The sequence below is a fragment of the Aedes aegypti genome, chromosome 3 (genome assembly GCF_002204515.2).
Source record: "Aedes aegypti strain LVP_AGWG chromosome 3, AaegL5.0 Primary Assembly, whole genome shotgun sequence".
Taxonomy (NCBI): domain Eukaryota; kingdom Metazoa; phylum Arthropoda; class Insecta; order Diptera; family Culicidae; genus Aedes; species Aedes aegypti.
The window spans coordinates 121,698,406-121,760,641 of NC_035109.1; the positions used below are offsets into that span (position 1 = coordinate 121,698,406).

General features: G+C 38.9%; 2 protein-coding genes across 6 annotated transcripts; both read right to left on the bottom strand.

Annotated features, from left to right (window-relative positions):
• Positions 1–1,500: 1,500 nt before the first annotated feature.
• On the bottom strand, positions 1,501–41,968 carry LOC5575301 (methionine-R-sulfoxide reductase B1). Of its 5 annotated transcripts, XM_021853858.1 has the most exons (4): positions 41,767–41,968; positions 41,371–41,560; positions 6,132–6,431; positions 1,501–2,197 (listed from the first exon to the last, which is right to left on the bottom strand). In XM_021853858.1, the coding sequence occupies exons 2-4, from the start codon at positions 41,426–41,428 to the stop codon at positions 2,043–2,045; spliced, it is 513 nt and encodes a 170-aa protein (XP_021709550.1). In that variant the 5' UTR covers positions 41,429–41,560; positions 41,767–41,968; the 3' UTR covers positions 1,501–2,042. The 5 variants fall into 5 exon arrangements, with proteins under 5 accessions (XP_021709550.1, XP_021709552.1, XP_021709549.1 ...); XM_021853860.1 differs by lacking the exon at positions 41,371–41,560 and having other exon boundaries at positions 41,767–41,967; XM_021853857.1 differs by lacking the exon at positions 41,767–41,968 and having other exon boundaries at positions 41,371–41,696.
• Positions 41,969–52,149: 10,181 nt separating this feature from the next.
• LOC5572557 (aurora kinase C) lies at positions 52,150–60,487 on the bottom strand. Its single transcript, XM_001654016.2, has 3 exons — positions 60,109–60,487; positions 59,696–60,055; positions 52,150–52,999 (listed from the first exon to the last, which is right to left on the bottom strand). The coding sequence occupies exons 1-3, from the start codon at positions 60,316–60,318 to the stop codon at positions 52,352–52,354; spliced, it is 1,218 nt and encodes a 405-aa protein (XP_001654066.1). The 5' UTR covers positions 60,319–60,487; the 3' UTR covers positions 52,150–52,351.
• Positions 60,488–62,236: the final 1,749 nt, after the last annotated feature.

Below are 62,236 nucleotides of genomic sequence, written 5' to 3' on the forward strand. Positions count from 1 at the left end.
TGGTCTGTTGCCAAATCATTCCATTTTACTTCCGCTTATCTCTCTATAAAGGATCACTAGTTCTACCCCTACCCCATTAAACATTTGACAGTTCAACAGCCGACTAAATTGGTTGAAAAATCGGTCGATTGTTGCACCGACGCTTATGGAAGATTAACACAGGGATCAACCGAATATCACCCGATTTACTAGGGTGGGCCGACGCAATCCTACTAAATAGGTGGATAAATCGGTATTTTAAGTAAAATCCAAGCAAGTTGACCTACTAAACATCAGATTTCCTCGGTCACCCGATTTAATCTAGCGATTAGTCAGTTGATCGCTGTGTTAAACTTCCATAAGCGTCGGTGCAACAATCGACCGATTTTTCAACCAATTTAATCGGCTGTTGAACTGTCAAATGTTTAATGGGGTAGGTTCAAAAACGAATTCGACATTAGAATGTATATTCCGATTCTTATTTCTACCTTATCATATCCGCCTGGATTTGGGTTTTAGAGCTCGAGCCAGAGTTCTATCCGTCTAATGAGTCGAGGAGTTATCAGCCGACCGATACTGATTCGTTTCATTGCCAGTAAGGTGAAGTTCTAAGTTTCGAATGTCGAATTCGTTTTTGAACCTAGGTTGGAACTGGCGCAAACCGTTCTGAACACAGTTTCAAACCCAACCCGATTCAGGTTTGACCGAACTACAATTTATTTGACATTGGTTTGTTTATGTGTTGATCACCGACCCAGTTCCTAAAAACGAAAACGACATAAGTTGTTTTGCTCTTTGCTCCCTTACAACAATAGAAAGAGCAAATGAAATAGGGAGAGAAAAATAACTCAAAAGTAAGCTAAAACATACTCAAATATGGGTGTTCCTTTTTCTCCGTGTGCAGTGTTCAAACGGATAGCCTGCTTGTGTGTATTTTAGTAGATTATGGGTCCAGCTACGCCTTGATAATATGCTGAGGCCATTTCGATGAGGGACAACGAGGAAGCAGATCCTGGACGAGGAGGCAGAATCTCGACGAGGGGGTTAAACCTGGACGCAGAGGTGCAGTCTAGACGAGAAGGTAGTTTGAAGGAGTTTGGTGCCAGAAGGAGCTTAGAGGACAGAATGAGCTCGGTGCGGTTCGAAAGTATGAGGAGGAGTATTGCAATGAAGATGTCTGTGGGCAAAAACTTGTAGAGCGAATTAAATTGTAAATATGTATACTCAGACTTGAATAGAAAAGAGCAGTTGAGTTGGTAGCGATATCAGTCAATAGCCTGCGGGATGTGGGACGGATAACCTACCTGTGTTGTTGGTTCAATACAACAGCATGGCGTATACAAATTGTATGGCGAGTTACATATTTTTTTGTAACTCGCCATATGATTTGTAAACTACTGAAGATGCCCTTTACAAAGTTTTTTTTTCTAGGTATTGATGGATATAAAAGTAATGAAAATAGTGGAAGGAAATGGAGTGTTCTCAATCTTTCTATAACTAGTACAAAATATTTGTGTCAAATTAGTATTTGGCTTCATATCTTTATGTTTTCATAAAATTTGTTAGACAATCTTCCTAAGTAGCAGAATATTTAATTATTGCTTGCTGCTTTTGACGGTATGTTTTGTTTTTAGTTTATCGAGTAAATTTTTACAATGCTGCAAAAATATCTACGATTAGTCTTTAAATATCGTATAGAAAGAGTGTTTGTGTGTGTGTGGTAAAAAGTACATTGAGGAACGAGGTAAATTTACAGCACGTTAAGTTATCTGATTTGAGTCACTAAAGAATAAGTTACAGTCACTTAAGAAATCCAACAGAAACTAAAGAACAAATAACGTAAGAGTACGACAACACCAGTGTGTGTCTATCGCTTGCAATCTGTTTGCAGTGAAAAGTGGAAAGGTTGTGCTATCACTAAACCTTCCTTTTGAAACTCTGGGTGATTTTACGAGTTTTCGAACCTTATAGCTTCCATCTATCATCGAAACGCGAATACCTCCTAAATATGTCCACCGGTTCTTACCTCAGTTCTGTGCCCTACGACGCCTCGTCTAGCTAGATTATGGCTGATCTTTGCGTTCCGATCCAGCAGGCATGAACTCTATCGATGCCGAATTTATACAATACCGTTTGCGAGTCGGCGCCGGTCCATCTTCGAACACGTGGCCCATGTGGGCGCCACATTTAGAGCACCTGACCTCGGTCCGCATGCGGCCTGGTTGTGTGATTAACAATAGGAGATTGCCACCTTAGTGTGAGTGTGTTAAGCATATTATTTGGGAAATGGGGAAAGATTTCGGAGCAAAAATTTCAAAACCGAAAAGTTGTATGTGTCCACGTTTTGGGGTAGTTTCGAAATTTCGAGTATGCCAATACAATGATTGTATGGGGAACGGAACAAATGTTGAGATGATAAAAAAGCAAGATATTAAATTCCAATTAGTATGAAATGAAAAATTATAATCAAAATTCAGCCGATATTCAAAGATGCGCCCACCAAAGGGAATTGGTTCCCACGATCACGACGAGGTTCCAGTTAATAGTTACAATTCGCAACGACATTTCAATTGAGAGCAATTTATTTGATTGATATTCAATTTTGCATGTGAGGAAGAAGAGAAGAAAGAAAGAAAAAGAGAAACAACACTTTATTAGAACCAACACCGGTACTATTTTACGAGGAAACTTATGTTTCCCCAAATCAATATGCAAACAAATATCAAAACGTTGAAACTTCAAGAAAAAATAAGCTATTTAAACTCACTTAAAATGATGAACACAATTCCAAACCAATAAACATTAGCAGATGAGAAAATATGTGTCATGGAGTGCACGATGAAGTGCGTCTTGAAGAGCGGTGATAAAGCATATTGAATCGAAAGCTACCATATATTTACAATGAATGCGCGAAACTGATAAGCAAACGTCGTCCTTCTAAGCGTATGTCGTGAAACGGTGAAATAATGACTAGCTGAAATAGAAACAAGGTGAATAGCAGATAGATGTGGTCACAGATTAGTTCAGTAACAGACAGTATGATCCGTTGTGTCGCAGGCGTGATGACTTCTTTTGATGACAAGAAAATGGAACTAGGTAGTAGCGACAACTGATAAAGTACGACGGGGAAATGATACGAATACCTCGTTTGGCGCAATGGTCGTCTGGGAGGATTATTTTTAGACGTTGGAAATTCCATCTAGCGGTAAAAAGTTTAAATTATGTTGTTTGTCTAAATATTCTTCCTCACAAATTTGGAATAGTTCTAGAAATGGCAAAAACTAATTATTTCATGAGAAGTTGGATTGAATAAAGAAATGGCACAAATTCTTAGTTTCAGCCATGTACTAGATACAATGATAAATGAATTCAATCTTAATTATTAAGCTAAACAAAAAAAAATACATCATAGATGTACAGATAGCTCAACTGTGAGCTAACAGTCCGAAAATATTATTTTAAGCAAAGAAAAGTGAAGAAAATTTCAACCGCGAGTGCTTAGAGGGTGTACGGAATCAAATTGCACCACTTTGAAAAGGCTGTAATTTTTTACCCGTTCAGTATTTTCTATTGAAATTTTGTTGTAATTTGTTCAATGTGTATTTGTTTACGCTTTGTAAATTTCACTAGCAGATGTGCAATCGTTGTGAAGATGGAGTCTAAAGAACAGTAGCGGCGCAAATAAATTTTGCGCACGTACCTCGAAAATCTGGATCTACCCCATCGTGCCATCAGCAGAAAGCTGAGAATGGTAAATTCTACAGTATCTCGTGTTTTAAATCGGTACCATCTACCGGCAAGAAAAAAAGGCAAAAATGAATCTTCGTATAGTGTTAAGAATCACAAACGGGTAGTTCAAGCATTCAAGAGGAACCCCAATAGTTCAGTTCGAGATTGAAAAACTTGAAGCACTACACACGTACAAAGTCCAAAAGGGGCCTAAACGCGATGAACGGCAGAATACGGTTGGTAAAACACGTGCATGGCAGGTACACCCAGATGTTGACGAAACCACATTGCCTCGTTATGGATGATGAGACGTATGTAAAAGCAGACTTCCGACAGCCTCCACGGCTCCAGCTTTTCACTGCTCATCATAAATTCGATGTCCCTGAGCACGTTAGAGAGAAGAAGATGTCAAAGTTTGTCAAAAAAAAATGATTTGACAAGCAATTTGCGAGTGGAAAGCGGAGCATTCCATTCGTGACAACTGGAACGGTCAATGGGCAGGTGTACCTAAAGGAATGTCTCCAAAAGCGTCTACTTCCTCTTCTAAGGTCCTACGATTTTCTGGCCGGATTTGGCCTCGTGCCATTACTCGAAAGAAGTTTTGGAGTGGTACAAGGCTAAGGAGGTCAAATTAAACCCCCCGAACGCACCGGAGCTGCGACCAATAGGGTCCCAAAGCCCTGTTCCAATTTTAGTACCAAATGATTAAGGTTAGGCCAGAAACACATGTTCACTCAATCTTTAATTTTATTTTTTCGTTGGTTTAAGTATTTTTCACGTTTTTTTTTTTAGATTTGGTCACACCTCTTAGTTTAAGAGGAAAATAACCATCATCGTTTTACAAATTTTAAAACCAGTTTTTGCGCTCAAAATCGAAGCAATGTTCATGAAAATCTATCATTGCATTCCACTTGCAATCGGTAATGCAATGATAAATTTTCATGAGGATTGTTTCAAATTTGAGCGAAAAAACTGGTTTTTGAATTTCAATGATTACTGATAATTGAATGATGGGTTTGTGAGCCTTAAACTCAAATTTTGGGTGTGTTTTGTTTTCCGTGTCCTTTACGAAATGTCAGATAGGAACCCCAGTGTCAAAACTATAATCCCTGTGGCGTTTCTGTCGACTAAGTGAACGTCAAACATGATCAAAAATGTCAAGGTTCATATATGGACCCATTTTTCAAATAGGGTTCTAAAGTCCTGTCTCGGTTTTAGTGCCAAACGCTTAAGTTTAGGCCAAAAACACATGTTTTCTCAATTTTCTAATGTTTCCCGTTGGTTTAACTCAAAAAACCTTTTTTTATGTTTGTTTTAGATTTTGTCACACCCCTTGGCTCAAACTCAAATTTTAGGTGTATTTTGTTTTCCGTGTCCCTTCCAAAATGTCAGATAGGAACAACCCCAGTGTTAAAACTAAAACCCCTGTGGTGTTTTTGTCGACTAAGCAAGCGTCAAACATGATCACAAGTGTCAAGGTTCATTAATGGACCCAATTTTTAAATTGAAGTTTAAACATGATATAGCCATGATGATAATAAATCTTCGAGCTGTTTAGTAAAATACCTATAAGTAGATGAAAAAACCGAATTCAGTACTATACCATTTAATTCTACTAGAGTTTGTATCCTTTGACAGATACGCGTATTTCGACCTCAACTGTAAGGCCGTCTTCAGTGTCGTGTACTAGACTCGTATGGGCAAACTTACTTTTGCAAATAAATATTGCCAGAGGTCGCCCATTGACCTCTATAAAAATTCTGAACACAGACCTCGATAGGTATTTGTTTAAGTTTAAATCGACTAGTCGAGTCTAGTACACGACACTAAAGACGGCCTTACAGTTGAGGTCGAAATACGCGTATCTGTCAAAGGATACAAACTCTAGTAGAATTAAATGGTATAGTACTAAATTCGGTTTTTTCATCTACTTATGATATAGCCGTTATTTGAGTGGGAAAAATTACTAAAGTAGTTGAAGTAACATGCTCTACGTGTTGTTAAATAAAAACAAGATTTTATTAAAAATTTCAGGACCCAATTAAAGTTTATATGAAATTTCCATTACGAAAAGATCCTGGACCGACCGTGAATCGATCCCAGACCATAAGTCCTTCAATAACCGAATTCTTTAGAAACCTGTATATAAATTAAGATAATTATGATGTGGACGATATGATGATAGTAAATGTTATAGTCATTTCAACCAAAAGTATAACTTTGATTAGTCACAGAGTCGTGTTTTTGGATAACCTTAAAATAAGATTCATGCAAACAGCGAGCAAATCAAACGCATCCATTCATTCCCAAGCAGCAACTGAGTTGGTTTACGAAAATATTTCTTGCAATGCTAGAAACAAACCTCGACGCTATCACTCGAAACACACACCAAAATCGATTCAGACTAGAAAACCATTCCTTACCGGCTAGGCTCGCGTCGGCGTGAAGCGTCACCTTGCCCTTGTCGAGCACATCGTTGAACGCCGGCCAACCGCATCCGGAGTCGTATTTCGTGTCCGAGCTGAACAGCTCCTGGCTGCACACCACACAGATGTAAGTTCCCTTTTCGTAGAATTTGTTGTACTTGCCGGTGAAGGGGCGCTCGGTGCCGGCCTCCTGGGTCACGTGGTACTGCAGTGGAGTCAGCTTAGCCACCAGTTCGGCCTTGTTCTCCACGCTCATGGTGCCGCTGGGGGGTTCGGCACCAGAAGGCTTCTTACTATCTGCAACGGAGAAAAGAGAGAATTTTCAAGTTCTATATGATCTCTAGGGAGTTTCATACATTTTGCTTTCTTCAGTAGCGCGTGATATAAAAAAGATTATTTACAAATGAAAATATAATTTGTTATGTACAGTAATAACTTTTAAAAATATTGGCGCCCAATAACCTAGTATTTCAGATGAATATCAAAAGTCACGCAATCCTACGTACCATAAATATACAGACATTATAGAGCTAATGCAAGATCACATTTCGTATAGATTTTTATTTCTAAATTTTATCAAATCGTAATCATTAAGTTTTCCGTAACATATTTTAATAACGATTTTTCAATTTTGATTTTTTAATCGAATCATGAATCATGAGCAGTTGGCTAACTATGTATTAAATATTAGAATTGAACACTACTTCGCTATACGATGAAACTGATTCGAGTGCATCAAATGGACACTACAAGTAATATTCCATATTACGCTTGTGCTTTTTCTACAATGTGCTTTTTTAGAGAGTGTATGCCCTCTGAACACAATATCTATGCTCTTGGCATAAAAAAGATGCAAAAAAAGGTTGACCCCACCAAGAGCGACAGCTCTCAAGGGGCGCCTAAAGAGGTACGCACTAGTAGAAACTTTGGAAGAAGCAGGTTCCTTATCACAGTTTTACATTATATTCGTAGACATAACTGTATACAATTGAAATACCTCCTTAATCGCTGTTACCAATTTGTGCTATCTCAGAAGATTGCCGGGATAGTAAATTGAAGATGACTGAGAGTATATATTGAAGTTAAGGACTGTTCATTTTATAAAGTGGACACCTTGTTTATGCTATATCTTTTTTATTTATTGATGAAATCGTAAACGGTTTTCTGTGTATCGTTTAACTATTATTCTACAATGTTATGAAAATACAGAAACTTACAAAATGCTTTCGGTTGAAGAACTAAATAGTTTTTGCAAAAACTCCTAAGAAAAACTGTTCGTCAAGTTTAAGCATTATTTTTCGCATTAAAAAAATCCTAAATTTAATGAACAAATTGTATGTTGGTATCCTTTACTATTCAACTTAAGGTAGAGCTTTTAAAAACATCAATAATATTCCATCAGTTCCTGACGCTGAGTCACTTTAGTGATCTATTCCTTATGGTCAAATTTGCTGATACACCATCTTTTTACTACCAGCAAAAAAGTAAAGTAATAAGCGTGTTCAAAACTGGTTTAGATTACTAAAGAAACTATATATGTATAAAAAAAAGCAAAATCTTGAGTTTTAACCGCATTCTTGGGTACCAAATTTACTCTTTATGGTCGTTTTATTGAAAAATCCCATACTTTTAAAATTTTATACGCATGTTTATCGATCTAGAGCAAACTGTAAGCGTTTTTTTTCAAAATATTTTGATAGGTAGTCTAAGAATGACACATTCTGAAAATAATACATGCAAAATAAATTTGATTTAATTCAAGCAGTGTTCCCAATCTTGATGATTGTCATTGTGCTTTGAGTGGTCTTCTGAAAATAAATTATTTGTTTTTCTATTGTGCTTAAAATATGACGTGGGGACTAAATCAGCAACTCTATGAAGGCGTAAGTTATTTTTATTATAAATACTATATTATTACTTCCGTCTGGACGTACTTTAAACCTTAAAATTCTACTCATATCAGTTCCATTTAAATTTAAGATATTTTTCTTTAAAAAATTGATAAAAAATGATTTTATGATATCTGCAAAATTGCTTCTCCAAAAATAACTTGATATTTTTTAGCAAGCTTCTAATTGATGATGCTTTCTAAGTAGAACCATTTTTTGAAAATAAAAAATATAAATTGTCGAATTTTCCTGCCGATTTTTAATAATCCTTGATTTTGATAACCTCCAAAAATCGACCGTTCTAAACGTTGTGCCTTATTAGTGTGAAATCATATTATTTTGGTAACTATTTTATTACCACAACATTGTACAATATTAATCGAACGATGTACAGAAAACCGATTTCGATTTCATTGATAAATTAAAAAGATATTGCATGTCCAAAGTGTCCACTTTATAAAATAAACAGTCCTTAGCATTAAACAATTACTAAACATTGTTTCATGAACAGTGCTGTTCTGAATAATAGCAGCGCATGTTGATTTTCATACAAAATACCCAGCATTGGCAGGCTATAGTTGTGTTTCCTTTCGAGTAATCGAGCTGAAACTCCACAGAACTACAAATATGTTCAATTTGGTAATCACAAAATATTTTTTTTTTTCTGAACCACTGCCGAAAAGTGAGACAGTAGATGATTTTTTTTTTGGAAATAATAGCAGTTTTTCATTTTAAAATTTGTCATTTACAAATATTAAAAAAAAATGTTTGAGTGTACTTTTGATAATTAGGTGGATGTTGTTCAAATGGTATGTAGATAGAATAAAAATCAAAAACTCAATGTGAAGCAGAAGAAATTCTACTTCTTGAAACTACTATTTGTCGAACAATTTCACCTATTTTCTCACTTTCCGGCAGGGACAAAGAAAATATTGAAATTTTGTGATTTCAAAATTGAACGTATTTTTGTAGTTCTGTGGAGAAAGTGTCAGCTCGTTTGCTCGAAAAAAACATAACTTGAACATACCAAAGTCAGGCATTTTGAATGAAAATCGACATGCGCTTCTATTATTTAGAACAGCACTGTAATTATGCATAGCATTGATAAGTAAAAACAGTTCTCGGTGGCTGCGCTAGATTTTTTTCCAAACGACTGTCTAATTAACTAGAAAAGATAACAAATTATAAGTTTATTGCATTTTTAATATATTGTTCTTCGCTTTACTTTTTATTTAAAATTTGAAATTAGTGATTCTTCATATTGTTTTTAACTCTCCTAAGTTTTTTTTTATTTGATTATGACTAATTTAATACGAGTTCGTTTTCTTTAAAATTGCAATAGCCGTTATATTTAAACCTATTTAAAATTGATCGATTTGATAAGAAAAATCAACAAACATTTTTGAAATTAGTTTATTTTAAACGAGAATTACATCTCTCCAACGCTTTTTTTTAAATTAGGAAAGCTGTTTTTATCAATTACATTTGAAGAAAAGTTTCTACCTAACAATCAAATTAGTCAAACACAACTTAATCAGTTCCCGGATACATTCCACCAAAATCCCGATAAATCTTTTCATAGAACCCTGAGTAATAATTCAACAATAATTCAGAAAACGATTATAACAGAATTCTGAGCAGGAATCTAACAGTAAAATGGATATAGTTGATATAAACCCTTGAACAGTACTCTGACATATTTTCCTGACCACGAATAGGATTCTCACAAAATCTAGGGCAGGATTATTACAGGACTTTTATCAGGATTACACAGAATAACAGACAGAATTTTCTTGTAAACTGTACCCAGGACAGGATTTTCGCATGAGCCTCGGTGTAAATGTGACAGAAAACTAGAAATAATTCTGAGCAGGAACCTACTAGGCATCACTCGCGAGTGAATGGACCAATGAACCGATGCACGAGCTCACTATCTGACGTTTGAGCGGTGCCATGTTATTTACGTGACCATGGCAACAAGTGAATTCGACACCGCTCAAACGTCAAATAAGAGAACTCGTGCATTGATCCATGCACAAGTTCACTAATTTGACGTTTGAGCGGTGCCGTATTCACTCGTTGCCATGGTGACATATATAACACGGCTCCGCTCAAACTTCAAATAATGAACTCGTGCATTGGTCCATGTGTTTTTAGTGACAGCACGCTTTTTTCGCTTGCATGAGTTTACATGAAGCATTCAGCCGAAACATCATTTTTAGTGCGAATTCGGAAGATTAGTGTGATAAATAAGGGTTATAATGATCATGGTGAATCTTGGTAACTAGAGCAAGGTTTTCACCCGTATAGGCCTGAGTGAAAGAAAAATTACTAAAACTCTCACCGCTCAGCGAATACTCAACGGATTTCAATTATTTTTTTGGCAGTATACTCGTACACATATCTAGTTTCTAAAAGTGGTTAAAGAATCTCGGGAATGTTCCTGTGGCCGGACTTATTGCGGTGAATCACTGGGTCAGGTCGGGTGACAAGGGTTTTGTGCTTCTGTGCCCCTGGAGGTAGGCAAATTTCAAGTGTGGCCACTATAACAAGGAGTTTTAAAAGCATACACACTAAGATTTGTTTTCGTTGTTCGGTAAATAATATTACCGAAAACGAACTGTAAATAAATAGTTTACTGAAGTTTCGGTATTGCAAACTAAAATTACCGAAAAAACTTGAAAAAATAAGGAGATAGAAAATATATTCATCTTTTTTTACTGACATCGTCGTTTCATTTACCGAAAAACCAGTACATAGTATAGATTAACCGTAGACTGTAACATTTAACCGTACTTCGGTACATAGTGTCACAATGGTTTACTGAACAAATGGTAATTTGGAATGAATGAATGAATGAATTTTCTTTATTAGAGAGACTCTGGTAATTTGGGATTTTTGAGATCAGCAGACATGCCGCCATATTTGTTTTGAAGTGCAAATCGACGCTTTGGATCGTCTCCGATGTTTTTTTTAAATTCTGTGTTTTCGAACGTGGATACTGTTTTCGAAAAAACTGTTGCAGCAAGATGTGCGTCTGGTACTTATCCGTAAGTATGACCAGTGGATTTTTATTGAAGAGCTTATTTTCAATGCAAAATGTTTTCGTTATAGGATACAAGAGCCAAATCTCGTTCCGATTTACAACGTCACGTATAAGGATGTTCCGGAAAATTAAGTGATTCCTTGATCATTATTGTGCTTCAGAACACTGTAGCTGTGGAAATGCATTCCAAATGTCTAGACAGTTCAATATTTTTTTGTATAGAGAACAGAATCCGAAATAAATTTATCGATTATCAAAATAAATTTCATTATTTTTATGTTTTTCAATCATCCGGAATGGAATATTGGCTGTCTGCTGATAAAAACAATGCGTTCGGTAATAATCTTACGATTTGCTCGGTAACCATTAACGAACAGTTTGTAATATTTTGACAGCTGTGTTTTGGTTTGAATTACTGATTGTTCGGTGATTCTTAACTTTACCGAAAGGATTACTGAGCGCTCAGCGGTTTATATTTCGGTAAAAAAATTACCGGAGTCGGTGAAATTTTCTAAGTGTGTATCAGGCAGCATCCATTTATTACGTAACGCTAAAATAAAGTGCAGATACCCGATTTGGGGATATTCAGTATTCAGTTTGTTCCATAATATTCTCTAAATGTTGTTCCAAAGATAGTTAAATCGTAAAAACTGCTACGGTAGCGATTCGTTTGTTTTGTTTGTAAATTTAGCTATCGTCGGTTCGGGATCACGCAAAAACGAGTAGACCGCGTTTGGAAGAAAAATACGTTTCGAATTTGCTACAGTTTTTTTTCACGTGTAGGGCAAATTTGATTTTTTTTTCTTATACTTTGTTTTGGAAAAATCCGATGAGCATAAAAATCGCAGAGCAGAAATTTTTTGATTCGCGCACTTTAATGATTATTTCGTCCTTTTTTTTTTGTTTCGATAACCCTGGAGGGGTCTGATCTGCTTTTAAATTATTACTAAGTAGATTTTTAGAGTTTACTCTTCATTAACAAAACCGATTCATAGTACTATTCGAAACGAAATATTGTATACAACAAATAAAACAAATATCTTCTGTTTTGACTGTCGGCATTCAAAAGATTAAACTTAAAAAACTTAAACAACAATTGTCCTCGGTCTATTGCCAGTCCCCAACTCCGTAGCACTTATGAGGGCGTCGCTGAGTCGGTGGCCTCTCATTAAGTAAGTGCTACATCAACATTTCCTTCCCCCATCCCAAGTTACGGCAGAGATGGGCGTGGCCGGGAATGCAATATTCATGCTTTTGGTATTCCTGTTCAAGATTGGATCAAGGTTTATTCCCCGGCCTTGTTTCTGAAAGCAGTCAGAATGAGATTATCAAAGAGAAACATGAATGTTGTTAGTATCCAATCTACGAAGTATACCGTAACTACGCTAACGCTAGAAAACTAGAAATAATCCTGAGCAGGAAATTTGCAAATTATGCTTGGCATATTCATACAGTCCTACACAGAACTTTCAAATTCAATTAGCCAATGATGGAATTACAATTCTCACTTGATACAATTCTCACAGAACTCTGATCAGGATTCTCAAATAATTTTGTAAAACTTATTTTCTTAAACTATTTTGAAAAAATGTTTTTACACTGACTGACAATGTTTTGACTTAACCATAATTTTGGAATGAGACTGTGTATTAACTAATTGTGTATTAACAAATATCTCTTTCGTCCTCTCTGAAATAATTATAAACAATAAAATTAATTTTTTTTTTCTTGATTTTTTTCGAATACTGCAATGAAGTTACTTGTATTCTGATTAGATGTTTTTTTTTTGCGAAATTGTTCAACAAATTTTGATTATTGGAAAAAGGGGTATTGAAAGGATCAACTGGTAATTTATGTTAGAACATTGACCTAACGGTCCCACAAAATTCCGTAAAAGTAAATATTTGAACAATGCCTTGGAGAATTTCCTTAGGGATACATTATAATACTTGCTGATCTTCCAGAAAACGCGTTTTGTTTCATAAAAGTCTTCAAAAATAAATCTTTTTGATAATATTCAAAAATGCTCAGATCTTTTTTTCTGAACAAGACATTTTAGCCTATTACATAACCTTCACGCCGAGGACCTGGGATCGAATCCCATCCCCGACATAGTCACTTATGACGTAAAAAGTTATAGTGACGACTTCCTTCGGAAGGGAAGTAAAGCCGTTGGTCCCGAGAAGAACTAGCCCAGGGCTAAAAATCTCGTTATTAAAGTCAAATTAATCAATATTACATAACTTTCACCAACAGTTAGATGTATTATATTTTTTTAAATAAAATTCCTAAACTTTATCATGATATTTTGGAGGATTTATGTGATGAATTTTTAAAGCATTGGAATACAAAAAATCTGTTTCGATTTTTTTTTTGTTTTTACATAAATTGGTTCAGTAAAATCAAAAACGAAAATAAGTTTTGTCCAGGGGCAGCTTCAATGAAGGTTCGTCAAGGGCACCATGAGGCAATGCTGCTACGGCTCTGATTGTAATACAGTCGCCTCTCCACATCTCGATGTCGAAGGAACCATCGATATAGGGAGAGATCGAGACAAAGAACATTAATTTAATGAACACTAGATTGAAAATTACGTCGTACTAGGAAAATAATAAACACACAAACTTTCATTATGGCTTTCCAAATTGTTCTGAATAACTTAAATTTGGTCAGTAACCTTTGATAATGTTCATATCGACATATGGAGTGAAAATTGGCAACAAAAAAAAAAAAAAAAACAATAGAAAATATTGTTTGTTTTCGATCTTAACATTATATTTTACTATAATAGATCTGGGGCAGTTTGTTATTAGTGACATTGAGAATTACACCAATTGAGACTAATCCATTTGTGTGATACAAAAATATCAATATTTCCATATATTTTTAAAAGCGAAATGTTATAGGGAGGAAGTTCCAGTACCGGACAGCACCCAATACCGGACATTGTCGAAAAATGTAGAAATCATGGTCTTACCAAGATGTATAAGAAGAAAAAAAAGCTTTTATGCAGAGCAATCTTTGCGTAAAATAACACATTCTTGAAATATGCAGGCCTTTTGGAAGAAAGTGATGGTGTTTAAAAAAAATGTATGTAAAATTCGAATTCACTTAATAATCATTTTGAATGAAACAAGGATCGCGCAAGCATGAACGAATACAATGATTTGAAAGCATAAATTTAGTATGCACAAGAGTCTATGAATGGAGAGTTGCGTAACGAGCGAAACCAAATCTACCTATCGAACTGTCAAACTCGAGCAAACCAGCAAAACGAGCAAAACAGGTAGGAGCTTTTTTCGAAGACGAAGAAGAACAACCATTCTCTTCGCGCAACTCTCTGTATATAGACGGGTTTCCACCATATTCGATTTTTGGTCTTGAATCTACTGTCCCGCAGTTTCGATCAGTTTGATTGGAAGCAGTTATTTTTTTTTTAATTTTTGCGACAATATTCCAAAAACAATACATGTTTTATGGATTTGGTTGGTCATGGTATCAAATATTTATGCAATAAGAATACAAAGAATGAACATCTGGAACAATTACAACGTAAATGTTGCAAATGCTATGAATTGATAATGAAACACTATTAATGGAGTGAACATATCCAATGTTGGATAATTTACAAAATTTGAGACTTTACAGATTGTATCCGGTATTAAAGGCAATCTTTTCAGATTGATATTTTTTTAACTAACATAAATCATCGGAAAGTAATGTAAAAACATACATTTATATTTTCAACTTAATATTTCACACGCTACAAAAACGATAATATTTATTACTAGTGGTCCCGGCAAACTTCGTCTTGCCATCAAGTAGGCTGTTGAAAAACGCTATGGATCGTCCTAAACAAAATGAAAGTTCCGTTCACTCTCGTTTTTCCAACATTCCCGGTGAAAATCCTGGGATTTTTATACACAACAACACGTCAGAACCCTTGACGTACAAAACGGAGAAATAATCATTCAAATCCGTTGACCTGTTCGTAAGCCATTTCGTGACATACAAACACCATTCCATTTTTTATTAACGAGATTTTTAGCCCTGGGCTAGTTCATCTCGGGACCAACGGCTTTACTTCCCTTCCGAAGGAAGTCGTCACTGAAATTTTTAGTGACTATCTCGGGGATGAGATTCGATCCCAAGTCCTCAGCGTGAGAGGCGTGTGTTCTAACCACTACACTTGGTCCGTCCACCACCATTCCATTTTTATTTATATAGATTTCGCATGAAACTAATATTTTTTTAATTTTTAGAATTTAGTGGTTTAGGTGTCCAGTAATGGGGTATCGCCAAAGACAAATTAAAGACCTCCATGTCCCTTGCAGTTGCCCAAAATTTTATGGCTCATAAGGTAATCTAGAATGCCGTGAAAAGTGTACTGCGATCTGTCAAACTTGGGTACCATTTGTACTACCGAGGGACGAAATGCAGTACTAGAAGTGGTACCCAATCTGAGCCCGAGTGTGACGGACCTGGTATCGCCCTCTTTAACAGCTATTCAAAATTACATAGAAAGATAAATTCTGGGCAAACATTAGAAATGGGCACATCGACATTGGTTTGTAAGACGCTGTTGCAATGGCTTTGTTGAGCCCAATTCAACTCGATCACTAACAGCACTATCAGGAAGAGCTAATACTAATCTTCCCGATAGTAGTGTTAGTTTCCGTGGGCGGGCTAAAAAGGGCTCAACAGGGCTGACAAAAGGCACAAGAGGTCTTGAGGTCTTAGGCCCTTTTCAAATGTTTGTACAGAATTATGATTCTATTGCCTAAAACAGACTCAATCACAAAAATGACTCAACGTTAGTCGTCATTAGTCAACGTTATGAACTCGTTTCGTAATTTAAACATCAAAATGATTACTAATATTAATGTCACTTTTTTGTGTCCTCTACAACAAATAATAATCAGATTACTAATTTTGATGTTTGTAAGGAAAATATCATATAACCAACTAAGTTTTTGATTTGGTATAGTGCGATTAAGGATTGTTATTAATTTGTTACGTTCATACAAAAATATTTATTTTAAATTTTGTTCTGATTAAAGTTAACTCGATCAGGTATTACGTATTACCATATTTAGTGATAAACACAACATTGAAATTAATTTCCATTCATTGCTCGGAATCCGACATCAAGTCCCGCTTGAAATAATCTTCAGAGAAAACCATTAAAGATAACCAAATCAAGATAAATTATTCAAAAAACTATTAGCTATCATGAACATCTAACGAAAGAAACAATTTGCAGCACATCAAAACCGAAAGCAGTGGCACGTTTTAATGCAGCAATTATTGGACTCGAAAGGGTTAAAATGCACCTATCGTGCGCGCAAAAAGACCAGTGCAAGCTCATAAGCGATCGACCGTGCCACTTGTTGGCATGTGGCTGATGGCTATTCACTCAGAAGTTAATGTCTGAAAGATGAATTACCCGGGGTCCATCCAGCATAATTGATTGATGTTCCAATTGAGGGCCCACACACCTTGCAGTGGTGATTCACTCTTGACTGATTCTGTACAGTATCGGACAATACAATACACATCTTTTTAGATTTCTCATACTAAACGACCCACTTTAGAGGCTTCCATCGTAGTTAGTGTTAGACTACTTTCGAACTCAGGATTAGAAAAATCACTCATAAACAGGCTTCCGAATTCTCGCTCACTCTCACGGTCACGATAATGGATTTATCCCTCACAGCAATTTTCAACGATCAGCTGCCTTGCGATTTTATCCGTCCACAAAACAAAGCGAAAATAGATAATTGCACATTTCCGCAGCTGTGAGAAGTTTGTTTTCTCTTTCTCCGATCCATGGAGAATTTTTCCTGTATCCATCGCCACGAGCAGCAATTGCTTTTATGCACCAAATTAACCACTCCTTTCGTTAAGTTGGTGTGGTAGTATGGTTAGCGTGCACGCATCGCGGTTGTTTTTAGCAATGTTCTAGGTTCGAATCCCGTCGCCGGCACTAGTTTTTGTTTATCCACATAGTGATAATTCTCGGGAGCAGTTGGTGAGCGAAAATATGATGGAGTGAAAAACAAATTATTCCACAGAGTGGAGTGATTTTCGGTTATCCTCCATCGTAGCTCCAGGAAAATTAGTGTGAGCGATAAAAGATGTTCACGCGAGGAAGCGAAAAAAGCATTCTCCTTACGTGCGAAAAATCGTAGATTTCGCATCATTGATACGAAAATTCAGAACCCTGCTCATAAACATATGTTGAAATTCAAGTTATGGATGACGTGCTATGTAAATTTTATTCAAATTTATTCATAAATAACTGAAATCTAACCTAGCAAAATTGATCGTTTTGTATGGAAAATCAAACAAGTTTCAAATGTGTTGACCGATACTGTAGTAGGTATGCTGACTCGGCGTGACGGGTAATGCATAACAATTGGATCTATTTAACGGCCAGCTGCACTTTTGAAACCAATAATGGATACGTTTGTGGGTCTAGGATAGGTTTGTTTGTAGATCGCTACAATGTACATTGGACAATTGCTGGAAGAAGCTATACGGAGGTGCCTCGCCTCTATCAGGTATACGACACGTGGAGGTCATTATCAGTTCCGCGTTCCGCTGATCTTAAAGTGTACTTTCTTCTCTGATGATACAAGACTTAATACGTTCATACCGAGAAGAAAAGCGTCAGTTTGTAGTTTGTTTTATCACATATGACTGAAAACATCGTATTATATTCGTTCTGCTTCGCTGGTAATATTTGATTTACACCTCTTAAACGTTACTAGCTAATGTCTCCTAAATAGAAAATTACATTATTTATCATTGACAATAGTCAAAAATATCTTCGTAATTGTCAGTCACTAATATCCATTTTACCTCGATAAACCCTTTTTTAATTGTAAACAATCTGTAACTGGATTAAAACTTTAAAATTGCTTCATTATGATAATAAATCTTCGAGCTGTTTAGTGGAATACCTGTAAGAAGATGAAAACCCGAATTTAGTACTATACCATTTAATTCCACTAGAGTTTGTATCCTTTGACAAATACGCGTATTTCGACCTCAACTGTAAGGCCGTCTTCAGTGTCGTGTACTAGACCGACCCATTTCGCATAAAGACGTTTGGCATCATGAGTATTATAGGCCTTCTTCGGAATGCTACCTGATCTTTCATGAAACTGTTTTAAATGGAACGTCCATTATGCAAACGTCCTTATGCAAAATAGGTCACCCCCGGTTTTGGGATATTAACAATTTGGGTAGATTTGTAAAAGAGATTAAAACTTAGTCTATGGTTAATTCTTAATAATCTTCATAATGGATCTAATATTGACAAAACTACAAAAATTTCCTGAAAATATATACGCTCATCAAACCATCATCGGATATGCAATGCAGCTCCATCATTGATCTGTTTTCTTGCTGTTGACCTTTGGGATCACAATCAGCGGCGCGTGTGCAAATAGCTACCTACTTCAAACAGCCATCCCACCGGAACCATACAGACGCACGCAAAATGCAAACGAAAACGTAACGCCAAATTTTCAGATTGTTTTAAATTTAGCAACACGAATGGCCCACTTCGCTTCACATATGCAGCAGGTACACTACTATGAACGGCTCTGTAGGTTCCAGTTCCCCTACATATGTAGGTACATGTCTTCTTCAGCAACCGACCGCAACTCCAGCCAGAGTGAAGTAATATATGCGAAACACGCGACTTCTTTCACTTTCTCGACTGCAAACGGATAGATAGATTTCGACAGTTTTTCGTTATTTCAATGATTGTCTTTTTACGGGCGAACACAACACGGATCCAACATTATCCACCACAGATATAATCCAATTAACGCACTGTCGTCTACCGCAGCGCTCAGGGCAGATACCTACCTTCCAAATCCGTAAAAGGAGCTCGAATGTCGTACCGTAAAAAGAAGTACCTTTGATCTTTAATAGTGCGTGTTGCACATTTTATTAAATTATATAAAAAAAATCTGTTAGTTAAGCAAAACTAATACCAAAATAACCAGTATAGTTTTGAAGCTTCATGCAGGGCTGGTATCGACTAAGTGTCTAAAAATATAGACTTTGTAGACTTTAGAGACTAAACATGAACTAAAAATACTTATATTTTTTATAAGCATTCCTCACAGACTCCGGCCTGACATCTCCCAGAGTTTATCTCTAAGATTTTTTTTAAAGATTCCTTATATCACTTCAATTATAACTCCATGCATTTTTCATTATTCGCTTGCGTAACTTTTCAAAAAGGTCCTTTCTAACATTGAGAAGCTCTCTTTATTTACTTTCTCTTCAATCAATAACTGAGCCGCTTTAACCTCTTATGTTCTATTTTTTTGTATGAAACGCGTGCCAAGGACATTGTCTTTATATTGCACTGTTTATATCGAAAGAGAGAGAGAGAGAGAGAGAGAGAGAGAGAGAGAGAGAGAGAGAGAGAGAGAGAGAGAGAGAAGAGAGAGAGAGAGGAGAAGAGAGAGAGAGAGAGAGAGAGAGAGAGAGAGAGAGAGAGAGAGAGAGAGAGAGAGAGAGAGAGAGACGAGAGAGAGAGAGAGAGAGAGAAGAGAGAGAGAGAGAGAGAGAGAGAGAGAGAGAGAGAGAGAGAGGAGAGAGAGAGAGAGAGAGAGAGAGAGAGAGAGAGAGAGAGAGAGAGAGAGAGAGAGAGAGAGAGAGAGAGAGAGAGAGAGAGAGAGAGAGAGAGAGAGAGAAGAGAGAGAGAGAGAGAGAGAGAGAGAGAGAGAGAGAGAGAGAGAGAGAGAGAGAGAGAGAGAGAGAGAGAGAGAGAGAGAGAGAGAGAGAGAGAGAGAGAGAGAGAGAGAGAGAGAGAGAGAGAGAGAGAGAGAGAGAGAGAGAGAGAGAGAGAGAGAGAGAGAGAGAGAGAGAGAGAGAGAGAGAGAGAGAGAGAGAGAGAGAGAGAGAGAGAGAGAGAGAGAGAGAGGAGAGAGAGAGAGAGAGAGAGAGAGAGAGAGAGAGAGAGAGAGAGAGAGAGAGAGAGAGAGAGAGAGAGAGAGAGAGAGAGAGAGAGAGAGAGAGAGAGAGAGAGAGAGAGAGAGAGAGAGAGAGAAGGGAATCTCTCATTGTTACGTAGGTCTTTTTGAAAAGTTACGCGAGATTGGTCAAGTTTTCACTATGAAGGAATACCTGATTCTCTACATTTGTAATTTTGAAAATTCGAAGTGTGGCTTCGGATTATTTTCATCCTCATGTAAATATTACACTGAACATTCCTTCAGAAGATAATCCAGTGATTCTTCCACATACTCAGAAATTTATCTAAGGGTACAGTACTGGACAGAATAAAGTACGCATTGGCCGTTTTTTCCATACAAAATGATCAAGTTTGGAGTCTTATATCTCGGTTTCTAGTTGTCCGATTGACCTGAAATTTTCACCGCAGCTTGAAAGTAACCTCAAATTTGCTAGGCTAGAAATTCATAGTTTTTCATTAACGAACTTGTAAGTTATCGCAAATCTCAAATTTTGATAAAAATGACAAAATTTTAAAGTAAAAATAATTTTTAAATGAAAATATTTAGAGCAATATGCCCTTCTGCAAAAATGTACAATTTGATTTGCAGAACATCATTTTTCGGTAAAACTGATTGTTTTCAAAATATTTTCAAAATTAAATTTTTGTAATTTTTTGCCAATTGAGAGATTTTCAATAATTTAAAAGATTGTGTTTCAAATACAGTGATATTTTAATTGAGTAAAATCTATGTTATATCTAGGCTGTGGTGAAAATTTCAGATCAATCGGAACACTAAAAGCTGAGATTCAGATCTCCAAACTTGACCATTTTGTATGGGAAAACGGCCAAGGCGTACTTTATTCTGTCCAGTACTGTACCTTCTAGTGTTGCTCCAGAGATTCTCTCATCAGGAACTTCTTGACAGATTCTTCTTGAAACTCACTAAAGAGTTTACCCAGTTTTTTTTTTTAATGTTTTCCAGTGATTATCCCATGTATTGATCAGAATTTTTTAGAGATCCGGGATCCGGTTCAGAGGGTTTTCAAAGGAAACCTTAAAATAATCACTGATTAAATACTTGCTGAACAGGAGAGATCTTCTGCAAATATCGTTTTCTAGGCCATTGAGAATGTCTATGGTGATTCTCCAGTAAAAGAGTTAGAATAATTATCATAACGAAGCCATAGATAATACCCTGCAGAATTCTCTAGAAAAATTACTGAATAATCTCGGGCGGGATACTTGAAGGAATGTATGTAGAAAAATCGGAGGATTTCCAGGATCAATTTCTGTAACATTTACTAGTTTTTGTATTTATGTTTGTCTTTATTACATTGAACTGACCGACAACTGGTCTTATTGGCCTACTCATAGCTACGATACAGTTATCTCAACAGAAACTATTCGTGAAATGAATCCTGAAAGAATACATGAAGGAATTTACAAAGAAAATCCTATAAAAATGGTTGGAAGAATTACTGACACCATCGCCACAGGAACTCTGCGAAGAAATCTTACAAGATTTAACAAGTTTCATCAGCTCTATACAGAACTTTATGTATTTTCAGGAAAAAATCCTTCAATCATATTTGGAGGATATATTAAAGCAGCAAATGGAGAAATTTGTAGACAAGTCACTGGGAGAATGTCTTATGGAATTCCTGAGGAAATTATTGGAAGTATCAGCGTTGGATTGCTGGAGGATTTTCTAGCGCAAAATTTTGTAAGAATCCCTTGACGAATCACTGAAAGAATTTCAGGATAAATATCTGGAGATATTGCTGAAGAAATTTTAAGATAAATTTCTGAAGGGTTCCTTGCAGGAGTCAGTGTTTATTTGTTGTTAGACTCTATTTGGTTCTTATTCTAATTCTTGATGAAATTAATTCAATATTGGCAAACATGATTCCAATTATTATAACACTTGTCGAGAATGAGCATCACTCCTTATTTTATAGCATGGACTTTTGATGAATTTTTAAACTTTTTCGTTTTCAATCAATTTTATTTCGAAACGAAGCCAAGCGTTTTTTTTAGAAACAAAAAATCACGTAGAAAAAAAATAGTAATTTACGGGTTTACAATATAATTTACACGAAATGTGAAAAATTTCGAAAAAATGCATCGAATTTTCTGCATTTTCTCGTTTTTGAGAATTTCCCGGAAATAGCCGAGAAATAACATTTTTATTTCCCGCTACAAATCTCTGGAAAATTGGAAACCTTATTCGCTTACAAACAATTCGTTTTGCGATCACTATGCTATGAATTTATAAAATATTCTCCCCATATTCTTGATTTCTAGTCATAGTTAAACTTGAATTCCCTCTCAAATCTCTTAGCGAATAGAATTTTTACAAGGCCATTTTTGTAAACTAAGTTTTTTTTTTATATGACGTCATACACCTAAAGATATGCAACGACCTATTTACTTTACGTGACCTTTTTAATTGTATTCGAAATATATCCAGTTTAAATCCATAAACGATTATTGATATATGAATTAATCAATATCTTCCTTCTTCTTAATATACCTATAGGCTTATTATGGTTTCTGCCATGATAGTAAATCTTCGAGCTGTTTGGTATAAGGAATGTTACACAAATTATGTCACGCTATATTTCAACTTTTTCGATCCATCTAATCCATGTTTTCTATTAATGTTCTCCAATCCTGTTCCAAACTGCAATGATGTCAATCAATAGTTTGGTTGTAAGTTTTCATGTAATTACGTACTCATTATTAAAATTATTCCAAAAACTGACTTTCGTTTATATGCAAAACTATAGGTACATTCAAAATAAATTGTTATACAACTTTGCCGAAGACCACATTTTGATTGGGCGTCAGGATAAATTGTTATTCATCATAATAAAGTAGATTCGCATTTTACATGCTTCATCAACTGTTCGGCAGGCAACAGTGGTGCTCATGGCGGGAGAATAAATCAAAGTAATCCAGACTACTATGTTCTGAAGCAAAAAAAGCAGTGTTGCTCTGAAAATAATTGAATGATCATCTCAGCATGAGTTAGACTTTGTTATCAATCATAACAAATAATCCTTACGTCTCATCAAAATGTAGTCGTCGGCAAAGTTGTAGCTGGGAAAATTTGACATGAGATGAATTTGTTTACTTTTCCATAGATTTTCATGAAGAGCAGTTATAGGACTGAACACAAAAGGTTTGCCTTTTCCATAGTAATTTCTATACAATCTTAAAATGGCATGTGCACAACTAAATTTCTTCCGAATCACATCAAATTTTGAGAGAATGACATAATTGACATAATTGACACCGTTCAAGCATAGGGGAGAAGACTTCAAAATTTACATCAGTCTAATGCAGATATGGTCAGCATTTCTTTGAAAAAACTGTCAAAGTTACCCCGTTTTACCGTATTAAAAATTGACCGTGTTGTGCCACTTGCCTGTCGTAGCGGATATCCTTCGATCCAAGACGCTATACTAAATTAGGATATGTTTTCAACACCAACAACATTCAGTTGTTTATTCTCACGCTGACGATTTACGACATCCCGTTCGTCAAACTTACACTAAATCCCACGCTTCGTAATACAGCTTTTCGCTTCTGCTACTGTGATTTCCTCTGGCGAGGTATTTTTAGATTCCTTCTTAAATCTCGCGCGTCCCGTTGAAGGAAAAAAAACACACTTGATCGTGAAATTCGCGAGACGCTAAACGCAACCAATCGTATTTCTAATAGGGCACGGAACCGGCTACCTGATATATACAGCTAGTGAACCATTGCTCGCGCGTTGGGTTCCGATGAAGTACTGACCACATGAAAACTAACCAGTAGCGATGACCATACGATGAGCAGTAAGAGCGCGAGAGCCGCTCTGAAGCTGATTGGTTGGAGAGCACATGTACATACCCTATCTGGCGACGATGGTTCATTGCAAGGCCAAATATTGAGATGACCCAGAGAGGCATGCCGCTTAATGGTCAGCCTGTTGTGATGCTTTATTGTGAATTTTTTCGTGTATAAACTTACTTGCGACGAGTTCAATCACAATTCCAAATTGGTAAATGTGTTGATTATTTTGTTATAGAAAGGCACCACATTATTTTATGTCAACTTTTCGCAACGGGCCATCATGTAGTGTTCTGTTAGCTATTCCACTTCACGTTTATGTAGATACATATCTACTCAAAGTTTTATCTGCCGAAGGTTTCGATAGGGTAACCACATATGGGTAAACCAGAACAAGGTAATGAATGTATTTTGGTCCGGTTGGTTGCTATTTTGTACATTTTTTTCTCGTAAGGTATTGTTTGTTTAGTTAAGGAATAGATTCTCGTGCACATTTTCAGCGTAGAAAAATAAACACTCACACGTCAGCAATTTATATTGCACTTTCATAGAAGCACGCACCTTCCATTCAATGTACAATCCAACATAATGCGTTACATGTGCGTTACTTGTTGGTTTTGTTAGCTACGACACCATCCAATATATGGCAAACATGATGGGAGAACATTTTGGTGTGACAAAATTATTTAGGTGTGAGTCTATTAGAGGGCAAAATCCTCAAAAAATCTCAGCAATGCTAAAACACTTTGCAGTTCGCATTTAACGAGATTCAGTCCTCATGATTAACATTGATTCAAAATAATTGTAGTATGCTAATTAGGATGCCCTATAATGATAAAACTACATAGACCTTAGATTACACCCCCAAAATTTGTTCACTTGGTCCCTGAGAAGCTACAGTTAAAATTTGAGCTCAAAACTCGGCTTCTACGGTGAATTTCACCGTAATCTCAACAGCTGAACAGTACGGTGAAATAAAACACCGTAAATTTGTCGGAATTTTACGGATTCCGATGATTTTTTACCGAATACTGTGAAAATTACCGTACTCCGTTAATTTATTTTACCGAACAGTTCAGCTGTTGAGATTTCACAAAAATCCGTAAAATAATTTTAGTGTGTAGTTCTAGATTAATCTGAAATTTTCACCACAGCTTGAAAAAACTTTAAATTTACTTAACTAGTAATCCATGTTTTTCAGAAACAAACTTTTAAAATATCTCAAATTCGCAATTTTGTCAAGAAAAAATAAGATTTTGGATTTGAAATAATTTTTAAATGGAAACACTTAGAACAAAACGCCCTTCTGAAAAATTGAATTATTAGACACACAAATTTGTAGAATAACATTTTTCAAATAACTGATTGTTTTTAAACTATTTCCAACATAAATTTATGCCGATTTCGGTTTACGCCGGGGTGATACGGGTAGAATCGGAAAGACTTCCGGTTCGTTGCAATGCAGTCAAAAATCTTCTAATCACAAAAAGCAACATACTCATTGACTACAGCGCCAGTTATGGTCGAACATGTAATTAGTCGAACCGTTTTCCCATATATTTGGTCGATTACATACAGCTTTATACAAACTTCAAGCTCAACAAATGTTGGGTGTAAAACCAGATTTTTACAAGTTGATTTTTTTTTTCTATATAAACCCTAATGCTGATACTTTTCCAGCTACTTCTTGGCATTATGTCCCACTGGGACAAAGCCTGCTTGCCTGTCTCTCAGCGGTGAGCACTTCCACAGTAATTTACTGAGAGCTTACTTTGCTAAAGTTGCCATTTTCACATTCGTATATCAGGCTAGGGTGTCTACTCGTATACCGTAACGAAATTCCCTGATATTACCAGGTTTTACAAAATAATTCCAAATTCATGAAGTACTCTAATTTTGCACGGCTAAAGCAAACAAATGACAAATTTGGAAGTGTATTTGATTTGCTAACTATTTACACTTCTAATCATTTTTTTAAAGTATGGAGCTATTTCAATATCCAATATTCCAATATGAAGGTGTTAACAATACCAAAGATTAAGATTTAATCAAATGAATTGTATTTGCCAATGATACTTTTATTTCGTTTGTAAGAACACTGTTCGTGAACTGAACGGAACTTTCAAGTGCATCAATCCGGTTCGAAGGACCATATGTTTTGGGCGGACCCATCTATACAGTCCACTCCCAAGGTTCGCGCCAAAACATATGGTCCTTCGAACCGGATTCGACCGGTGGGACTTAGTATCGTAGTCAGTGCAAGTGGCGGTTAATCCGCAATAAATCTGAGCCCGCCGTGAAAGCCTTTGATTGGCAATAAAAAGTGCAACCGAAATCACGCTCCTATCGCGAAGAGAAGAACCATTCTGCTACTGTTGTTGTGTTGTGTACCAATTTCAAACTCGCGCCGTCGAAACGGCTACGCGTTCCCTGTGTTTGGATAGAAGAAAGATAGTGAATTGTGTGCAAACCTCGCCGCCTAAACGGCCAGCCTATCCAACAAAGCAGCAGAGATAGAGCAAAAGATTGCCGCGTGTGTGATATCGTCGGCATTGTATCGCCGTTGTTCGATCTCCTCGACGGTGGAGTACAGTAATCCCCCCGGTAGTGCGTTCAAGTTGGGCTGCTGTTCGGCGAATTAGTTCGCGAAATTCGGCCGACGGCGATTATTTGAAGAGGCCGTTGGTGAAGTGATTGCAAAAATCGATTGCTGCGGAGTGGCCGACGGCACACATCGACGGGGCCACCTACGGACGGGTGGAAACACACCAAGCGCGGAACGAGTTGACGGTGATCATTGGCGAGTCATCGGTGCAGGCCGGCGGCGAGGAGAAAGCTACGGAATCATCCCGATTGCCGTCAGGGAAGTACTTGCATGGTTTTTGGGGTGGTTGGGTTGCATGAGGGTTTGAGTAGATGAGTAGAAAATTCAATAAAAATTGAAATTCGCTTGAGCGTTTTAATTTCTGGGTTTGTGGCTTGGTTGGGTTGGATTGCCCTTGGAACTAGTGCTTGGCCTTTTCTCTGGTTCCGAAATTGCTGTCATTGTCATCGATTCCTTCTGTCGCTTGTCAATTCGCTGGCTTTCGGTCGGTCGCGCGCGTCCGTTGAGTGATCAATCCCAGTAGCAGTGTCTGCGGTCGTGCGGCGCATGGCGAATACAGTGAAGAATAGTGAAGTGCAGTGATCAAAAACTCTTTTCACAGTACTGCTGGCCAGTGATAAGTGACACTCTCGGTGTGCGAAATTGCACCTGGACTTGTGCTGTGAACTGTGAATTGCCAACCGGCAAAAGTGACTATTTCCCAGCAGTATTGTGAAGTTGTGGGTTACAGAAGAATTCTGTGAAGATGGTGAAGCCTGAAGAGTTCAAGGAGCTGAAGAAGCAAGAGAAGCAGCTGATGGGGATCATCGCTGGGATCGCCCGGTTCGTCGAAAAATTCCAGAAGGGAAGGCACGAACCCCAAATCGACGTTCGCTTAGAGACCCTAGAGGAGGCCATCAAGCGGTTCTACAGCGTTCGGCGGAAGATCGAGCTGGCGTACGAGGACGAGGACGGCGCTGGGGAGAAGATCGCCGAGAATACCCGGGCAGAGCGAGAGTAGCGGGAACGGCAGTTCGAGGAGACCTTCGAAGCCGTGCAGGAGCAGTATTTTGAAATGAAAACTGCCCTCATCCAGCTGCGTCCCAAGGTGGAGAACCCACGGCCAGCCGGAGGTAACAATGCGGCCGAAACGCAACCAGCGTCCCGCGTAAAGCTTCCGGAAATCAAGCTGCCGAGCTTCAGCGGAAGGATCCAGGATTGGACCAGCTTCTGAGACACATTCCGTAGTCTGATTCACAACAACCAGCAACTCGCAGATGTCGACAAGTTCACTTACCTGCGGTCCTCCACCTCGGGTGAAGCACTCCAGGAGTTGAACTCGGTGGAGTTGACCGGGGACAACTACGAGGTGGCTTGGAAGCTTCTGGAGAAGAAATACGAGAACAAGAAGCTCATCGTCAAGGCCCTCCTGGACGCACTGTTCGCCGTTGAGCCGATGCGAAAAGAAAGCTGCGAGGCGCTGAACCACGTCATTAGCGAGTTCGACAAGAACCTCCTCATGTTGAACAAGATCGGCGAGCAGACGAAGGGCTGGTCGACGATTCTCGCCTACATGGTGTGCTCTTGCCTCGACTCGACCACTCTCCGTCACTGGGAGACGCACCACAATAGCAAAGACGTCCCCAAGTTCGAAGATCTGATGAAGTTCCTGAGGGATCAGTGCGCAGTGCTGCAGTCGATCACCCCTGCGAAGGCCCCCGCTGGCGACAACAGCCGACATCGAGTGTCCACGACCCACACGTCATCCCAGTCGCAGCGGCGGTGTGAGTTCTGCGGGGATTCCTACCATATCCCGTTCAAATGCGGCAGACTGTCGAATATGACGGTGGCCCAGCGAGCGGTAGAAATCAACAAGAAGCGCCTCTGCCGGAACTGCCTGACCGCTGGTCACTTCGCTGAAGGATGCTCCAGAGGTTCGTGTACCCGCTGTGGACGAAAACACCACACCCTCCTCCATTTCGAAGGTTCTTCAAGCGGCGGTCGTCAACCGAAGCAGTCTGGTCCTGCCAATTCTCCCCCCTCCGGTACGCAAGCGCCGAACCGATCGAACCCAGCTCCAGCGGCAAGCCAGCAACAGTCACAACAGCAAAACCGTTCGAAACCTCAGGGTCAGACACAGACATCCACTCAACCAGCCACACAAACACAACCCACACAAGCATACCCCGTGATTCGCTCACAAGACACTCACCCACCGCCCACCACCAACTCCCAACCTGCAATTTCCCTTAAATCCACCGGATCGTCCCACAGCGGAGGCACAACGCGACAAGTGTTGATGTCAACCGCGATCGTGAAGGTGGTGGACCGTTTTGGCAACACTGCGTTGGCCAGAACCCTCCTCGACTCGTGCTCGGAGTTTTGCTACATGACCTGTAGCTTCTCCAGAAAGTTGAAGTTCCACGAACAGCGGAATTTCCTGCAAGTGCAGGGCATCGGTAACAGCAGCGTGACGTCGACGAAAGCGGTCGAAGCCATCATCGAAGCCCGAAGCCCATCGATTTCCTCGTTCGGGGAGCGCATGCAGTTCCACGTGTTGCCAAAAATTACTCAAACTCTTCCTCTCAAACCGGTACGCGTGGAGCTGTGCGAGATTCCCACCGAAGTGCTGCTAGCTGATCCCACCTTTGGCGAGCCCGGTCCCGTAGATATGATCATCGGTGCGGAGTTCTACTTCGACGTGCTGCGGGCCGGAAGAAGAAAGTTGTCGGAGAGCGGTCCCACGCTGCAGGAGACCGTCTTCGGCTGGGTCGTGTCCGGCAGAGTTCCGGAGACCACAAGCGTCATGCCCACGACAGCGAGCTACGTCAGCACGACCGTCGATCTGCAAGACCTGATCGCCAGATTCTGGGAGCTGGAGACGTGCCACGTGAACCGAACGCACTCGGTGGAAGAAACGGCCTGCGAGGAGATGTTCAACAAGTCAACGGTCCGTGATCAAGAAGGCAGGTTCGTAGTGACGCTGCCGAAGAAGGAGCACATGCTGGAACGCCTGGGAGAGTCCAGAAACATAGCCATGAAGCGGTTCATCGGCTTGGAGAAAAGGTTCACCATGAACGCCGAGTTGAAGGAGGCCTACAAGGAGTTCATCCATGAATATCTGCTGATGGGTCACATGAAGGAAGTCGACGGAGAACAACCCACTGCCGATCCAGTGTATTACCTGCCGCATCACGCCGTGTTGCGGCCCGATAGCACGACAACCAAGCTGAGGGTCGTGTTCGACGCGTCGTGCAAAACCTCTACAGGGATTTCCCTCAACGACGCTCTGATGGTGGGACCGGTCGTCCAGAATGACCTGATCTCCACCATTCTCCGTTTCCGTCATCACCGTATCGCCGTCACTGCCGACGTCGCCAAAATGTACCGGATGGTCCGTGTTCCCGAGCAAGATCAACATCTGCAGCGAATCCTTTGGAGAGACACACCGGAGGAACCTGTGAAGACGTTCGAGCTGCTCACGGTCACGTACGGCACTGCGAGTGCACCGTACCTGGCCACAAGATGCCTGAAGAAGTTGGGAGAAGATAGTGTCTCGACGCATCCGATCGCTAGTCGGGAGGTCCAAGAGGACTTCTACGTCGACGACATGTTGTCAGGCGCGGACACGGTCAACCAAACACGGAAGCTGATGAACGAGGTTATTGAGCTGACTAACATGGTAGGTTTCACTCTGAGAAAGTGGAACTCGAACTCGGCAGGGCTGCTTTCCAAGCTACCCAAGCATCTGCGGGATGAACGAACGGTACTCGACCTGGATTCTTCGAACGCGACGGTGAAAACCCTGGGTCTACGATGGGACACGCAGGCGGATCACTTCTGCTTCTCGTTCCCCGAGTGGAGATCGAACTCTTCCACTATCACAAAGCGCAGCGTTCATTCCGACGCAGCGTGCTTCTTCGATCCGCTCGGCCTGGTGGGCCCGGTAGTTGTCCAGGCGAAGATATTCATCCAGCGGCTCTGGCTGCTGAAGTGTGGTTGGGACGACCCTCTGGACGAGTCACTTCAGGATCTATGGAAGGAGTACAAACAGAACATGATCGCTCTTGAGTCGCTCTCAATTCCCCGCTGGCTCGGCGTCAGCAACGACTGTGCTGATGTGCAGTTGCATGGCTTCTGCGATGCGTCGGAAGCTGCATACGGAGCGTGCCTCTACCTCCGTTGTACCGCGTCGGATGGCACCGTCACCGTCCGCCTGATCACCTCCAAGTCTCGAGTGGCGCCTCTAGAAAACCTCCAGCGGAAGAAGAAGAAGATAACCATCCCACGTCTCGAGCTGTCCTCAGCCCTCCTGCTCAGTCACCTGTACGAGAAGTACAATCAAGTTCGCCCCAACCTCGCGGCGTTCTTTTGGACGGACTCCATGATCGTCAAGTGGTGGTTGGCGTCGTTACCGTCTCGCTGGCAGATGTTCGTAGCGAATCGCATGTCTGAAATTCAGCACATCACCAAGGACCGAGGCTGGAGTCACGTTCCGGGCACCGAAAACCCTGCAGACCTTATCTCCTGCGGAATTTCTCCAGCGCACCTTCAGTACCAAACCATGTGGTTCGAGGGTCCCCGATGGCTATCCCAGGACCAACAGTTCTGGCCGCACGCCAACAATATGCCCGTCGTCGAATTCGATCCCGCACTGCTGGAGGAGCGACCAACGCCGGCCTTTCCGGCTCAAGGCATACCGCCGAGCGAAATCTTCAGCGAACGTTCTTCGTTCATGGAGCTGGTCCGGATCGTAGCGCTGCTACTGCGATTCAGACACAACGCACAGAGGTGCAATCAGCAGTCCAGGAAAACTGGATGCCTGTCGCTCGAGGAACAGGAACACGCAATCGTTGCCTTGGTTCGCTTGTCCCAGCAGGAATGCTATCCGCAAGAACTGCATGATCTCGCCAAGAAAGGTAGTGTCCACGATTCGTCCAATATCGCTGCGCTGCATCCACGGTTATCTGACGGCGTGATGCGCGTCGGCGGCCGGCTCTCTAAGGCATCGATATCGTCCGATCGCAAGCACCCGTACATTCTCCACCACCGCCATCCCCTCGCAACGATGATTGTGTGGCACTACCACCACAAGCTTTTCCACGCCGGTCAGCAACTGCTGACCTCGGCGGTCCGTGGAAAATTCTGGCCAGTTCACATCCACAGCCTGGTGAGAAAGGTGATCCACGACTGCATCCCGTGCTTTCGGAACAAGCCAAAGTTTCTGGAGCTGATAATGGCCGACCTGCCGTCGGTAAGAGTCAACCCCGCGCCACCATTCATGAACGTCGGCGTGGACTACTGCGGTCCATTCTTCGTGAACTACCCCAACCGGCGAGCAAGTCCTGTGAAGTGCTACGTGGCAATCTTCGTCTGCCTAGTCGTCAAAGCCGTCCATCTGGAGCTGGTAATGGACCTAACGTCGCAAGCCTTCCTAGCGGCGTTGAAAACGCTTCACTGCCCGCCGCGGCAGGCCAAAGCTGATAATGTGCGACAACGCAACTACGTTCGTCGGTGCGAAACGCGAGCTGACCGAGCTCCACCGCCTCTTCCACGCCCAGAAGTTCCAGGACCGGCTGATCAAGGACACTAGTTCCGACGGCATCGAGTTCCGTTTCATCCCTCCCCGGACGCCCAACTTCGGCGGCCTTTGGAGGCGCAGGTGAAGTCCTTCAAGGGACACTTCAAGAAGGCGATTGGTACCAAGGTACTGAAGGTGGACGAGATGCTGACTGCCCTGGCCCAGATCGAGGCAGTTCTCAAACTCGCGTCCACTGACTCCGATAAGCAGCGACCCCAACGACTACGAAGCCCTCACTCCAGGGCACTTTCTGGTCCAGCGGCCCCTGACCGCCATCCGGAACCAGATCTCCAAGATGTTTCCACCAACCGGTTGGACAAGTGGGAAGACGCGCAACAAGTGGCGCAGCAAGTCTGGAACCGGTGGTCCACGCAGTACCTCTCGGATCTGCACAACCGCACTAAGTGGACCAAGCAACGCGACAACATTCGCGTCGGCATGATGGTCCTGCTGAAGGACGAAAAACGCTCCACCACTGAAGTGGCACTTGGGTAGGGTCGCCAAGATCTTTCAAAGGGTCGGACGGCAACATCCGCGTCGTCACGGTCCGCACCAAAGACGGATTGCTTCGATCGCGGAATCTCGAAGGTCTGTCCTCTTCCCATCCGCGACAACGAAGATGCCCAACAACTCTCTAGCGCATGAGGCTTACGCCGATTGCCGCTCCGGTGCTTCGGCACCATCCATTTCTCGAAGTCGTCAAGTCACCCCAAGGGCAATCGTCGTAAAGGTCAAGTTGTAATCGTCCATGCATGTTGTATATGTCGTCAGTCCGTCGTCAATGTGGTGAAGGGTTCGGCGCCCCACGGCGTCGGCGTTGACCGAAGGGTCATCGCGAGAATCAGAAAACACTCTAATCACTTCGTCTATCGCCGGTAGCACCACCGCTACCAACTTTTCCCGGAGGAAGCCATGGTAACCCCTCCACCCCGCCGTCGTCAACTGGTTGGCTCTGGGCTTGGCCAGCTCATCCTGTCGGCCAGCATCCCGATGGCTCGAAGCGACGAAGTGATGGTCACCCGACCACAGAAGCCCTCCGCCCGATCCGGACACTACCAACCCAGGCGCACACTCCACGGAGAATCGTCAGGCACCATTCTTGCCTGGGTCGGTAAGTTGTTCCGGTTTTACAGAAATCTATGTCAGCCCACTACATCATATCTTTCCCGAGGAAACCATCACCACCCGAACCACTCCACGCACCACGAAAGACGAAGGAAGCCAGGCATCAGCCGATGCGCTGGTGTACACGGTCGAGACCCGACGAGACTCTACCGATGAAGCCACCCGAAGAAGAAGCCGCCGTGCGTCCGGCACGGCAATCCCGAAGAAGGTCATCCCTAACCCCAAGGCAGCGCACGTGAGCCGTAGCTCGACGTGTGTCGGCGCTGAAGGCGCCTTAAAGCAGCCGCAGCCACTCAGCAGTTCCCACCCCCTCGCGCGAGTCTGGCGAGGTCCTTGTCGACATGGGTCGGCGCAGTTTTATTCTAGTATTAAGAAGGGAACCTTGATTCCAATTTTGTATTGTTAAGCGTTAGTTGTGAAAAGTATGTGTAGCAATGTATGTTAGTCTTGTTTGAAACTCGTCTGGTTTCAAGGCGGGCCGGCATGTTCGGTCCAATAACTAAATTAAGAACCACTGTTGATCTCTTTAGATCACTTTCGATCTAGCTCCCGCTCGCGATAAGAGCTATCGGATCTCGCTTCCCGAGATCCACCCGAAAGCGGGTCTAATGTTTGTGTATATTAGCAATAAAATCAGTTTTGCACCAAACTTTCAAAACAGACAAGTTGTGTCTCCCTGTCGGTCCGCGAAATAAAGTTGTTTGAGTCCCAGTACGGCCGCGTTGTGATTACTTGTGGAGAAAGGTCAGTGATCGGAGGTCGAGGTCCAAGGACCTCGGGAACACCCGTGTTTTGGGCGGACCCCATCTATACAGTCCACTCCCAAGGTTTCGCGCCAAAACAATGCTTCTACTCAAAATTATTTTAGTACTGCGTTCTCGTGCAAAAAAAAAGATCATGCACCATTCATTTCCATGGGTCATTTGGATACTTACCTAAGACAGCTTCATGGGCACAAAAGTGAAACATTATTTGGATTTGTGACAATATTTAAAAATAAAACAAAGTTTAACCGATGTTTTTGCAGGTACTCATACAGTTCCGACCTGCAAAAAAGCCTAATTTTTTTTATCGTGAAAATGGTTGTTACTTACAAAATTCCATCTACTACATACTTGATTAGGTATATTCCCATCTAAATTAATACAAATAATCCGTAAAACTTTTGAACCCGCAGATATTTTTTGTATATAGTAGAAACACGGATGATCAAGCCGGTTGCCCGACCTGTTATAAAATGTAAAATGTGGCAATTTAGATAAATGATGAATTGTTGCATTTTACTTGAAAACGTCCACGTATAAATAAATCATAATTGTTACGACATTTTAGATTTAAAGTTGTTTATATTCCAGAATACTTTTGAGTTTATTTAACGATTGTTTCCCATGAAATCTCTCTAAGAATTTGCGCAAAGAATTCCTCCAAATATTGTGTACTGAATATCTCAAAATAAAACCTGGATTTTCCAAAATCTATCACAAAAATAACCTCCGAGATTATATATCATATATTACTTCGGGTATTGTTAAACTAAGTTCTAAGGCCTCTAGGGTTTTTATCCGGTGATTCTGCCATCGGTTTTTCTAGAACATCCTCCAAGACTTCCGTTTAAATATGTTGGAATGTTTAACCAGAAACTTCTCAAGATGTTCAAGAACTTCCAGAATTTTTCTACAAAATGGTCCTTCAGAATTTCTTTAAGGTTCTAACTAGGAATTGAAGAAGTTTTAGAATATACTAAATTATTGCTCAGATAATTTAAAAAAAAATCAAATTGAATTTCTGGATTATATCCCGCAGGATTTTGTGAAGAAACTTATAAAAAAACATCGGATGAAATCCTCTAAAAAAAAACGGTGTAGGAATAATCGGAAGATTTCTTGAAAAAAAAAATGTGGTAGTGTTAACTGGTGTAGAACTTTAAATATACTTCTGAATATTCTGAATATTCCAAGGTGATTTTTAGGGAAATTCATTGAAAAAATGTTTGGAAGAACTTCAATAATTCTTAGATGAAATGCTGGAGAAACCCCTGAAAAAAATTATAGAAAATCAATAATGAAACGCAGGTCAAATACACGGAATCATTGGAAAGGTTGTTTAATAGATTCACTCGAATAACCTTTAGAGGAATTTTTGGAAAGAACCGTAGATGAAAATTACTGGAGGTTGTAACATTGAACTTCATTTATTGAAGTACTCAAGAAAGCAGATTCTGAAGAAATTCCTTCGATTATCCTTTGAATAATTGCTGAAAGAAGTGGTAGAGGAATTTCTAGAAGAATTTCTGCAGATAACCCTTTATTAGTTTCTGAAAGTATTCCAGATGAAATCTCTGAAGAAACCACTAAGATAATTCCTGAAGCTTTTCTCGAGAAAAATGAGTACAAATGTTGCATCATAATTCACTGCAAGCAAAAATAAGGAAAAAAAAATACTTTAGAGACCATTTTTGCTTTAAATAGAGACTTCAGAGAACTTTGATAAAAAAAATGACTTTTATAGGGACTTGCATAAAAATAGAGACCAAGCCTCTAAAAGAAACCTGCTACCATTGCTAGATATATTAATCCTTCACTGGTTAAATATAAATATATTAAAAACATCAAACAATTTTTTGGTAAGGCGACAGGATCCTAACAGCTCAAATAGCGTTTTGATAGCGGCACAGCCGAGTTTTTTTTTTTTTTTTTGATGAAGGTAGTTTTTTGGGGGTTTGACGCAAAAATCCTTTGACGTGAACATATACTACCATGAATTACTGCCTCAAAACAATTTCCATGATTGTGATCGAAAAGTCCCTGATAATTCCAGTTTTTTTTTCAGGTTGATTAAAATTCCCTGATAATTCCAGGTTTTCCAGGTCTTTTCAGGTAGTAGAACACCCTCTATATCGTGTGACTGGCACGATGAAACGCTCTGCCCAGGGAACTTAAAGAAACTTCTAATACATAAAGATCCTGAACCGACCGGAAATCGAACTATGACACCTTCAGTGTGGCATTAATAGTATATTTTGTTGTTGGTAACGGGTCACTCAAGGTGCATGTATCGCTGTTCTTTAGAGTTTGACTTTTACGCATTATAGTGACTATGTTTTAAAATGGTATATTTTTAGTAGTTACGCCTATTTTTCGATGGTGAAAGTATTAATAAAATTATTTTAAAAAAATACTCGGCGGAATTCCAAGAAGGCATCTGTAAGGGATTCCAACTGGAGCAATTTGTAGAAATTTTTGTATGGAAAGTTCCTATACGAATTCTTGATGGATTCGATCAGAAATCTCTTACAAATACTTGAACAATTTCTTAGAGGAGATCACAACAAATCCATGTAAAACTGTTGACATACACTAGAAAAAAAATCCTACACAAAACTTAGGATATTTAGAGAAGTTGTGGAAGAATCTATAGAAGAACGTATGGGGTAAACATTGGAAAAAATCCTATTGTGATTCCTGCATTGAATTCTTGGCGAAGTCTTAAAAGAATCTCGGATTTCTTAAGAAATTATTTGAATAGTGCATAATGAGATCATGTGATGAAATGAACCTTTGGAAGGCATTTCTAATTAAATTCTATTATCCTATAAAGGATCGCTGGTGCAATCCATTTAGTAATTTCGGAGACGAACAAGCAACGGCATAGAGGGCACCTCGAAATTATTGCACACAAAGTGTGAATAGCTTTAAAAATCAAAGTTTGCAAATGTTAGGTAACCGGTATAATAACAAAAAGTCCTAAAGAGATCCTTTGGCGTAAGTCGAAAGATTTTCAAACCTCTACTGTAAGAATATAAAAAAGTGATAACATTATTTTTTGAGCATAAAACCGCTTGAGCCATTATTGGTACACGTGTTCCAGTAGTTGCACTAGTGCTCCAGTAGTAGTCGTTCTGTAATTATGCAAGGAATTTAGACAAAATAGTTGATTTCTTAGTAGGTTTAGCATTTTTCTCACGAAGCAGCAACTAAAAGCTTTCTATACATCAATTAAAAGAACTGGCGTGCATCAATTGGACCCATTACTGAAACACGAAGTGAAGGAAGCTATTTTTTTGCGAAAATTTAATTATTTATATGACTTTCTGATAAGATAAAAAGCGAAATTTGGCCAATCGACTAAAACTAGAGGCGATCTATCCACCAAAAAATAGTGCATGTCGTTTCATAATGAAACAATATACGTTTTATTCCATAGTCCAATCTGGTACATTACAACCATTGGTAACCGGCACCCTTTTTTTTCGGCTTAATTAAATTCGTAGAACCTTCAATAAGAACTATTGTAAATTTGAGCTTAAGCTTGATTGGCCGCTCGTGATTGCTACTCCAGTATCGCTAGATCAGCTGCACAGGAACCAACCAGACGACTTGAGATGAACAGACCTCTCAGTGTGGCAGGTGATCTTCTAGTTTTAAGACAACAATGGCGCATGTCACGTCAGATTGTAAACAATGAGGGGACAGGGGAGGAATTGAAACTGGCATTTAAAACTGGCTCACTGCAGATCGTATATCCCTGGCATCTACGCCTCAAAAGTGTCCGAGCTTACGGACTTTTCCCCTATAGATCTGTAAAGGAAATTCATGGAAAAGTACTGAAGAAGATTCTTAGAAAATCTATTGAGAGGACTCTTTTGGAACCACGTTTTCTCATGGATTTCCTAGAATATCTGGAGCGTACACTTGGAGTAAACTCCTGTACTTCTTGGAGTAACTCCTGAAGGAAATCATGGATTTTCTGAAATTTCTGATTACATCTCTCTAGGAATCCCTAGTGCCAATCCGTATAGCATTAATGAAAAACCCCTCTGTATGAGTTTTGGGAAGAACTAATCGAGGAACTTTGGGCAAAATTATCTGGTGGATTTGTTGTTGAGGGAATTCATTGAATTAATTTTAGTGCAGTTGAAGCTACATTGTGACATAAAAATAGTATTGATCGACACAATAGTTATTACAGTTGTTTTTTGGCTCTCGTCGCATTCAGACGCAGCAGGCAGCCGGTTCATGGAGTGCTAATGAATAGCCCACGGTAGTTCTTTTCGCCTTTTGTTAAGCAGTAGTGTGCTTTGTATTTCGTTTCGATATAAGTTCGTTTCTTCTTGCCATTCGCAACACAACAGAAGTGAAGTGCCTGGACTCCGATATCATGGGAGATGGGAGACCGTCTACAAGATGAGGGAGGATAGGAGTCTGTGTATTAAGTTCAAAAAACACAGCCGCAATGGAGGAAGCTCTACGGTCGAACTTGGAAATAATCATGTTTAATTATTCCAATGGGAAACGGTTGATGTGCATATGTTCGGCCCGCCGGAGCCCGTTACGTGCGGATTTTTGACGTTCCTCCGGAGGTGTCTGACGAGGATCTACGTTAGTACTAGGATCGTACGGAAAAATTGAACGAGTGACTCGGGAGAAGTTTCCACCGAACCTAGGCCTCGATCATATGTACAATGGTGTACGAGGCTTGTACATGTACATTGAAAAGGATATTCCTCTAACAGTGAATATCCTTCAATGGAAAGGGAAAGTTTTTATGGGAACTGAAAAACAAAATGTTTTTCGTACCAACAGGAAGGCCACCGTAAGAACGCCTGCCCACAACGGTGTACCACGGAGCCAACAATGAGAGCGGAAAGCATGCGGAAAAAGTATTAGCACCTATGCTGGTGCGGTTATCCAGGGTGAGAGTTCAGTCATCGAACAGGAAATAATTGAAGTTGTGGACGAGAATAAACATTTTAACATAAAAACTTCCCTCAAATGAGGCGGAATCTGGTGGCACTGATGGTACCATGATCGAAACTTGATGGCTTTATTTCTCCAAAAGATGCAGCACAGTATGATGTTTTGATGGTTAATACCGTTTTTTTGCAAAATGCACAGTTATCACAAACTGTACCAGATAAACAAACAAAAAGAGAAACAAAAAACGAGAAGAGAGCAAACAGAAACCAGGTGATTGACTGTTTAACGATAAACTTGCGACGATCGACGCGCCACCATATTTCATATAACGGAGGTTATTAGAACTATCTTGGAGGTGATGATTTGGAGGTTATTTGGAAATTTGGAGGTTAAAATCCCCTCCAAACACTAGCGATTTTGCGGTGGGATGTTGACGTTTGATCACGAATAGAAGTTTTTAACTGGTTGAGAGCAGTGCTGAATTTCGAAACTTTGCACGACGTCATTTCGATGCCATGGTCAGCAAGTCATTTTATTTTTCTGCATTCATCCGCTACCGCTTACCACACACAGAACGAACGGTAGACTGAAAAAAAAACTGTTTAATTAAATTATATCGTCTGACACGATGACATTTGCCATAAATCAAAGTTTTGCATTGAATTCAGACATATCGGATCATAAACAACATGAATAGTTGAATCTTGCTTGTTTATGTCGAATATGACACACATACAGTGAAAGCAAGCGCCTTTCACGGAGAATGACAGAAACAAACAAAACCGTAACATTTCCTTGCAAAGTTATCGTGGTCAGAAGCATTCAATTGACATTTTTCTTTCCGATATTCGTTTGATCGCTCGTGTTGTGAATGTTTGAGGGAAACGTTGCCAAATATCAGCAAAAACGTGTCGACTACAGTGATTGCTTACAACTTACTTACTCTCAACCAGTGTTGAGAGGTTTTTAAGATAATTCCATCATTAACATTTTTCTATTAATATTTCTAACAGTGTCTGAGATTTCCTAGTGACATTAGGAAAAGAATTACTGCGCGTATTAGTGCAATGCATTTTTTATGATTTTATCTAGCAAATTAATCAGAAATTAATTTAGACATTTATCCGAAGCTTCGTTAATATGTTACTCCAAAGATTCAGGAGTTCATATAGTGATTTTTATGGATATCCTAAGAAATTTCTCTGAGAATTTCAAGGATGCCTACAAGAATTCAGAAAACACTTCAGATAATGCATCAGGAATTTCTTCAGGAAATCTTCCAAAGCTTCTATCAAAAATTTCTGAAGGGAAATCCATGTTGTTGCCATTGATTTCAATTATTGTTATACTTATTATATTACATAATAATAATTTCATCTAAAATTTTCTTCAATAGGTCAATTTATATTTTTTCCGGAAAAAAGGAATTTCTTGAAAAAACACGGAAAAAATCGGCGTATTGGGAGATCTGGAATAAACCTTGTAGATTTCCTTCGAAGAACTCCTGCAGAAATCGGTAGAATAAGAACAGGGGAAATCTAAGGTAATACCTGGGAAATTTCTTAGAGTATTTCCTGTAGAAATTTGTAAAGGTAGTTAGCGTTGGAGTTGCTGAAGAATTTCTTGTGAAAAATACTGGGGAAATACCCTTAGAGAAAACACTGGAGTTTTTTTTTTAGAGTCGGTGGTGAAATCTCTAGAAGTTTTGCTAAAGAGATCCCTGGAGAAGTTCTTTGAAAGTATTCTGAAGAGACTTCCAGAGAAGAATTCTTGAGGCTTTTTCATCGTAAAGAAATTACAGAAAAACTTGTGGAATAACCGCGATCAAATCTCTGAAGGTACCTCCGGAGCCTCTATAATTTTACTGAGACCAAATCTCTGAAAAGATACCTTCTACGTTACCGTTATCCAAACTCACTTTTTTAACCTGTGCAATGTGCGACAAAGGAAAAATTCATCTTAGGGCCGATTTCGTCACTTTCGGTTTAAACCGTTAACCACGTTTACCCATACGATTAAACTAGGTTTGAGCGCTACGCGGAGATGGAGAAACCGTTTGTTAGTGTTCTTTGCATTGTAGCGCTACTTACTGCTAAATACAAAAAAATGTTATTTTAAAGATTCCCCCTTGACGACAGAAACAACTGCCGGAAAATTTGAGTTCCTCTGTTTAAGAAATTATAAGCATCTATGTTAATCAATAAGTCGAAGGTACACATTTAGTTTTGGTTTACCTCACAGCTCACACCAATAATAAAAATGAGCAAGGTTTAAATGAGCCCCACTAACAGTACCATAAATTTATATTAAAAACAAACATATTATGTAACGACATACAAACCAATTCCCAAGTGGTCAAACCAACCTAGTACCTAGTGCCTACATCACCATCGTATCATTGATTTGAATGGCCACAATGATGCATTGAATTGATGGACGACAGTGCAATGAAGCGTAGAATAATTGAACTATAGTTAAATACATATAGTGCCCACCTTGTCTGCCGGGTGCAGAAGAATGCAGATTGGAGGAGCGGCTCGCGTTGGTTCCCATCACACTCGGAATCGGAATAGATACCACCTGCCTGGATAATGATCGCACTTCCTGCGATGTCGCCGAGGGAATCCGGGTACAATTTCTTGATAACACTATCAATCGTCCACACGCACCTCTCGAGCAGGACACCTTCAACGGGAACATGGTTTCTTACGAGATGTTCTTATAATTGTACAATAAACTGGTTCGATAAGCTGAATAATATTATGAAACACGCAATAGAATCCGGAAGCACATAAAAAGTGGCCCGCAAAGCGAAAAACACAAGAATAACTTTTTCTCGCAAACGTCATCAGCAATAAAATTAGTGGTTCGGTTCTAAAGTTTCGACTTACCGAAGTCTGGCGGTGGTAGGATAAAACTGAGAATTCACTTTATTCACTGTTATATTAGGTGCTTAATCAATAGTTTACATAATAACAACTATTAAACACTTTTAAATAATGATTATTTTCTCTAATTTCCAAATCACTTTCTAAGCGGCACGGCAAACTTTCGGATTGTTTTGACTCCGACCTTTGTTGACAAAACACGCACGATGATGCCACGGTGGGTTTGATGGGAAACTTTCGCATAAAAATTCATTGAAATATTTCAGAACCACCGCAGGGTAGTCGTTACTGTGGGACAAAATGTTGGTCAAAATTCAAGATATCACTGAGTTAAAATCGCTATAAGATTCTTCTGAAAATTCTTCAAAGATTTTTTTTTCGGGAGTTCCTTCAATGAAAATCTAACCAAGTCACTATCAAATATCTGGAAAATGCGGTGTCAATTTCTTCCGAAATTGCTACTGCATTAGAAAGATCCAGGTGAGTGCTGCATGATTGAGTAAATGTTTATAGACCGCAGAAAAATATAAATTTTATATCATAAATCAAGCGAACAGCATCAGCTATTTCACCAATTAGTGTATTTCAGTTGAAAATTTAATCCAACAATGGTTCAGCCGGAGAATTTAAGATTTAGGCTGTAAATTGAGTGGGGCAAAAATATATGGTAAAAAACCACAGACATAACAATCGGATTTATTTCGGCAAAGTAACGCTCAATTCTAATTTTGTTAGTGTGCCACATGCTCACTCGTAGCGCTTTCCCTAAAAATAGATTTTAAACTTTTATCAACAATAATATTATGTCACGTCCAACGTCCAACCATGGATTGAGTCATTCCATGTAGCGGAGGTCAAACGAGCGAATCCTAACTGTAATCATACAAAAAGCTTGACAAAAGTCGGAATTCAGCGTGACATAATTTGTGCACTATTCCATTCCATAAAAGTTGTATGAGAACCAATCTTCTACGAATTATGTTATTTTTTTTTGTTGGAGAAATCACCAAAAAATTTCGTTGGGAAGCTGAGAAACAGTAGTTTTTTTAATATCTAGCTTTTTGAGAGCGCTAATAGCTAATACCGAGTTGTGGGACGTAGAGTCGGAACCTCTACGGGAAGGAGCATTACTCGTTCAACAGAACGATGCACCGGCCCACACGACGAATATAGTCCAATCGTGGTGACGAGTGAAATTGACTGTTTTTCTCGATAAAAATTTGTGGCCTCCCAGCTCCCCGCACCTTAACTTTTATTTATGGTCGAACATGCTGGTCATGCAGAGCATCTAGTGAGCACCAATTTAAGAAGCTCAAGTCCAAGATCTGGGACGAGTTGTCGATGGACCAGATGCGTGCCACGTGCGATTCTTTTGAGAAACGCCTCAAGCTCGTAATAAAGCAAAGGGAGGGGGTATGCTCCCAGCTAATATGCCAAAGGTTCTCAATAAACATTGCTTCAATAGAAATTGATTTAGAAAAAATATATATTGTGTTTTTTTTAAGTGTATTCGAACTTATGCATATTTCTCTAAGAACCACAACAATGGGCCAAACTACCCATGACAGACATATTTAAAAATCATTTAAATGTTAAAAAAAAAATATATGACACACTTTTTTACTTACTTTACACTTACTTACGTTGCTTTTGATTCATTTCAAATCAATTTCAAAGTCGTTAAGTTAACTATATCTCATCCATAAACATTCGATTTTGGACATTTTGTTTAATATTTTGCTTTGAGTTGTATTGTGCAGATATCGACTAATTCTTCGAATCGCTTTGGATAATTTGAATTCAACTTGAATCTTTGACACCTTTGATTATTAGGGGGAGAGGGGGTTCAGCAAAACGTGATGCTCCATACATTTATTTTTAGAGCAAAGAGGAATCGAAGCTGTGGTATCCTGATGAGATGACTTCTAACAGATAAGCGTGCATCTTGATATTTAGGTTGATATTCAAGCATGTCACATAGTTTATATTTAGAGTGTTATTGTTTGGATCTGAATGTGAAGAGACAATCAATGAACGAAGAATTAGAAGAGTCGCAAGAAGTGTAGTGTACGGATGTGAACAATTAGCTTCCGGAAGTTAATAAGAAATTCAGTCTCGGCCTGACCGGCCACTATACAAAGTGGAGAGTATCACAGTGGCGACGAGGATGGGATATCTCAAACAGTTACCGAAATGGTTTGTTAAAACAAAAGCGGTGGTAAGTGGATGTTTTGTTTTCATTAATGCTGCAACAATGAATTCAGACAAAATGTTGGAGGAATATGAATGGGATTGAGGGGATTGAGGGTAACTGATGCAAAAAAAAACTGCTCCCGGAGAGCGATTTAACAAAATTTGGTCCCGGAGACCGTAAAACAAATGAAATGGCTGGTGCAGAAGGCACAGCAGTGCTCTCGGAGAGCGATTAAAAAAGGTGGTCCCGGAGACCGTAGTCTATTAAATAGACAGGTGCAGATGGCACAGTGATGCTCCCGGAGAGCGATCAAACACATGCTGGTCCCTGAGACCGTTAATAATCGAAGCGACTGATGCAATGCACTACGCTGCTCCTGGAGAGCGTACAAAACTAAAAGTACTAGTTCAAAAGCAGATTAGAATCTGTTCGAATTTATGAAACAAAATGGTATTGAGGGACTGAAACTGCGTGACTCGGAAAGTTAAACTTCCAATGCACAGTGAACCAAAAGTTTGATATTATGGTATAAATGAACCAGAGATATGAGAAGGCTGTTGGATGGTGCCTAGGAGGATGTCAAAATTAAACTAGGTTTCTTCTTAGCCATGAGGGCAGGTGTCAGATTGCCTTGCAAACCTAGAGCTGACTAATTGATTGCTGAACCGTTTTCGTGATTTAAGGAAAGAGCAAATGTATTTGCCAAAATGAACATTGTGAAATGGCAATGAGAAGAAACGAGCAAATTAAAAAACTGTGAAAATGAAAAAAGGAAAAAGGCTGACAGGAGCGTGTTGAACGTTGAATAAGTAAATCTACAATATGAAAGCTAAAATACTATCGATAATTTATAAAAGCGGTGTTTACGGTGTTTTACGGCTTAAAAGGCAATGGATCAGGTAGCTTGTTAATTTTAAAGCAAGCTATAATACTTCTTCTGAATAATAAAAGATAAAGAATAAAATAATGCATAACGATTGGAACTTGCTTAATGTGCCTGTAACGTGCTGGGTGTGCCAGTGAACAGAACGACAGGAATTGGTTATAAACTTAACGTATTTGGTTTTCGGAAGAAGTGGTTCTATAAATTTGGTCGTAGTGGTTTCTGCTTCGAGTGCTGTATACGTATACGCGCATTTCACCAATATCCATTCAAAGTTATTGATTGCAAAATAATAATATTTTATATCAGGATATAAATATATTATTTTTTATCAGGAATTTACGCAAGTGTTCATGACACTATATTGGCGGAAAAGTTTTAAGGATATACAGTGATGTTTGCGTGTCAGAAATTTGGACTAAAGATGTTGTGCATAACTAAGCATGAAAAAAGTAAAACGTTAGGAACTGGAGAACTTAAAGTGAAGTAGATAGTGTAAATAATTCATCTTTAATTGAAATTGAAAGAGAAGGAAGTTTCTATTTGGATACCATAGGAGAATTAAACTACTTTAAAAGTATAATAAATTATGTAGTTTTGCAAGTACTTTTCCAAAAAATAAAAAACAAAGTTTTGATGAGCTGAAATGGCCCGAAAGATAATGAAAGCGATTTTTCCAAGCAAATATCGGATACGGAATATTACGAGCTTGGCCTATAAGAGGGCCCAAAGTGCCATGAATACAAACACAAGATCTATTTTACCACAGGTCAGTTTCCTCATAATGTTTTGTTCGACATCATTTGAGCTACCAGTCAACGTCCAGTCAAACCAAAGAAGTGCATATTTATCAGAAAATTCTGTTTATTTTTACTTTCTCACAGCAAACAGAAGAAATGTTGTGACAGGTTTCACAGCAAACAAAGGAAATTTTGTCATTATTGCTCTACTACATAAGCAATTGGTCTATAAGAGCCTGCTCACCGAGTTTGAAATATAGAAAAAGGTAAACGAAGACCTGTTATTGCGCGTAAATCCCAAAGTTTAATTCCTATCTTTTTGATTCTGCGCCAAGACACGGCAACAAGGAAAATATTACGGCAGTAACAGGGGTGGTTGGTATTCCTCATATTTTGACGTGCTACAAAGTGGAGAGCACAGACAAAACAAGACGTAACACTTAGAACAAATCTCGATCAAAATCATAGTCACGAGGACTTGTACGCCCAATGCTAAAATCGGTGCGTTTGGCCGACAGGCCAACAGATGGCGGTAGTGTGTAAACGTCAAAACACGAACAAAAACGATGCGAGCGCTGCGGGTGGCGGATTGGCCACCTACCATATTTTTGAATCGACCGTTAAAAAGGTGGTCGATGGACAATGATGAGAGTGTGACGTCTGTTTGTCTGTGTGGAGAGTATCACAGAAGCCAAACCTCAAATTTTCAAGAGCACAAATTTGGAGAACCATACAACAGGTCAAGCTGAAAACTTGATCGATTGGTCACCAGCTGATGGTGACCTATTGATCAAATTTTCGGCCTGTAATTCTATATAGTTCTTCAGATTTATACCTTGGAAATTTGGGATTTGGCTTCGATTCATCTTTACATTAAATTATTTATAGAAAGTGTGACATTGGTAATTATAAACACTCCGTGCAAGAAGATATGTTTTTTAAAGAATATTTTAACAGTCAAACATCATCATTCTGGAATGATGAAATTTAAAAGAGCCTTTCGGGGCAGTGTCGGATTCACAAGTTCTCACTCTCGACATCTGCTAACAACAAATTTCTTAACGCTTCTTTGGATAGAGCTTATCAGGCTCCAGAAAAATACATAAGCAACCAAATCATGAAATATTCCAAACATTTCATACTCAATGTTGATTTACAAAATTCTAATTATCGACATTCGACAACAACTGATTTCGAAATGCTTTCTTTGGATGGAGCTTATCAGGCTCCAGAAATGTTTTCAAGCAACGAACTCAAAAATATTCCTAACACTTTTTACGCAATATGGATCTACAAGTTCTCACTCTCGACATCAGAAGACAACTAATTTCGCAACGCTTCTTTTGATGAAGCTTATCAGGCTCCAGAAATATGCTTCAGCAACTTAATAATGATATATTCCTTCTTACTCAATTGACAAAATTCTAATTCTTGACATCTGACAACAGCTAAATTCGAAATGCTTTGTTTGGATGGAGCTTATTAGGCTCCAGAAATATCCTAAGGCAACGAAATCAAAAATATTCCAAACACTTCTTACTCAATATGGATCTACAAGTTCTCACTCTCAACATCTGATCTGACAACAGCTGATTTCGAAATACTTTCTTTGGATGGAGCTTATCAGGCACCAGAAATGTTTTCAAGCAAATCAAAAATATTCCCAACACTTCTTACGCAATATGGATGTACAAGTTCTCACTCTCGACATCTGAGAACAACTAATTTCGCAACGCTTCTTTTGATGGAGCTTATCAGGCTCCAGAAGTATCCTTCAGCAACTTAATAATGAAATATTCCTTCTTACTCAATTTACAAAATTCTGATTCTCGACATCTGACAACAGCTAATTTTGAAATGCTTTCTTTGGATGGAGCTTATCAGGCTCCAGAAATGTCCTCAACCAACGACATCAAAAAATATTCCTAACACTTCTTACTCAATATACTCAATTCTCACTCTCGACATCTGACAACAACTGATTTCGAAACACTTCTTTGCATGAAGATTATCAGGCTCCAGAAATTCAAAAGTTGTTATTAGTTAACATTATTTCCACCATGCGGATTTACAAGTTCTCAAAACAGCTGATTTCGAAATGCTACCTTGACTGGACCTTATCAAGCTCTTGAAATGTCCTCAAACAACAAAATCAGGAAATATTCCAAACTATATACAAAGTGGAGAGTATCACAGAAGCCAAACCTCAAATTTTCAAGAGCACAAATTTGGAGAACCATACAACAGGTCAAGCTGAAAACTTGATCGATTGGTCACCAGCTGATGGTGACCTATTGATCAAATTTTCGGCCTGTAATTCTATATAGTTCTTCAGATTTATACCTTGGAAATTTGGGATTTGGCTTCGATTCATCTTTACATTAAATTATTTATAGAAAGTGTGACATTGGTAACTATAAACACTCCGTGCAAGAAGATATGTTTTTTTAAAGAATATTTTTAACAGTCAAACATCATCATTCTGGAATGATGAAATTTTAAAAGAGCCTTTCGGGGCAGTGTCGGATTCACAAGTTCTCACTCTCGACATCTGCTAACAACAAATTTCTTAACGCTTCTTTGGATAGAAGCTTATCAGGCTCCAGAAAAATACATAAGCAACCAAATCATGAAATATTCCAAACATTTCATACTCAATGTTGATTTACAAAATCTAATTATCGACATTCGACAACAACTGATTTCGAAATGCTTCTTTGGATGGAGCTTATCAGGCTCCAGAAATTTTTTCAAGCAACGAACTCAAAAATATTCCTAACACTTTTTACGCAATATGGATCTACAAGTTCTCACTCTCGACATCAGAAGACAACTAATTTCGCAACGCTTCTTTTGATGAGCTTATCAGGCTCCAGAAATATGCTTCAGCAACTTAATAATGATATATTCCTTCTTACTCAATTGACAAAATTCTAATTCTTGACATCTGACAACAGCTAAATTCGAAATTGCTTTGTTTGGATGGAGCTTATTAGGCTCCAGAAATATCCTAAGGCAACGAAATCAAAAATATTCCAAACACTTCTTACTCAATATGGATCTACAAGTTCTCACTCTCAACATCTGATCTGACAACAGCTGATTTCGAAATACTTTCTTTTGGATGGAGCTTATCAGGCACCAGAAATGTTTTCAAGCAACGAAATCAAAAATATTCCCAACACTTCTTACGCAATATGGATGTACAAGTTCTCACTCTCGACATCTGAGAACAACTAATTTCGCAACGCTTCTTTTGATGGAGCTTATCAGGCTCCAGAAGTATCCTTCAGCAACTTAATAATGAAATATTCCTTTCTTACTCAATTTACAAAATTCTGATTCTCGACATCTGACAACAGCTAATTTTGAAATGCTTTCTTTGGATGGAGCTATCAGGCTCCAGAAATGTCCTCAACCAACGACATCAAAAAATATTCCTAACACTTCTTACTCAATATACTCAATTCTCACTCTCGACATCTGACAACAACTGATTTTCGAAACACTTCTTTGCATGAAGATTATCAGGCTCCAGAAATTCAAAAGTTGTTATTAGTTAACATTATTTCCACCATGCGGATTTACAAGTTCTCAAAACAGCTGATTTCGAAATGCTACCTTGGCTGGACCTTATCAAGCTCTTGAAATGTCCTCAAACAACAAAATCAGGAAATATTCCAAACTATATACAAAGTGGAGAGTATCACAGAAGCCAAACCTCAAATTTTCAAGAGCACAAATTTGGAGAACCATACAACAGGTCAAGCTGAAAACTTGATCGATTGGTCACCAGCTGATGGTGACCTATTGATCAAATTTTCGGCCTGTAATTCTATATAGTTCTTCAGATTTATACCTTGGAAATTTGGGATTTGGCTTCGATTCATCTTTACATTAAATTATTTATAGAAAGTGTGACATTGGTAATTATAAACACTCCGTGCAAGAAGATATGTTTTTTAAAGAATATTTTAACAGTCAAACATCATCATTCTGGAATGATGAAATTTAAAAGAGCCTTTCGGGGCAGTGTCGGATTCACAAGTTCTCACTCTCGACATCTGCTAACAACAATTTCTTAACGCTTCTTTGGATAGAGCTTATCAGGCTCCAGAAAAATACATAAGCAACCAAATCATGAAATATTCCAAACATTTCATACTCAATGTTGATTTACAAAATTCTAACTATCGACATTCGACAACAACTGATTTCGAAATGCTTTCTTTGGATGGAGCTTATCAGGCTCCAGAAATGTTTTCAAGCAACGAACTCAAAAATATTCCTAACACTTTTTACGCAATATGGATCTACAAGTTCTCACTCTCGACATCAGACGACAACTAATTTCGCAACGCTTCTTTTGATGAAGCTTATCAGGCTCCAGAAATATGCTTCAGCAACTTAATAATGATATATTCCTTCTTACTCAATTGACAAAATTCTAATTCTTGACATCTGACAACAGCTAAATTCGAAATGCTTTGTTTGGATGGAGCTTATTAGGCTCCAGAAATATCCTAAGGCAACGAAATCAAAAATATTCCAAACACTTCTTACTCAATATGGATCTACAAGTTCTCACTCTCAACATCTGATCTGACAACAGCTGATTTCGAAATACTTTCTTTGGATGGAGCTTATCAGGCACCAGAAATGTTTTCAAGCAACGAAATCAAAAATATTCCCAACACTTCTTACGCAATATGGATGTACAAGTTTCTCACTCTCGACATCTGAGAACAACTAATTTCGCAACGCTTCTTTTGATGGAGCTTATCAGGCTCCAGAAGTATCCTTCAGCAACTTAATAATGAAATATTCCTTCTTACTCAATTTACAAAATTCTGATTCTCGACATCTGACAACAGCTAATTTTGAAATGCTTTCTTTGGATGGAGCTTATCAGGCTCCAGAAATGTCCTCAACCAACGACATCAAAAAATATTCCTAACACTTCTTACTCAATATACTCAATTCTCACTCTCGACATCTGACAACAACTGATTTCGAAACACTTCTTTGCATGAAGATTATCAGGCTCCAGAAATTCAAAAGTTGTTATTAGTTAACATTACTTCCACCATGCGGATTTACAAGTTCTCAAAACAGCTGATTTCGAAATGCTACCTTGACTGGACCTTATCAAGCTCTTGAAATGTCCTCAAACAACAAAATCAGGAAATATTCCAAACTCTTTTCACACAGCGTGGATTTACAAGTTCAAACTCTCGACATCTGACAATAACTGATTTCTAAATGCTTTCTTTGGATGAAGCTCCAGAATTGCCCTCAAGCAACGCAATTAGAAATATCCCAAACACTATTTTTACCATGCAAATGTACAATTGCATTGAGCTTTCCAAGCTCCAGAATGTCCTCAAGCAAAAAAATCTAAAAATATGTCAAACCCTTTTTTTTTCTCAATTCCACTTCATGTTATTTATTTTTTTCCAGATTATCCCTTTTTTATAAATATTATTAAACTCATTATTCCTACACTGAAAATGGCTATTCTTGACATCCACCCACCCCTTCTCGCTTTTTGTAAGAATGTTTTATAAATTTTGTATGAACGTCATGTGGACACCCACCCACCCCTTTCAGCGTTATGAAATTTGTAAATGGGCTCTTGGACTATATCGCAGAAAAAAATCTTAATCAGAAACTTAATTTGAAAATTGTTGATTATCTACGAACTTCTCAAATTGATGAAGTGTAATACTTTCAGAAAATTACGGTTGTTTCCAGATTTTTTTCAAATATTTATGGAAATATTTGGAATTTTCGTAAAATGGAAATATTTGCAATCACGCAAAAAAAAAAACCCAAATAACAAAACGAAATAAAAAGTATTTCTCAAATTCCTTGCATTACTTTTCTGAGATCAAAAGTCACAAAACATTTTCCTTATTTCCTATTGAAATTATAAGCAATAATGTATGTTTTGATAAAATAATGGAATTTATATTATTTTTTCTTCAATTAATTTATTAAAGTTTTTTTTTCCGCGGGCCGCATTTTTGGGCTTTGAGGGCCACATGCGACTAGCAGGCCACAGGATGAGCATCACGCACCACTGTTCTGATTTATAATCATACTTTGTGCTGAAAATTGATTCGTAACTGTGGGATGACTGTACCTTAAATGTATCTGCAATAATTACGATAGGTATACTTCTCTCAACTATATGGTTCATTCAAAATCGAGATAAGGAGATTTAACTGAAATAGAACAACATTCTATTCTTTGGTATAAATCATTCGCCTGAAATGAATACCTAGTGTAGAATAAAGTTAAAGTAATGCATCAGACGAATAATTTGAATCCTTCTTATGAACCTAGTTAAGAAGCCCAACTGCAAATAAAGCGACCGGTTGGGACAGTTTGAATCGGGATAGCAAATACTCGTTAATGTGTATTACAAACCCAGTCGTCTTGTGCATGTTAAGTAGGTATTTGCATACTTATTAGCATTCGAAGAACTGCAAGGGCGATTGTCAGAGCAAATAGTAAGCCAACTTGTTAAGACATTACCAGGGATAGAGAATAATGTACACCGTTACTAATTTTCTTACTATTATGCTTTATTACATTATTTAACGCTCAAAATACATTAGAGTACTCACTCATAAGTCGTTTCTCTCGAAATAATTCGTAGACCAGTTTAAAAGAACTAAGACAATCACCTCTCACTCGAATGGGACAACTCAAATGGCAATAAGAGAACACAAAATACTACCGCTTATAAAAACGCATATCCTCGTACTACTTCGAGCCGACGTGCAGCTTGATCCAGGGATGGTTGGCCACCTGTTCCAGTGGTATGCGCTGCTCCGGTTGTCTCACCAGCAGCCGCGAAATCAGATGAGCTGCTGGCCGGGACATTTCCGGAGGAATCACGTAGCGTACCTTCATAATCTTATTGTAGGTTTCATCATAGCTGGTAGCGTGGAAAGGTGCTCGCCCCACCAGCAGCTCGTACGCTAGCACTCCCAAACTCCAGAGATCGACATTTTTCGTGTGGGGATGCCCCTGGACCATTTCCGGTGAAAGGTAGTCCAACGTTCCGCAAAGTGTGGTCCGAGTAGAGGTAGGCTCGTGAACAGACCATCCAAAGTCCGCGATTTTCAGCTCTCCTCCGTGGCCCAACAGGAGGTTCTCCGGCTTGATGTCCCTGTGGATGACGTTCCGCTCGTGGAGATAGATCAAAGCCGACACCAGCATATTGACGTAGACTGCACACTGTTCTTCCGGGAATTTGTTCCCTGGCTGCGTTTGCAGCTTGCTGAACAGTGTTCCACCGGGTGCGTATTCCAGAATTAGATAGATTCTAGTTTCATCGTGGAAATAGCCGTACATCCGGAGGATGTTCGGGTGTCTCAGATGGGATTGGATCTCAATTTCACGGCGTACCTGGAAATAGAGATATTTTAGTTGAATGAATTTTAACTATACTGCAAAGTGTTTTTAAAATTTGAACTTCAGAGACTATATGCTTGAATTTTTCTAAAAATCCAGGCAAATGTTTCTCTATAGTATTTTTTTGTAATTACGACAAGTATTGATGTTTTTTCATATTGTTAGTTTGATTGAGGCTCTACCAAAGTATTATTTGAAGAAATCCCTGGAAAATGCGAAAGGTATTTCTAAAAGGATTTGGCTATCTATGTTTCAAAATCCATTGAGATTTAAAAATAGCACATAAATTGTTTGGAGTATGTGTGAAATGTTGAAATTCCTCAAACATTATCTTAGCTAAGAATCCATAATACAATTCATGAAAAAATTCTGGTACAATCCATTGAGGAATTCTTGGGCAGTGCCAAAAAAATCCTGGAAGGACTTTGAAACAATTTCTGAAACGAACCGTAAACGAATTTATGAAGAAATCCATATGAAAATGTCTTGAAGATTAACCGGAAAAAAGCGGCTTAGGATAAATCCCTTAACATATTCTTTTAAAAACTCTGGAATGAATCTTTGCGGATTTTTTTTTTTTTTGCGTAGAGCACCTGTCGAAACTTCGGAAGATCTGCTAGAATAACTACCGGTGAAATCGGTTAGAGATTTGGTGGAAAATTGTCAGAATGTGGAAATTACTTTAAGTAGTTACAAGGCTGGTAGCGGTCAGACAGCAAAATAATAGTGACTTTAGTGACCAAAACGATCAAAATAAGGGTTCATTCACATATTTCATAACGCTGAAAATAACTATTTTCGATACCCACCCACCCCCTCGTAACGCTTTTTGTATGAAAGTTATACACATTTTGTATGAGCCGTAACACCAGCAGGACACCCAGCACCCCCTTCAGCGTTAGGAAATTTGTGAATAAGCCCTAAAGACCAGAAAATGTGCTACAAATGGCTTTAAAATTACAGGTATTGGTCATAATATGACGAGAAATGACAGACTGAGACCACTCGAGGAGCCCTTCGTCGGCGAATACCAAGCTGGTTTTCGTGAGGCCCGTTCGACAACGGACCAGATGTTTAGCTTGCGAATGATCCTAGACAAATTCCGGGAGTATAACTTGCAGACTCACCATCTGTTTATTTCAAGGCGGCGTACGACTCAGTGAAAAGAAATGAGCTGTGGCAGATAATGTCGGAACATGGTTTTCCGGCGAAACTAATTAGGCTGATACGTGCTATGCTGGATGGTTCGAAATCAAGTGTACGGATCGCAGACGAGGTGTCAACCTCGTTCGTGACGTTAGACGGACTGAAGCAGGGAGACGCACTTTCGAATTTACTGTTCAACGTTGCACTCGACGGTGCTATTAAGAGATCTGGCGTGCAGAGAAATGGCACTATTATCACAAGGTCGCACATGCTCCTTGGCTTTGCGGACGACCCGAGCAAAGTCCAACATCAAAATGAAAGCAAGTTGAAAACATATATTGTTTTCAGCATCAAGTTGATATCATAATTCGATATCAATTTATCAATGAAATATTCGATATCATATTATGTTTTCGTTTTGCTATCATTTTAAATTTTTGTTTATATTTTTTTTATTTAATTATAAATTTATTCGTGCTACATGTTTAAATACTATGAGAATATAAAAATAAAGCATTTATCTAGTCGCAGCCACATTTTAATATCAATCAAAAATATGTATATCTTAATGAGTTCTCAATTTGCTCTCAATGATAGCAGAAACTGTTTTCAATTTGCTTTCACTGACAGCAAAAAGAGTTTTCAATTTGATATCAACGGAACATTTTTCTGCTCTCAGTTTTGATATTTTAACCGTTAAAACGACCAAAATGACAACAAACTGAGTTATCAAAATCCACGACATCACAACATCAAAATTAGTTTTCAATATGATCTCAAGCTTTGCTCGGGGATATAGACCTAATTAGAATCGATCGCAGGTCAGTGGAAGAGGCCTTCGTGCCTCTGAAAAGGGAGACAGCGAGGATAGGGCTGACCATTAATTCTACCAAAACGAAGTACATGGTTGCAGGTAGAGATAGAGTCAGGCATGGTGGTGTAGGTCCTGAGGTAGTGTTTGATGGGGATGTGTTTGAAGTTGTTGAAGAATTTGTTTACCTTGGAACACTTGTGACATGTGACAACGACGTTTCCCGCGAAGTGAAAAGGCGTGTTGCGGCTGCGAATAGGGCCTTTTACGGACTACGTAACCAGCTTAGGTCCCGCAGCTTGCAAACGGAAACGAAATCCGCCCTGTATAAAACATTGATTCTTCCGGTGGCTCTCTACGGGCACGAAGCATGGACGTTGAAAGAGTCAGACCGGAAAGCTCTCAGTGTTTTCGAGCGTAAAGTGCTGCGGACAATACTCGGTGGGAAACTAGAAAATGGTGTGTGGCGCAGACGCATGAATCACGAGTTGTATCAAGTGTACAAAGATGCGAATATTATCAAGCGTGTAAAATGCGGCAGACTTCAGTGGGCTGGTCACTTAGTGCGAATGTCGGAAGAAAGAATTGCGAAAATAATATTCAGCAGAGAACCAGGTAGAGGTCGGCGGCTTCGTGGAGGACCACGAATACGCTGGGTGTACGCAGTGGAAGAGGACCTGGCGACCCTAAACGTTCGGGGCAACTGGAGAAGTTTCGCCCAAGACCGACGAAGATGGAGTTCTACAATACGCCCGGCAATGGCGTGACGCTACGCTGTAGCCATCAAGGTAAGGTAAGGTATGACGAGAAATGAAAGCACGTTCTATGTGTATATTTACCAATCTACATATTGATTGAATTTAAAATGTAGAGAACTGTATAGTTATCTGTTTGGGATAAGACTTGATTGTCTTAAATGGTCGAAAAGATGACGTATTGGAGATTTATTTTCTTATTTTCTACGAGAATATTAGCTTTGTATAGATTAATGTTTTATAATTATGAATTCAGTAGGAAAAAAACTCGAGGAACTTACTGTCAAAAATACATTAAAGATTTCGAAGTCGACAAAACGAATTACTGTAAGCATTTCTTAAAAAATCTATAAAATAAATCGAGGTTTATGGTTGTCGACAACACATTGTGATGAAAGTCGTAAATGAATTTCAGAACATTCTGAAAAAAATCCTGACTGCAATCAAAATTCGAAAACAATTATAATATAGAAATGGCACAATTTCTGTAAAATTGAACCCTTTTTTTGCAAATAAATAACTTCAGAATACAATTGATTATTGACACGAATTTGAGACAAACTAGTTTTCTTTTGAACAGCAAAAAATATAATATTGAACACAATTCACGTTTTTCAGTTGCTTTTTGGGTTGAAAGTAACTAACTTTATATTCTTCCATAACATCTTCAAAATATGTGTGTAATTTTTATATGGGTAGTAAGGTACATATTGAAACATGAATGTTAAAGAATGAAATGAAAAGGTGTTGGTGCGAAAACCTACATGGGCCAGTTGTGCTCATAAACGATTAGAATCGCATATTTGTGGCTGTTATTGGTGGATTTGGCATTAAGAAATAGCCACTGATATCAGTATTGATTAATTATAATTGTCTTTTTGGACATTTTTAACATTTTTCGTTGAAATGTTTAAGAAATATTCACCAGAACTCTTCCAGAAAGTTAGTCAGGAGTTAATATCTGTGCGCCGTGTGTTGGTGCTGTCTCGCTCTCTCTCATGGACAACTTGAAAACAGGGCGCTCAGTAAAATACAAATGTTTTATAGCAAGCATAGGTTCATGGGCAATTGACTGTTTAACGATAAACTTGCGACGATCGACGCGCCACAATATATCATATAGCGGAGGTTATTAGAACTAACTTGGAGGTGATGATTTGGAGGTTATTTGGCAATTTGAAGGTTAAAATCACCTCCAAACAATTTGACGTTTGAGCGGTGCCGAATTCACGGGTTGCCATGGTCACATAAATAACATGGCACCGCTAAAACGTCAAATAATAAACTCATGCATTGATCCATTGATGTGCGGTGGTTCATTTTGTCATGTTTATGTGTCATGTGAGGCAACAGCCTACAAAGAGGGTCAGTGTGTCTCAGTCACCATCCGATACTGACGAAGGATGGATGTGTTCTTCTCCAATACATGGTCCTTTGTGCGGCGTCTTCTGGTGGCTGGACGGAGTTTTTTGTGTGGGGGGATTGGGAATCGAAACCTTAACCTTCCGCTTGCGAAGCGAAAGCGTAACCTCGAGGCTACGGGAACCCCTTAGTTTGAAAAGTTATGCGAGAATATATAGAAGATTTCCTAATTTTTGTAGGAACTCCTGGAAGAATCTAGTAGTTTCCTAAAAAACAAACCCTAGGCGAATGTCGTCAAAAACTCTGGAATAAATCAATGTGGATTTTATTAGAAAAACTTCTTTAGATCTTTGGGAGATTTCCTAAAATTACAAATTCAGAAATCGGTGACAGAGTTAGTGACAAATTCTTTAGCGGGAATCTTGGGATAGTCCCCGGCAGTAATTTCTGTGGAAGTTACTTGAAGTAGTAGCATTGGAGTGCTCTACGATTTCCTTGACCAATTTCTAAATGAATTCCTCTAAGCATCCTTGAGGAATTTATGTGCAAATTCCTGGAATAATTGGCAGAGGAATTTTTGTTTAATTAACCTTAAATTAACCCTAAAAGAGTCCTAAAAAGTATTCCAGTAGAAATTTCTGAAGTAAACAAATGTAAAAAAAAATACTGAAGATTTTCCTCGAGAAATTGGAGAAGAAATGTTTGAAGCACTTGTGGACTAGACTGATCTACAGAGATTTCTACTAAGATGTCCTTAGTGATTCCTCCAGTGATTCTTCGAGATACATATTAATCAATGAAGACTTCAAAGCTATTTTCCAGGCAATATTTGCAAAAACCGCTTGGATGAAACGCTGGAGAAGTAGGAAAAAAGAGAAAGTTATCGATGAATTGATCAATGGTCAGACAGACCTGACTACATGATTTCTTGGCGTTCTAAAGATACGTTGAAAACTATCTATTCTGTTTTATTCTATGTAGATATGAGCTAGATAATACTCTATGCAGATTAAACTAGATAATACAGATGTATTATCAAATAGTTCCATTATTACTGCGAACAATGTAAATATTTTGATATTTCGAATGCATGGGGCACCTTTTTCTGGAACCATTAAAAACACTTGATCCAGTCTGTCTGAACACCTACCAATTAAAAGTCGAATTTATTGAGAAATTCTTGGAACAAGTTTTTAATGGAGTTCCTGATAATGCGTTGAAATTCTTGTAGGGTTTATTGGAAAAATCCTTAAACTAGTTTCTTTAGAAACTCTGGACTTTGTGAATTTTTTTGGAAGAATTACTTTAGGATTTTTGGAAGATCTTTTAGTACAACAACTAGAGAATTCGATTGAAGAATTAAAAGAAGAATATACAGAATATCTGGAGAAAATACCAGTCTTTGGAAAGACTTGGGGAAAAAGCTATAACTGGAGTGCTCAAGGGCTTCCTGGAGCGAATTCAGGATAAATCGTTCTAAAAATTTCTCGGAGAATTGGTACAGGAATCTCTAGAAGAATTCTTGTAAGGATCTTTGTAGCAGGGCTGGTATCGGCTTAAAATAGGAACTTTGAGAGCCCTTATGTTAGAAAAAAGATACCAAAAAGATACTTTACAGGAGCCAAGAAAGGAAATACAATACAAACAGGAATAAGTAAATTAAAGTGTATATAAGAATTTTTAGGAAAATCTGGCCGGTCATTGTTCGGAAATCATAAGTGTTATTGCTCGTATTATGTTATGCATTTTTTCAAGATGTTTTCAAGGAATTTCATCAGCAACTAATTCAGTAAAATAAATCCTATAGTAATCTTTGAGATGAATCTTCTGTAAATATTCTTGATGCATTTTTGCGAAGAGTTTTGAGAATGGGGAAAATCTTGAGGGTTTTTCAAGATGAATTGCTAAGAAAATGTTTAAAGGAAATAATCAACAGAATTTCAGGAAAACACATTTGCAGAACTTCCTAAATACATTCCTTGAAAACATTGATCAGAATCCCTGAAGAAGCTTATATAGAATGGTCGAAAAAAAAATGCTGTAGTATTCGTTCGGTTAACACAATCAAGTTTGAAGAATCCATGGAGATTACTTGAAAATTCCTTGAGAATTGTTTGAAAAAACTGCTGAAGTAATGTGTTAATGAAATGTTGAAGAAAGTTCCTAGGTAATTTTTTGGATGAATCTAATGTTTAACTCATTGAGGAATTCCTGAAAGACTTCCAAATAAATTCCTTAGAATATATTGTATATTATAATCCCTGGAACAATTTTAAAACAATTCCTGAAATAAATTGTAGAGGAATTCACGACTTAATGTAAAATATCAGCGTAGGAAGTTGAAAAAAAAAACTGTTTTTAAATCTGCTAGAAGGTAAAAAACATCTCTGAAGGAAATCCTGGAATAGCATTTTGAAACATTTTCAGGGATCCTCCTGAAATTCATAGTTAGGTATGTAAAATTAAAACTTACTTCAACGAGAGGTAAATTGTAAAACTTGGTTAGAAAAGATACTTTAGAGACCTGCCATTAAAAAATAGAGACTTGCATTAAAATAGTAACCAAATCTTTACAGAAAGACCTGCTACCAGCCCTGTCAAACTCATCATTCTCACCTGATGTTCGATTCCCTGGGCGTGGACTTCCTTCTTGAACAAGACCTTCAGGGCGATAACATATTTGGTTTCCTTCTCGCGAGCCAGATAGACGTTTCCGAACTTGCCCCGACCCAACGGTCGCCCTATATCGAAGTTGCTCAGGGTCCAGCTCTTTTTCTCTTTGTTCGGTGCCCCGGTTGAGGTGGCCGATTGCTGTTGCTGCTGTCCCTGCGTTGCTGTTGAAGAACCGGTGATAGGTTTCTGCCCTTCTGATCTTGGTTTACCTGTCACTGATGGTGCAGTGGGGACTTTGAACTGTGGATCTTCCTTTGACTGTGGGACACTAATCTGCGGCTTTGTGAAGGTTTTCGGTTGTTCCTATGGTGGATTTTCAAGATTAGATTGTTTCAAATGGGCCTTTGCTATATTACCTTTTTAACGGCAGCACTTGGCGGAGGTGGTAGCTTGAACACATTTTGTGGCTTGGACTCGGATGCCGCGCCACTACCGGACGGATTTATCGGTTTCAATGACCGGGATGTAAAAGTACCGGTTGTTGTTGCACTGCCACTTGCCTGTAGTTTTCCGTTGACTGGCGGTTGCAGGAATAGTTTTCTATTTTCCTTATTTAGCTGCGACATAATTCTATTTCTAAGGCACTTTATGGAAATGATAGAAAGCAGCTCACAGTTTCACCATCAATACTGAATTGAATACTGCTTTTTCAGCCAAAAACGTCCAGACGGCCTGATTCTACCACCGCAAGAAAGTGCATGCAACGAACGTTTGTTTCTTCGGAATCTTTTTATTTTTGCGCTCCGCTGTTTTCAAAAGACGAGTTCGAAAAGAATCTGACAGCTAGCTGGTGAGTGAATTTTCGAATATGAGTTCACCGAGCAGTTAACTCACGTTTGATGTGCGAACGTACTCCAAAAAAAATGATAAAAGAATTATTTCTAGACCAATGTTTGAAAACATTCTATTAATAGATTCTATGCCGCATACTTAATCAAATCTTAAGGATGATATCAAGGGGAATGCCTCTCATCGGTTTGCATAACTACTTTTACTGATTTTAATTAGGAACTCACGTTTTTTCATCTTAATAAATCTTTTCGTGGCTTAGTTCTGGAATAGTAACGGTTATAGAAAACCTTTTCGACTTTCAGACTGTCAGATTCGCCAGGATTCCAGTACAAAAATTTCAGTCGGTTCCGGGTCATTTGGCCAAATGCCGTTTGCCGAAATTGAAAGCAATGGTGGACTATAGGTGGCATACGATTGTAATTAATTTCAAAGCTGAATTTAAAAAAACTTATTCAGCTTATTCTTAAAGAAGGATACAGCGGGGATTCGCTGGTTGGAACACGACTGCCTTCCATCTAGCGAATCCGATCCGTTAGTTGGAACGACTGAGAGCTGGTGAAAATGCTCCACACTAACGCATCTGGAGAGCAAATCGTCACGAATTTCACATATGCATACGCATTTGTGCTATAGTGGTTATCACGCCCAATGGTATGGGTGCCCTAGTGTAGAAGTAGTTGTGAACCTTAGAGGAAAACAATATGCACTCAGTCTCGAAAAACACCCAGAAACCGGGTATAAAATTTTCAAATTGGGTAATATTTCCATATGCATTTTGATGAGTCTGGAAAGCGTGTGCAAGTTTCTTTGAGGAAAACAAAAACAAACTGTGTATGACGAGCGTATGCTAGTCTACGTGTGTTCAAATGTCACTAAGCTCTATATATGGAGACTGCAATGCGACGGTACTCAGACGTTAGAAAATATTCCAACTAAAAAGCATTCGAATGTCAAACTTACTTTGTCGTCTGCCTGTGATGTCTCCATATATAGAACAAATGTATATATATATATATATGCGTGCGAATCGTGATGATTTGCTCTCCAGCTGCGTGTGTAGAGCATTTTCACCAGCTGTCAGTCGTTCCAACTAACGGGTCGGATTCGCTAGATGGCAGGCAGTCGTGTTCCAACCAGCGAATCCCCGCTTTATACGCAAGCAATGGCGTAAAGTTCAGTTCAATCTTAATCTTGGAAGAGAATGACATCTAATTAAGTTAACATTTGAGCTAAAAAATATGATTCAAGTAAGACCTTAATTCTTAAAACTTTCAAAAATAATTTTCTATTAAAAGAACAGTCTGTAATCAAAAGAAGGAAAAATCTGTTATAAACATTTTAGCAAGTGTAATGCAAATAATCGTTATACCAGTATAACTACAAAGAACTGCCAATGATTTAAAGAAGGAAAAATTCTCAAACGATATATAAGCTGAACTATTGCCAATAGGGTCTTAAAGGCCTGTCCCAATTTTAATGCCAAACGCTTAAGTTTAGGTCAAAAACACATGTTTACTTAATTTTTTAATGTTTTTCTTATGTTTGAGTTCAAAAAACATTTTTTTGGATTTTGTCACACTCCTTGGCTTAAACTCAGGCCCCTGACAACCATATATCAATACACAGTGATCTTCGTAGCCATGATGTCCTGGGCGATAAGTGAATATCGCCCACTGTCAGTTGTGACAACTG

What these genes read in the sequence shown, in the direction of transcription:
- LOC5575301 (XM_021853856.1), bottom strand. Translation starts at nt 41,575, where the DNA reads ATGTTCCCGTTGAAGGTGTCCTGCTCGAGAGGTGCGTGTGGACGATTG. An exon ending in TTCTGCACCCGGCAGACAAG is followed by an intron (nt 6,432 to 41,370) that starts GTGGGCACTATA and finishes TCTCCGTTGCAG; the next exon opens with ATAGTAAGAAGCCTTCTGGT. An exon ending in CGCCGACGCGAGCCTAGCCG is followed by an intron (nt 2,231 to 6,131) that starts GTAAGGAATGGT and finishes ACTCACACTAAG; the next exon opens with GTGGCAATCTCCTATTGTTA.
- LOC5572557 (XM_001654016.2), bottom strand. Translation starts at nt 60,318, where the DNA reads ATGTCGCAGCTAAATAAGGAAAATAGAAAACTATTCCTGCAACCGCCA. An exon ending in CAAGTGCTGCCGTTAAAAAG is followed by an intron (nt 60,056 to 60,108) that starts GTAATATAGCAA and finishes AATCCACCATAG; the next exon opens with GAACAACCGAAAACCTTCAC. An exon ending in CCCAGGGAATCGAACATCAG is followed by an intron (nt 53,000 to 59,695) that starts GTGAGAATGATG and finishes CTCTATTTCCAG; the next exon opens with GTACGCCGTGAAATTGAGAT.